The sequence below is a fragment of the Gobius niger genome (assembly GCF_951799975.1).
Source record: "Gobius niger genome assembly, chromosome: 11".
NCBI classification, from domain to species: Eukaryota; Metazoa; Chordata; class Actinopteri; order Gobiiformes; family Gobiidae; genus Gobius; species Gobius niger.
The window spans coordinates 2,371,942-2,432,889 of record NC_136862.1 but is presented as its reverse complement, the minus strand read 5'-3'; the positions used below and the strand labels follow the sequence as shown (position 1 = coordinate 2,432,889).

Below are 60,948 nucleotides of genomic sequence, written 5' to 3'. Positions count from 1 at the left end.
TTTTCAAGCTTTACATCATGTTAAGTCATTCCCTCATTAAAACCATGCCTGAAGTGTTGCCTTGGCACATTCACGTATTTTCGAGTAATCTGTAGAAACTCTGATGGCGGCCATTTTAGGGATAAAACGCCTGATTCCTTCAGGAAACGCCCTCGACCTCCAGGATACGCCTCCGACCTTTCGTCACCAGCCGAGTAACCAACCACTGCTCCTCAGCAGAACCCCCTCCCCGCAGTGTCTAGCCCTAAGATGTAAACAGAGTCATCATGGAGGATTAGCTTCATGTGTTGTGAACCGGAGCCACAGCAGACTTTTACAAAGACACACATCAGTGTTTCTGTTACCGAAACACCCAGGATTCAAACCGGTGACAAGAACACTTATTTCAGTGTCTGGTTCTGCGCTGGGCCTTGATGATGCCCAGAGCCTCCGGAGAAAGCTAATGCTAAGCTAAACCTCGAGTCATCACGTGAAAACGAGAAATATGCACAAATAAAGTCAATAAAACCACCACACACATAAAGAACCGTTTAACAATGATCACACACGGAGCCAGGCTTGTTGATTTGGAAGTTTATTGCTCACATTTCATCTACAATGGGTCATAGCCGAGTGGTTTTCTCCCGGAGCTAACAAGCTAGCCGCGACAAGCTAACGGGAAAATTCACTGAATACAAGCAGCATATTATGCATTGAAAACGTCACTAAAACAGGCAACTGCTTGAAGCAGCCTTTATGATGATCACACACGGAGCCTGGCTTGTTGATTGTGTAGTTTATTGCTCACATTTCATCTACAGTGAGTCGTAGCCGAGTGGTTTCTCCCGGAGCTAAGGCACTATTAGCCGCGACAAGCTAACAACCTTCACCTTCACAACATTCATTGAAAACAGGCAGCATATTATGCACAAATAACGTCAATAAAGCAGCAACTACTCGAAGCAGCCTTTACGATGATCACACAATGAGCCTGGCTTTACACATGTGTGGTTTATTGCAGACTTTTCATCAACAATGAGCTGTAGTCGATTATAACAAGCTAACGGGTAACCTCGAAAAACCATTGTCCACCTGCACAGATAATGTCCGTCTTTTGAATCGTATGGGCTCCTGCAGATCCTGGTGTCGTCCATGGGGGTATAGTTAGAGATCCATAGGGCAGTTACAAAGAGAGAGCCTCCAAACAGCAGTTATTTTTCAGGCAAGAGCCCCTTCCAAGCGTCCGGTGTGGAAGGTTCGTCTCCAAATCATATCCTGTGTGGCCATTGTTCCCAAAGTGATAAACAGTAGCTCCTTTCCAACAATAAAAATGAAAATGCACCGATCGTAGTTTCAATACTGTTGAGACAACGAGCGGAATGTTGTTGTGATGCCACAGACAGCGTGTGGAGGGGGCGTGTCGGAAAGGGTCAGAGGTGCTTAAAGAGACAGAAGCCTATTTCAAGTCATTTGCTACCGCCATTTTGAAAGAGCAATTTTATACAAGGCAGTTATTCTAATTTACTGCATTGACAGACCAACAGAAGGTTTCGTCATCATTGTAGTGTGATATAGACTGGTGCTATGTGGCTGAAAAAAGCATAATACCCCCTCTTTAACAGAGGATTTACATGATCTGAGGCTCTTTCAGACGCTCAATAGAAGTTTGGATGATTTTAGTCTCTCCTTTTCATTTCTATTTAGTCCAATTTTAGTCGACTAAAATATCACTTTGACTAAAATTAAGACTAAATATTTTAGTCGACGAAATTAACACTGTTACCATTCATTTTTCTTACAGTTAGTTTGGTTCTTCCATCGTATGTAAATCTGTAAGTGACAAAAACTTTGTAGTGAATAATAATAATAATAATAATAACTATTATTATTATTATTTATTATTATAAATAATATTATTATTATGATAAATAATAATAATATTTATTAATAATAATAATAATAATAATAATAATAATAACTATTATTATTAATCATAATAATAATAATATTAATAATAACTATTATTATTATTATTTATCATAATAATAATAATAATTATTATTATTATTTATTATTAATAACTATTATTATTATTATTATTATTATAAATAATATTATTATTATGATAAATAATAATAATAGTTATTAATAATAAATAATAATAATTATTATTATTATCATTATTATGATAAATAATAATAATAGTTATTATTATTATTATTATTAATAAATATTATTATTATTTATCATAATAATAATATTATTAATAATAATAACTATTATTATTATTAATCATAATAATAACAATAATAACTATTATTATTATTATTTATTATTAATAACTATTATTATTATTTATCATAATAATAATAATAATAATAATAATAATAATAATAATAATAATAATAATAATAATAAATACTGACAATAATTAATTTCAAGATAATTTCCCTGTATTTTACGTTAAAGTTAATCTCTGCATATACTTTGGAAATATGAGAATTTCCATGTTAGTAATTAATATTTTGGCTGTGCTCCTCGGAACTCTCGCCGATGCCAAACTCGTGTCGGACACATTTCACAGACGGACCGCTGCTAACACTAACACCAACATCGCGATCGTCGCTGGTTCATGTCTTTCGTGGAGCTCCTGGCGGGACACACGCACCGATCTGCGGCCTCTGTGAGCGTCCAGGCCCGCTCTGCGCCGGGGGGACCAGGGCTGAGCTCGGGGGGACCAGGGGGACCGTCACCGCCGCGGAGGCTTCTGGACCCGGGCTGCTGCTGCGCTCGCGCTGGGCTGAGTGCGAGCTTCGGCTTTGGTATAAATCACCACATTTCTGATTCATCCGAGTAGTTTCTGTTTCGCATCATTTGTGGTCAAGTGTGGCCCAAGTCTTTGCATTTAAATCTGGAGACAAACGCGCGGATTAGCCTCGAAGTCGGATTTAGCCACTATTTTTTATTTACATATTATTTACATTGAAGATAAACATGTACAGTTCCAGTCCGGGTACATGAAAATAACATCACTATAATGTCTGGCTTTTGTGCATATAAGGTCAAAGTGTCATGACTAGATGCAGATTCGCTCACCGGGTTTTAGCTTTTGGAAAGTGTCTGGGGTGAGCGCTAACACTTGTCTTGGGTTCGCGTCCCCAGCAGAGCGCTCCCGCATCATGTTGTCCCACGGCGGCTTCCAGAGCAGCAGGCAGAACTTCGCCTTCGGACCGTGGACCGTGACGGCGGCTCAGAACCACATCATGAAGTCCAAGGACATCGAACGGTACCTCCACAGTTTGGTTCTGCTCACAAACTTCATTTACTGCATTGATCCACCTTCAACCTCTTAACTCCCGCCTGAACCGAGAGGATCTTTTTCCTCACGTCATCAGATTGTTTTCCCCATCATTTTTTTGTTGGGTATTCAACTCATTTTTGTAACTTTTTTGTCATTTTTTTGGTCATTTTTTGTCACATTTTTTGTCATTTTTTTGTCAAATTTTTATCACATTTTTTGACACATTTTGTCACATTTTTTGAAAAAAAATTCGTCAATTTTTTATCAATTTTTTGTCATTTTTTTGTCACATTTTTGTAATTTTTTTGTCACATTTTTGTAATTTTTTTGGTCAAATTTTTGTCATTTTTGGTCAAATTTGTATCACATTTTTGTAAAATTTTTTGTCATTTTTTGGTCACATTTTTGTCATTTTTTTGTTGAATTTTTATCACATTTTTGTCATTTTTTGTCACATTTTGTCACATTTTTGTCATTTTTTCGTCAATTTTTAATCACATTTTTGTCACATTTTTGTCATTTTTTTGTTGCATTTTTATCACATTTTTGTAATTTTTTTGTCAATAAAATAAAAAAAAGTCAAATTTTTAATCACATTTTTGTCACATTTTGTCACATTTTTGTCATTTTTTTGTCAATTTTTCGTCAATTTCTTGTGACATTTTTGCCACTTTTTCATCAATTTTTCATCACTTTTTTGTAAATGTTTTCTCACTTTTTTGTCACATTTCCATCATTGTTTTCGTCTCAGTTTTGTTGCTGTTTTCACACCTTTTTCCCAGGGGAAAAAGGTGGACTGGGGCAAAGCCAAACTGGAGAAAATGTGCTCGGTTCAGGTGGGAGTTAAGGGCTTAAGAGACTCTCCTGTTCTGAACTTGCTTGTGTCTGCGCAGCCTGTCGGAGGAGATGAACATGCCGTCGCTCCCTGAGATGTTGTTCGGCGATAACGTCCTCCGTATCCAGCATGTGGACGGTTACGGGATCGAATTCAACGCCATCGACGCCCTGAAGAGGGTCAACAACCTGACGGACAGCGTCAAAGTGGCCTGTGCCCAGGAGTGGCAGCAGAGCAGGTGAAATGTTTTTAGATTTGTTAGATTGACATGGTGCGTTTTTTCCTTCATGAAGTTGATTTTGTCGGGAAAACACGTCTTTATTTTTGTAGCATAGAAGAAAGTGGTCAGTCAGAAAGAGGTCATTTTCACACCTTCAGGGATCCTAAAGGGGCCGACCAGCTCTCTCCCCATGATTCTGGCCCAAAACATGACTCCGCCCCCTCCTTACTGACGTCACAGTCTTTTTGGGACACGGTGGCCATTCACCAACCATCCACTACTCCAGGGGTCGGCAAGTTTGCGTTGAGGAGGGCCAATTTTCATCAAAAAAACCAAGGGCCGAACCTCAACATTGTAGCCTAAAGTCAAGCCAGAGTTTTACATCAGTGGTTCCCAAGTCGGGACCCAACGCTATCCTCGGATGACCGGCCCAAATAACCCAAATAAAACCTTAATTTGTCATATATCGTACAAAATATTGTGTTTTCCCCATAGACTGTAAAAAATAATGGACAGCTCCTGCTCACTCCTCCCCGTTCACCATAATGACCACGGTCGAAGGGAATTTATGGAGGATTTACAGACTCCTCCTCCCCAGCTCTGACGAAGCATGTTCCTAAAAAGTTTGTGTCCTGGAGGGCCGATTTTCATCATCGTCAAATCACCAAGGGCCGAACCTGACCATTGAAGCCCAAAGAACCATTTCATGCAAAAGCCATTTACATTATACATGTTTTTTTTAACCTCTAACCCCCCTCCACACATTTTTAAAGTGTTTTTGTAGGTTTTTTGTCCTGTTTTCTTGTCACTTTTTTCTCTCCCTTTTGTCATTTTGTCGTTATTGCTTTCTAGCATGTTTTACTCGCTATTTTGTTTGCATTTTTTTGTCGCTTTATCTTTGTCGTTCTTTGTTTTCATCCACATTTTTCAACACCATTTTGATGCTTTTTTTTTTTTTCAAGAAGCTTTTAGATCTGGGTAAAGCCAGACTGGACAAAATGTGCTCAGTTCAGGCGGTCCAGGCGATTTTTGAATCTACATACATAGTAACATTTTGTATTTATATGGTACAGTTTTTACACAATAACCACCAAAGCATCTCCCCCCACTCTCCCCGACTTTAGCAGGTATTTGATCTCTTATTTGTAGTAATATTTATCAAATTCATCTTGGGGGCCAGAGGTTTAAGCTGGAGGGCCGGACGACGTTGCCTACCCCTGCTCTGGAGGGTCCTGCACCTTGATGTTCGGGAAACTCCACCTTTTGTAGCAGCTGTTCTCTTAAAGGAATAGGCCACCGTTTTTACATACTGAGATATGTTCTTACCTCACTTTAGCCGAGTTAATATATCCCCGTCTGGTCTTTGTCCGTGCGCTCACACATACGCAGCCTCTCCCACATGTCACATAGCTCCAAAAAAGCTCACGATAGAAGCTACCAAGCTCTTCCACGTGTTCCCTATTTAAATAAAGTTACGTGAAGTGTTTTCATGCGAAGTATATTTACACAGAAATGTAACATGTCGATTTTATAAGCAGATAAAAAGGCTGCGTATGTGCTCCGTTTGCCTGGCAGAGCGCACGGACAAAGACCAGACGGGGATATATTAACTCGACTAAGGTTAGGTAAGAACATATCTCAGTATGTAAAAACGGTGGCCTATTCCTTTAATCTGATGTGTTTGTCTGGCAGAAACCGTCCTCATTGTGCCTTTACCTGCACAAACCCGTGTGTGTCTGAATCAGCCACAAATCTCTTATCAGTACGATGATGGCGCTTCATCTCTCATTGAAAAACTTTTCTTTTTTTTAACCTTTTTGACACTGAAATACAATTTGCATAATCATTTGGAGCGCAGTGTGTTGTTCCTACACCTCTTGTGGTCACTCCTCCACATGTACTTTAAAAACAGGACTCGAGAATTCCATGAAGTTTAAAGTACCGTAAATGCTGTAATATAGGCCGGGGCCTTTATTTACTCAAGGGGTCCAGGAACCAGGCCACAATTAGAGACAGGCCTTTATTTCTATTTGAGCAAAACGGACGACCAGGAAAATGAAGAAAAACGAGATTTGTGTCCATTTGCACCTAAAATATTAGGTTCAGTTATTAATGAACATTTCAAACCCTCTCCCAGCGGCTGGAACATTGACGCCTTTTATTTTGTCGGGACAACAGGAAGTGTTTCGTTGCTGTTAGCGGAGCTTTGACATCAGTGTCACTGCAGGTTTCTGTTTCGTTTTTACCACGGACCGGATTATTTGTTGTTATCTCGTGTAAAAGGCGAGTTTAGACGGAGCGTTTGTGTTTGTGATCGATCATGAGACTGACCCGAGAGAAGACGAGACGCTCGCGCTGATGGGAGGAGTTATTTTGAGGCGTGGGACTGACCTGCACACGGAGCAGCTGGACGTGCTTTGAAGACGCGATGGAGACTTTATTAAAACCCTCGAGGGTCATAAACATTTGTTGCCCTGTTTCCAAATATCGTCACAGGAGGTTTGAAAAGTGACTAAATCTGTGTCAAAGTTACGCTGGGATCAGCTCCTCCGCAGCGTCCCCCTCGGCCCGGGTTCAGTTTGTTACTTCCTGCACGTGAGTTTTCATTTACACCAGTATGAGACAAATTCCTAACATGGGGAATATTTCTACCGATATAGTTTCTAATAAAAGCCCCGGCCTGTTTTAGAGACTGGCTTTAATTTGCCTCCACCAACCGCGAACCCGGCCTCTGTCGGAGACCCGGCCTCTGTCAGAGACCCGGCCTCTGTCGGAGACCCGGCCTCTGTCAGAGACCCGGCCTCTGTCGGAGACCCGGCCTCTGTCAGAGACCCGGCCTCTGTCAGAGACCCGGCCTCTGTCGGAGACCCGGCCTCTGTCGGAGACCCGGTCGCTAATGGAATACAGGCCAGTATTAGAGAATTTACGGTAGTTGTGTGTGCAGGGCGGACTCGGAGCACTCGAAGGAGGTGGTGCGTCCGTACGACTGGACCTACACCACGGACTACAAGGGCACGCTGATCGGAGACGGCGAGCGCATGAAGGAAGTGCTCACGGACGAGCGCATCGACCTGGACCGGCTGAAGGTGCGCGAGCAGATCGTCTTCTTCCAGGAGGTGCTGCTGTTCGAGGACGAGCTGCACGACCACGGAGTCTCCACCATCGGGGTCAAAATCGTAAGCGTTCGAGCCGCACGACTGAGCAGATGGAGCCTGATGGTTTTCATTTTGATTTCTCACACATTTCTTTGGCTGGTTTGGCAGAGAGTGATGCCCACCAGCTTCTTTGTGCTGATGCGGTTCTTCCTGCGAGTGGACGGAGTTCTCATCAGAGTCAACGACACGCGGCTTTACCACGAGGTGAGAGACTCCAGAGCTAAAGGGACTGAAGAGACTGAAGGGACTAAAGGCACCGATCATTAGCGAGATCCCGGGGCGGTCGTTTATTGTGATCAAATATAATGTGACCGTTATATTTAATCACAATAAACTATAACTTTATGGCTTTTTTTGTTTTGTTCAATAATTGTGTTAGATTTAATGGCCTGCCTGTTGTTTAACCTCTTAACTCCCGCTATAATGTTCAGCTTTCCCCAAATCTGAAAGCTTCTTGACTGGAGAGTTCAGTTCAGCCTTAATGCCTCATCTGTGAGCGAGACTGCGTCGTTATCACGGGGACACTTTCTTTGCTCTATTTATGTCACATTTTTGTTGCATTTTTCCAGCTTTTTGTTGGGTTTTAGTTGCTTTTTTGACTATTTTTTTCTGCGTTTTTGACCAGTTTTTTCTGCTTTTTTGACCAGTTTTTTCTGCTTTTTTGACCAGTTTTTTCTGCTTTTTTGACCATTTTTTTCTGCTTTTTTGACTATTTTTTTCTGCTTTTTTGACCAGTTTTTTCTGCTTTTTTGACAATTTTTTTCTGCTTTTTTGACAATTTTTTTCTGCTTTTTTGACCAGTTTTTTCTGCTTTTTTGACCAGTTTTTTCTGCTTTTTTGACCATTTTTTTCTGCTTTTTTGACTATTTTTTTCTGCTTTTTTGACCAGTTTTTTCTGCTTTTTTGACAATTTTTTTCTGCTTTTTTGACCAGTTTTTTCTGCTTTTTTCAACCAGTATTTTCTGCTTTTTTGACCCGTTTTTTCTGCTTTTTTGACCCGTTTTTTCTGCTTTTTTGACCCGTTTTTTCTGCTTTTTTGACCCATTTTTTCTGCTTTTTTGACCCGTTTTTTCTGCCTTTTTGACCAGTTTTTTCTGCTTTTTTGACAGTTTTTTCTGCGTTTTTGACCATTTTTTTCTGCTTTTTTGACCAGTTTTTTCTGCTTTTTCAACCAGTTTTTTCTGCTTTTTCAACCAGTTTTTTCTGCTTTTTCAACCAGTTTTTTCTGCTTTTTTGACCAGTTTTTTCTGCGTTTTTGACCAGTTTTTTTGCCACTTTCTTGTAAGTGTTCTCTGGCGTTTTTGTAACTTTTTGTTTGTTTACATCTCGTTTTCATTTCTATTTTGCCGCTTATTTTCAAGAAGCTTTTAGATTTGGGCAAAGCCAAACTGGAGGCTGCACGGCGCCTCGAAAAGGAGGGAGATACAGACTCTCACTCATGTAGAGATGGAAACAGGGTCTGCAGGACTGTGGGTGGATTTTTGGTCAAAGACTGTTACAGTTTATGGGAAATATTTACCAATTATTTTGCAAAGAGCTGCACTCTGATTGGCCAAGAGCCGCGTCTTCGCCACCCCTGGACTAAAGGGACTAAAGGGGTTAAAGAGACTTAAAGGGACTAAAGGGACTGAGGCGCCGGGAGAATCAGCACTAACCCGTCTGTGTGTGATTACAGGCCGGAAAGAACTTCATGTTGCGAGAGTTCAGCATGAGAGAGAACAGGATGGAGGACCTTAAGGTACGTGTTTAGATGAGTTTAGATTTTTAAACACTTTCCTTCTAACGTTTTAGTTTTAAGTCCGTCAGAGTAAACTCAGCCCAAACTCTCTACGATGTTTATTCTCTGAGATTTAATCCAGGAAGTGACTCCCCTGCGTCCCCCTGGTCTTTCCCAGCTTATTCATTCACTAACACTGACATGTTTGGTATCCTAGGGCGCCATCTGCTGGAGTTGGCACCGAATTGCGCTTTAATGTTTGAACCTCATACTCCTCTGTTTTTTTTAGAGGGGTGGGAGGAGGGGGGGCAAAGTTCAATCTCTCTTAGGGCGCTAAATTAGCTATGGCCGGCCCTGATTTTAATTTAATTTTGGGCAGGTTTTGGTCCTTTTTTGAGGGTTTATCCAAGAAGATTTTAGATTTGGGTAAAGCAAAACGGGACAAAATGTGCACGAGACACACTTGTCTAAAACATGTGCAGGTTAAAGACGTTAGGTGATCAAGAGCGTCAGTGGCTCCAGTCGTTTTTCTGTCCTGACTCACGTTGTGGGGTTTGTCGTGTGCAGGGTGTCCGCGCGGTCGTAAAAAGTCTAAAATTCGGCCTATTTGGTCTTAAATCCAGGGTAAACTGGTCTGAAAAATGAACGTTCAACGACCCAATTATTTGTGCACAATTGAGTTGAAAAAAGTCAACAAATAAAGTGACAGAAGCAGCGATGAGGAGCCGCCGGTGCCGCTCATGGTCCGAGAGGGCGAAGCGACGCTGACGCTCTGGCCGCCGCCACAAACAACGTAAACTCAGCGATAGTCGAGCGAGGCAGAAGGACTCTCCTTCAGAGCTTCATCCTCCACAAACAACATAAACTCAGCGATAGTCGAGCGAGGCAGAAGGACTCTCCTTCAGAGCTTCATCCTCCACAAACAACGTAAACTCAGCGATAGTGGAGGCAGAAGGACTCTCCTTCAGAGCTTCATCCTCCACAAACAACGTAAACTCAGCGATAGTGGAGGCAGAAGGACTCTCCTTCAGAGCTTCATCCTCCACAAACAACGTAAACTCAGCGATAGTCGAGCGAGGCAGAAGGACTCTCCTTCAGAGCTTCATCCTCCACAAACAACATAAACTCAGCGATAGTGGAGCGAGGCAGAAGGACTCTCCTTCAGAGCTTCATCCTCCACAAACAACATAAACTCAGCGATAATGGAGCGAGGCAGAAGGACTCTCCTTCAGAGCTTCATCCTCCACAAACAACATAAACTCAGCGATAGTGGAGCGAGGCAGAAGGACTCTCCTTCAGAGCTTTATCCTCCACAAACAACGTAAACTCAGCGATAGTGGAGCGAGGCAGAAGGACTCTCCTTCAGAGCTTTATCCTCCCAAACAAACCACTGAAGTCAGCAGAGTTTAGGATCCAGAACATGAGCGAGGTGTGGCTGATGGATCCGTAATGCTGCTGTCGGGGGAAAGATACGTCCAATATGAAACAACGTGGAGAAAATCCTTCACTGTAAATATCCAACTCAAGGTCATGAACGGCATCATTCACAATAAAGTTTGTCCAAATGTTGGGAAACACAAAGCGAACGCTCCTCTGCTCAGGGACAGAAGGAAAGAGAAAGTCCTGTTACTTTAGAAACACGTTTCTCACTTTGTTCATCAAAACATCTGACAAACAAGTTTAGAAAACACAAAACCCAGACTAGATTCTGGCCTAATAATAATATCATTAAAATAATTATGATCATGAATTAGCTGTAAAGTTGACAGTGTTTTGTTCTTTGCAAACGAGTGGAAAAGCTGCTTTTATTTTTAGAAACCGTGAATGTTTTACCAGCTCAAGTGTTACAAAGCATTTAAATACAGAAACTACATATCTGTTGTTTTCTTTCATTCAGTCGATAATTGTGAGTAATTATTCATCTCAATATTCTTATTATGGGATGAGGTTGTTAACCCCTTAACTCCCACCTGAACCGAGCACATTTTCTACTGTTTGGCTTTACCCCAATCCAAAAGCTTCTGGGAAATGCTGTGAAAATAGCAACAAAACTGAGACAAAAACAATGATGGAAATGTGACAAAAAAGTGACGAAAAATTGATGGAAAAGTGGCAAAAATGTCACTAGAAATTGACAAAAAATGACCAAAAAAATGACAAAAATGTAACAAAAAAAAATGACAAATGTATGAAAACTAGGGATGGTCCGATATGAAAATTTTCTGCCGATACCGATATCCGATATTTGCCTCACTGGTGTGGCCGATATCCGATATTTGCCGATCTTTATTTCAACGTTAAAAATCAATAGAAAGGCTTACTCAAATGTGGTAAAGTTTGTAAATTGTTCCATTATTGGAATGTCTTATGCCTGGGACACGTCTCACACACCAGGATGAAACAATCCTTTTTATTAGAAAAATATTAAAAAGACCAATTGCAATGTTGGAGTGAAATGTAATTTTGTTTTTGGCTAAATATTTACTCAGACCTACTTATTATTATACTTTCACCCATGTCCTCTATTAATGGGAAACACTGACACTGGGAATATGCTAGGCTACTATTTATTGCATTTTTTATTAAAATATGTAGCCTACCATGTTGTTTAAGCTACATGTTTTAACTTTAAACAAATCTGATAAAGGACACACAGCTCTGTATGAAGCTTTGGAATTGGAAATATCATAATGTCACTTTAACAGCACCTTATATGAACTTATGAGGCCAGACTGAATATTTAGAGTTGGTTTAGAGCTGGCAAAAAGCAAACAGTAGATTTACAAGATTAGCATGAGCTTTGATCTGCTTTGTTTTCAATGATAAATGCGCGAACGATCGCAAATGCGTCTAATTAAATATGCGCGAAAATGCGACATGACATAACGCCTCGTTTTCACAGGACATTAACATGACAAAAGTGTATACAGTGAATACAGACATTATCATCACTGTAGTTAGACCTACATGATGACAGAAAGGTCATGTTTACGTGTCGTAGCCTTTAGCCTGTTAGAAGCTATGCTAACGCTAACAAACAAAGTTATAAATCTGGCGTCAGGACGGAGAAACTTTTGCAAAACTCACCTCAGATGTAGCGACAAATAATCCATCAGAAAATGATTCCTGTTAATCCTGACTCAGAATCATGTCCATGGAGGCAGTTTTAGTCCATTTTGTTGCAGCAGCAACTTGTGGCTCTGCATCTCTGTGGTGTCCAAGTGTCCGCTCCACTTTGTTTAAACTTAGTAAAAACATATTTTCTTTTGGAGACGTGTGAATTTATGCTGGAGGTTCTTTATTTTTAGGAGCCACTGTTTATTTGAGATAATTTTAATAAATTGTTGCCCCAGTCTGGTCAGTGCAGCCCGTCTACACTGCTGCTGCTTTCAGGTGCGCTATGACATTACGGTGTAGTAAATAATTCAAAGAAAAAAAAAATATCGGCCGATATTTTCCCATATCGGACCGATACCGATATTGGAAAAAAGGACAAATATCGGCCGATAATATCGGCGGCGCCGATATATCGGCCATCCCTAATGAAAACATGACAAAAAAATTACAAAAATGTGATCAAAATTTGACAAAAAATGACATAAAAATGACAAAAAATGTGATAAAAAATTTACAAAAAAGTTACAAAAATGAGTTGAATACCCAACAAAAAAATAATGGAAAAAAAATCTGATGACGTGAGGAAAAAGATCCTCTCGGTTCAGGCGGGAGTTAAGAGGTTAAGACTTGAATGTTGTTAAAATGCCTAATGTGAAAAATGAAGTTCTTACATTTGTAAATCCCACTGTGAAATCAGAAACAACAGTTTGACACTTGGATTTTTGTGACAGTGATTTTCTTTACAGTCCATTTATAAATTGTTCAAAAACAGGTCTTATTTTTGAGATTTTGTGTCTTAAAAAGGTCTTAAAAAATCTTAAATTTGACTTGTCCAACTCTGCAGACGCCCTGTGTGTAATTTGTCGTGTGTTTGTCGTGTGATTTGTCGTGTGGTTTGTTGTGTGATTTATGGTGTGACTTGTTGTGTGGTTTATTGTGTGTTTTATTGTGTGGTTTATGGTGTGCTTTGTCGTGTGGTTTCCTCCAGGGCGTCCCGGCGGCGTTGTTCACAGACCCGAACGAGGTGGCCCCTCACTTGGCCCTGAAGCTCACGCACTGCGACAAACTGGAGTTCCCTCAGACAGAGCCCATGGAGCCCCAGTGACCACCTCCTCCCGGCCTCCAGGGGGCGCTCTCCAGGCTCTCCAGGCTCTCCCGTCGCTCCTTTTTATGATCGTGTTTTTGTGTTTAGTTTTTCATTTTAAGATAAAATGTTTTTCACTCATGAAAAATGGTAAATAAAATGAATTAATGAGGAACAGGTCGTGTTTGTTTTTCAATGAACCAAAGACTTTGAGCCTTTATAGAAATAGTTGTAATAATAATGTTTTTTTATCTTTTAAATGTCGTGGAGCAAAAGTCAAAGGTTTTCGACCCATGACCTGGAGGTAAGTTGAGCCTCCCATTATATATTTTGAAAATAAAACTTTTTTTTTCCTGTAAGATTATAGATCATATATAGCAGGGGTCGGAAACGTCAGGCCCGAGGGCCAAGTCCGGCCCTCCAGCATAGAAGCTCTGGCCCTCAGGATGTTCTGAATGATTTTGAATATTTGATAATATTAGAGAAATCAGAGGTCAAATGCCCGGAAAAAGGTGGTTTCCCCTCTACAGGTCGGTGGGGAGTCCTTGCCTCAAGTGGAGGAGTTCAAGTATCTCGGGGTCTTGTTCACGAGTGAGGGACGGATGGAGCGTGAGATGGACAGACGGATCGGTGCGGCGTCAGCAGTGATGCGGTCGCTGTATCGGTCTGTCGTGGTGAAGAGGGAGCTGAGTCGATCTTCGTTCCCACCCTCACCTATGGTCATGAGATCTGGGTCATGACCGAAAGGACAAGATCGCGAATACAAGCGGCCGAAATGAGTTTCCTTCGCAGGGTGTCCGGGCACACGCTTCGAGATCGGGTGAGGAGCTCGGAGTAGAGTCGCTGCTGCTTCACTGTCCTACTGTGACAAGGCCTCGTGGACGGCCCAGGACACGGTGGTGGGACTATGTCTCTGAGCTGGCCTGGTGTCGCCTCGGGGTCAGAACAGCTGGAGGAGGTGTGTGTGGATCGGGAAGTTTGGGCATCTCTGCTGAGACTGCTGCCCCCGCGACCCGGCCCCGGATAAAGCGGAAGAAAATGGATGGATGGATGGATGTAGAGGTCAAATGCCTGTTTGAATACTCTAAAAATGTGTAAAATACAGTCTAATCTTTCAAAAATGTCTAAAAAAGCACCCAGTTGGGTCGTGTATAGGACTGGGCACCGTTCAATATCTGAACGATGCTTTATCCGACATTTATACTAAAATATGTGCCGTCTAGAACCAGAAAACAGAGCAATAATGTGTGGAAGATCTGCACATTTACAATATCGGGTTCAGCTCCAATGACAGAAAAGTTCTAAACATGGGAAAACATTTTGGGGTAAATATGGCTAAAAATGAGGGAAAATCGGGTTAAAATTGTTTTTGGGGAAAAAATGGGCAAAAATAGGGAATGATTTAGGAAAAACAATTGTGAAAACAAGAAAAAAAATGGGGAAAAATAATAATAAGAAAAAGCATTGGGTGAAATGGGGCAAACATTGGGCAAGAAATTGAAAAAATGGAAAGAAAAACAAATCATTTGTTTGATTTTTTGGTATCTGCTTTAGATATCAGTAGAACCTAAACTTTTTTTCATCGTTTAACGGTATGACCATAATGTACAGAAATGCTGGCATTCGTAGGAAAATGGTGCTTTGTGCAATGAAGAAAATCGGCCTCCGCCAAGCAGACCTGCCTCCCCCTGATATAAAGATTATAGATTATAGATCTTTACATGATTTTAATTTGTCAGACAAAAATATTGACCGTAAAATAACCCTGTTTTTCACAGGAAGTTTTGGCCACAATCGTTACAAATAAACACATGTTGGTCAATTATTTTTCGCTGATTTTTGCCACGAAAGCAGATCAAAACTTTAGGCAGATTAATTTTTAAATAAACAACTATCTTAGTGTTTTCTAAGAAGAAAAAATAATGACATTTGACCTGAAGTAAAGAGCTCTGTTCTGTAAATAATAATAACAAACCTCAGAACACTTCTGCTGTTGCTCGATCAATCACATTAAAATTAAATATCACATTTAATTTTTTTTTAAATTATAGAAAACATTTCATAATCTGCAGAAGAAAGGAAATATATATATTTTAGCCCCCCCCAAATCATCTGTGTTTATAACATACGACTGTGGAGGGAAAAATAAATGTACAACAACAAAAAGTCAGGTCCAGCTATAAGACCGACATCTTTAATCTCTTACCGCCTTTTCTCCAGTTCAGCTTTACCCAAATCTAAACCTTCTTTTTTTTCTTATTTTTTCTTTGTCATATTTCTGGCGTTTTTTGTTGCTTTTTGATCACGTATTTCTACTTATTTATTTTATTTATTTATTTATTTATTTTTACAAATTTTGTCACTTTGTTGTTTTTTCCAAGAACCTTTTAGATTTGGGTAAAGCCAAACTAGAGGAAATGTGTTCGGTTCAGGCGGGGGTTAAGAGTTAAAACCATATATTCCAGATGATTTTTTGAAAATGCAAAAGAAAAAAGTGCAAACAGTAACATTTTGTGTGTGTATTATACTGTTTTCCCTCGTGCGGCCGTAATAACCTCGGCCACCAGGAGGCGACATTGCGCCACATTATACCGGAAGAAGAAGCGGCAGGAAGAGCAACATGGAGGCCTCTGTGGACAAACTGGAGGCTCTGGTGAGGAATACACTTATTTTATTTATTAATTTATCCTTTATGTCTCCAGAACAGGCCGAGGAGGACGTTTATTCTCTCTGGGGTCGGTGTTATTTACATAAAAACGGGACAAAGACGCGGCCGAACACGATAAACCCGACCCGGTGTAACAGAGTAACAGAGTTAGCTTAAATCATGTCACTTTAAAACCCGGTTCAAGCGCGAAATAAATCACAAAAATGTGTCAGAAATGAAGGTGTGAAGGCGGTGTTTCAGCTCAGTGTGGTCCTAATGTGGAGTTAAAGCAGCAGTGTTTAATAATAGCTCAAATCAAGGCCCAATTTGAATATTTTCCACATTTTTTTTCTAATTTATCCCCCATATTTAGAGCAATTTCCCCCATGTTATTTATTATGTAATATTTTCCCAAGTTTAAGCAATTTTTCGATTTTTCCCCCCCATTTTTCCCCACATTTCTTTACATTGGAGATAAACTCAATATTGTAAATTTGAAAATCTTCCAAACAGCAAAACCAACATCATCTTGTAGACAAGGGGGAGGCAACATCAGGCCCGGGGGCCAAATCCGGCACTCTGGCACAGCACCTCTGGCCCCCAAGATGATTTTGAGAAACATTATCACACAAATACTTTTAACATTATTAGAGTTAAATGGGAGAAAATAAGGTAGAAATACTGTCAATGCACCACATTAGGTCATAACACTGGCATTTGAAAGAAGTGCACAGGAAAAAGAATAATCGTTTTCAGGAAGAAATGACATAAATCTACTTGAATTAAGAGATTAAATCTAAGATTTGAGTAGATTTGGTTTGGTCTTAGATGAGATAAAACCTCTAGTCGTTGTTATTCTCTTAATTCAGATAATTTTGTGTCATTTCAAGTGAAAAACAATTATTTGTCTGATTCCAAGTGGGTTTTATTCTTGTTCCATTGGCGCTGTCGCATTTGTGTCTTGGATTAGTTCAAACCGACTCAAATTCAACTTAGAAGAACTTTAATTCAGGCAATTTTAAGTCATTTATCTCATGATGGTCATGTTTCCAGTGTTGTGTTTACTTTGGGCGAATAATCAGAGGCTTCGGCCTCGGTCTGTTTACAATAAGAAAATCGGCCTCTGCCAGAGCTGCTCGATTATAGAAAAAATAATAATCACGATTATTTAAGTAATAATTGAAATCACGATTATTCAAATGATTATTTGTTGCCTTAAAAAAAATCTTTATTTTATTTATTCATTTTTTAATTATTATTTTAAAAACAACTATGGACGACATTTTCTTTGGACAATAAAAGCATTTTTAAATATGCTCACGTTTCTAAACTAATCCTATAGGGACACCTGCCCCCTGCTGGCCAGCCCTCACACCTGTCCAACCAGCCTGATGACATCATCACACAGCGCTAATGTTTTTATGTCAGACCAAAGCCTGAGCGTTTAGGGAAATACGAAGGAAACAGAAACAATCATCTCAGCAGCTGAAGTAATAAGAGTTTGCTTTGAGCTCCGTTGAGATCTGCTCCTGAAGAAGAGTTTTAGACTTTTCTACTAAACAAAACCAGGGCCTGAGCAAAGGATGTCGAGGCTTCTCAACAGCTGTTCTCCTTCAGCACAAGGTGAGCTTTTAAAGGAACAGGCCACTGTTTTTACATACTGAGCTATGTTCTTACCTGAGCTTTGACGAGTTCATGTGTACCTGTCTGATCTTCCCCCGTGCCTTCAGTCACGTAAACACAGCGCAGACGGCGTTAGCATTTAGCCTCTCCCTCTCTCCTCTATAGCTCCAAAACAGTTCAAGATAGAAGCTACCAAGCTCTTCCACGTTTTCCCTATTTAAATATGGTTACGTGAAGTGTTCCACTACAAAGTATAATTACACAAAATTAAACAATGTGGATTTTCTAAGCGGATAAAAGGGGGGACTATATTGTAAGGCGTAATAATACCAGGAGTAGTTCGAAATCCGAGCAGTAATCTTCACTTTACTGTGCGGATGCCAGTAAAGTGGCATCTCAGTATGTAAAAACGGTGGCCTGTTCCTTTAACAGTGGCTTTATCTAAGAGTTAGGTATAAAAAATATTAGTACGATGTTATTTACAGTTCTGTCAGGCTGGTGTTTCAGCTGATCAGAAGCGTCACACAAACCGCGCAGGACCGACGAGTGGGAACATCCTTTATAATCGTTTGTTCTCGATGATGCTGTTTTTGTGATCGTCTAGTGTAATAATCGTAATTGAATTTTGATTAATTATACCCCTGTTGTAGACGACATATTTCACACTTGTGCCTCCCACCTGACCGTTTGTGGGCGTTCCCAGAGGCGGAGTCTGTGTCTCCTCATCTGTAAACCTCTGCGTTGTGCCTCAGTTTCAGAAATCCGAGGCGGACCTGGACTACATCGAGAAGCGCCTCAAACTCGACTTCATCAACAAGACCTCGGAGAGCGGCGGCTCGGCAGAGGTCAGTGCAGACCACACATCTGGTGCCTTTAAGGTTCTGTGTGCAGATGTACTGGATGTTCCTCATGTTCCTCGTGTTCCTCAGGAGAACCCCGCGGTCCTGCTGAAGAAGCTGACGGAGATCAAGGCCCATCACGCGGCTCTGAGCTCACAGGTGCAGGAACTGGCCTCGGACCAGAGACAGACCATGGACTCGATCCGCACCAACCTGGAGGAGGCCCAGAAGGTGCTGAAGGAGCTGCAGGACAAGGCGGAGCTCCAGGTGAACAGATACGTTTCCCTCTCCTGGTCAAACGTCCACATGTGCTCAGCGCTTCAAAAGCAGGACTTTGTGAAGAAAAGGAAAAGCGTTTATTCTGACCCTCAGCGGCGCAAACACTGTCTCCACATGAACGCGGTTAACCCTTGTGTCGCCACTTTGTCGGTCATTTTTGAGCCCATTTTGTTTCTCTAATATCTCAGTCATAAAATAACATTTTTCAATAAGTTTGGGTTCTATCTTCAGACTAATGGCCTGATACTACATTTTTATGTTTTTTATTTGTTAAAAAACACCAAATCCTGAACAAACAACAGTCATAAAATATCAAAAATTGAAATCTGAGGATGACTCAGACTCTCTGGTCAGTTTCCAATTGGAAATCGTCAAAATTTTGTGTTAATGCAATTTTTGAATTTTCTCATACATTTGAATGAGAACAAATAGTTACACTCGTGGTCACCTGGGGTCATTTCAATGGACATGAGCCGATCCTCAGGTTTTTCTGTCTTTGACCTTTTGTACCGACTTCATTTGTGCTTCAAATATGAAACCATTATTATGTTTCCATCCCAGAGGACCAGAGTTTGACAGTGAAAGTAAAGTACAGTAGAGCAGAATGTGTTTGGAAAAACAAAGCTGTAAAAGTTACACTAATAACTGATATTCTATAAACACCAAACAAATGCACATTTATTTATACAAAATCATCTTTTTTGGTCATGATCTCTCCCAGAACTACTCACAGCTCTGAAATGCATCAGAGTTTATGATCTGTGATAAAGTTTTGAGTGTTTACAGCCTTTTGTCTCTGCAGATGAACGGCCTGTGTTATGTTCATGTAAACCTGTCTGTGCGGACTCTCGGACTTACTGTGTTTGTGTTTTTATTTGTTGTGTTTTTATTTGTTCTAAAGGTCCAGGAACATGTTCACTGTGATGTGTTGTCTCTGTGTTGGAGCTGAAGCTGTATTTAGTACAGTTTAGTTTGAGTGTTTATAAACGTCACCTGAACCAAACATGAGCTGCTCTACTGTTCACCTGCAGAGACAAAAGGCTGTGAACACTCCAACTTTGATCACAGATCATAAAATCTGATGCATTTCAGTGTCTGAGTAGTTTTAGGAGAGATCATGATCAAAAAAGATGATTTTGTATAAATAAATGTGCATTTGTTTGGTGTTTATAGAATATCAGTTGTTTGTATAACTTTTAAAGCTTTGTTTTTCCAAACACATTCTGCTCTACTGTGCTTTACTTTCACTGTCAAACTGCACTGGACATTTAATAATTTGATAAAAGTTCATGAATTAAGATGTAAAATCTGCTTTGAGCAGATTTTTTGATGAGAATATAGAAACTTTCCTGAAATAAGAGTTTGGCTATATTTCGAAACTGGGTTATAGCACTGGTTTTTAGGTCCTAAAACTATGAAAAAATGACTGAATTCAAAATGTGGTACATGTGCATGTAGTGGAGGCTCTGTGGAGTCTATGTTTAAAAAAGTTATGGATTTGGAGTTGAAATGAAGTTTGTATGAAAGGCAAAAGTCAAAAATATAGCTGGAATCACAGACATGGAGGACACTGCCATTGAAATGAATGGAGAGCTGCTGCTGTTTTCAGGCTTTAGGCCCTGTAACTATTGTAAAAATGTCTGAATTCAAGTTTTTTCAAAAAACAAAAAACAAACCTGCTCTACCTTTGAGCCTCTCCCAGTGCCCAATTCACCACATACTTGGAGTTATATCCACTACAGGATTTTCAGTGTTACAGGGACATTTTTGGCTCAAATTTTTTTTTACATAAACATGTCCCGACTCAAGAAATAATAAAAACTGGTAAATTTACTATCAGTGCATTTTTATGAAGTCAAAGATAGAACCCACATTTATTTCAAAATGTTATTTTATGACTGAGATATTAGAGAAACAAAATGGGCTCAAAAATGAGCCCAGGTGACCACGAGTGTAGCTCTGCATTGTGGGGCACACAAGGGTTCAATGGGAAACACATTTATTTATCACTAATGATTTTATATGGACCAGAAACATGTTGAAAAAGGCGGCAGAGGAACGATGAGCCGCTTCGATACACGACTCGAACAGTGAAGCACTTCTTGAGTCAGTTGAAGAGCGATACAAGCTCTGGAGCGCCGGGTTTTTACTTTTACCCTGATAACGGTCTGTTCTGAAAGAGAAGGACCCAGAGCTTTAAAGGGGGCCTATTATGCAAAATCGACTTTTTCAAGCTTTACATCATGTTATTAAGTCATTCCCTCATTAAAACCATGCCTGAAGTGTTGCCTTGGCACATTCACGTATTTTCGAGTAATCTGTAGAAACTCTGATGGCGGCCATTTTAGGGATAAAACGCCTGATTCCTTCAGGAAACGCCCTCGACCTCCAGGATACGCCTCCGACCTTTCGTCACCAGCCGAGTGACCAACCACTGCTCCTCAGCAGAACCCCCTCCCCGCAGTGTCTAGCCCTAAGATGTAAACAGAGTCATCATGGAGGATTAGCTTCATGTGTTGTGAACCGGAGCCACAGCAGACTTTTACAAAGACACACATCAGTGTTTCTGTTACCTAAACACCCAGGATTAAAACCGGTGACAAGAACACTTATTTCAGTGTCTGGTTCTGCGCTGGGCCTTGATGATGCACAGAGCCTCCGGAGAAAGCTAATGCTAAGCTAAACCTCGAGTCATCACGTGGAAACGAGAAATATGCACAAATAAAGTCAATAAAACCACCACACACATAAAGAACCGTTTAACAATGATCAGACACGGAGCCAGGCTTGTTGATTTGGAAGTTTATTGCTCACATTTCATCTACAATGGGTCATAGCCGAGTGGTTTTCTCCCGGAGCTAACAAGCTAGCCGCGACAAGCTAACGGGAAAATTCACTGAATACAAGCAAATTATGCATTGAAAACGTCACTAAAACAGGCAACTGCTTGAAGCAGCCTTTATGATGATCACACACTGAGCCGGGCTTGTTGATTTCGTAGTTTATTGCTCACATTTCATCTACAGTGAGTCGTAGCCGAGTGGTTTTCTCCCGGAGCTAAGGCACTATTAGCCGCGACAAGCTAACAACCTTCACCTTCACAACATTCATTGAAAACAGGCAGCATATTATGCACAAATAACGTCAATAAAGCAGGCAACTACTTGAAGCAGCCTTTACGATGATCACACAATGAGCCTGGCTTTACACATGTGTGGTTTATTACAGACTTTTCATCAACAATGAGCTGTAGTCGATTATAACAAGCTAACGGGGTAACCTCGAAAAAACATTGTCCACCTGCACAGATAATGTCCGTCTTTGAATGGTATGGGCTCCTGCAGATCCTGGTGTCGTCCATGGGGGTATAGTTAGAGATCCATAGGGCATGGCAGATGCAAAGAGATAGCCTCCAAACAGCAGTTATTTTTCAGGCAAGAGCCCTTTCCAAGCGTCCGGTGTGGAAGGTTCGTTTCCAAATAATATCCTGTGTGGCCATTGTTCACAAAGTGATAAACAGTAGGTCCTTTCCAACAATAAAAATTAAAATGCACCGATCGTAGTTTCAATACAGTTGAGACAAGCGGAGTGTTGTTGTGATGACACAGACAGCGTGTGGAGGGGGCGTGTCGGAAAGGGTCAGAGGTTCTTAAAGAGACAGAAGCCTATTTCAAGTCATTTGCTAACGCCATTTTGAAAGAGCAATTTTATACAAGGCAGTTATTCTAATTTACTGCATTGACAGACCAACAGAAGGTTTGGTCATCATTGTAGTGTGCTATAGACTGGTGCTATGTGGCTGAAAAAAGCATAATACCCCCTCTTTAAGTTAATCACATCGTAGTTCTTATATCTGTGTTGGATCCTGAGCCGGTCTTTGAACAGCTCGTTGTAAATGTTTGTGTTTGTGTTTGTCTCAGGATCCGCCGGACGCCGCTGCTCCCGGACCGTCCTCATGAACATTAATCACAGACGTCTGCAAAGGGCTGGACTCCAGAGGAAACACTTGAGTGACTTTGGGCCTGAGGCGGAGCCTGGACAGTTACAGCAGGAAGAGACAACACGTTAGAACTTTTCTTTGAGCAAAACCGTGGCTTGAATCTGTTTCTGTTGGAATGGCATCATTAGTTTGTGACACAAGAGCAAACATTGTCGGGGTGGACTGGCCATAGAAACAGACGCATCTCTGGAATCGCCCATATATGGTCATTTTTGAAAACAGTTAAGAGGGAAAACAATTTTGAAAAAATCTAAACTTTCTCTAATTATTCAAAAACTACTTTAACAAACGCTGAATTATGAATATAGTTTCTACTAAAGAAAGAAACAAAGACATGGGGGGAGCAAAGTGGTTCAACAGCCCATAAATATATAAATAACGGAGAATGCTAACAATATGCTACATGTTAGCATCGGGCTAATGCTAACGGTTAGCTAGCACTAGCTACAACTGCCATTTTTTCGCTTCTACTGAACAATCTGCTGTGAGAAAATATCCATATGGGCCTGATTTGCCCTTGACTTTATTTATGTGATAAATAAGTTGATATTCCACCAGAAAATGGCTAAAAAGAGTGAAAAATTGTGTTTCCCTGAAGATTCTATTTTCCCCCTCTGCGAAGCCACGCCCCCTTCTATGACGAGATGCCGTCTGTATCTATATGTCCATTCTGGAAGAGCACAGAAGGGCCACTGGCTCTAGGGCCACCGGTCCCGCCTTAACCGAGCTTTACCCAAATCTAAAGCTAAAAAGAAAAGCATCAAATTAGCGAGAAACAGAGGATGAAAAGAAAACAAAAATGTGCCGGAAAAGCAACACAAAAAGTGACGGAAAATGTGATGAAAAGTCAACAAAAACACGACAACAAAGCAACGAAAAGGCCACAAAAACACAACAAAAAATGATAAAACGTGACAAAAACACAACAAAAAGCCACAAAAAAGTAATGACAAAAAAAGAGGTTAAAAATTGTGGCGACTTGACAAAAAGTTACAATCACTCTTGTAGGTCTTAGCTTTCAAAATGAGGCGTTATGTTGTTGCTCTCCAGTCGAGAAGCTTTTAGATTTGGGTAAAGCCAAACTGGAGAAAATGTGCTCCGCTAAGGCATTAAAGCTAATTTGAGTCCAGGGCTGTTTTTCAGTCCCAGTCCGCCCCTGGACATTGTTATGATTATTGTGATTAAGTCCTGCTCTTTCAGACAAAAAAGCGACGAAATATTCATAATGACCCACATTTTATGAAGCGTTTTGCAAATAAATTGTATAATATTTAAAAAAATACAAGCTGATAATGCTTTGTAATTAGGCCGGTCACAAAAACAAAATGTCGAGTCGGGCTGGAAACTCGTGAGGAACGAACTCTGAAGCTTAAAGAGTTCAGCTTTGTTTGAAAATCTCCCACAGTGAATCTGAAATACCTGAGACAAAACTTCCTCTGGGTTAAACGCGTTACATTAGAAAAATACAAATAAATGTAGATAAATAATGAGCCCAGAAACGTTTTGTTTACTGAAAGTCGTTATAGTCATTATGTGTCAGCCCTGTTTGTGATTATCACCCTTTTCCTCTTTGGTTTATGAAACATGTCACACGTGAATGACCTGTGACTGAAGCAGGAAATCACCAAGAGGATTCTGGGTAATGGGACCAAACGAGTTGTTACCGTGACATTATTCCATATGTCGCTCGTCCTGAAGCGGATTGACCTGGAGTCGCAGGTGAAGTTTTGTAAATGTTCTGTCAAATTGTGAAAGTATTTTTAATAAAAGACTTTGACGTGTGTTGTTTTAAAGGATCTCCCAAAGTAAAGTACAGGCATTTATGTAATATATTGTACCTCTACCACTATGGAATACTATTTTTTGTGAGAAATATGTGAAGTATTTTCTGGGGGTATTTAGCAAACCCGGAAGTCAAGACGCTTGGATTCAGTTAACTCCGCCCCCTCTCTCTGAGCGGATCCGCCCGTGCATTATTAGCAGTAAAATAAATATAAATATCACAGCAATAAGTGACGTTACTTCACAATACAGTTATAAGGGGGAACATCTGCAACACAGCTTCATTATGGCAAATACATTTTCTCCGTGACATTATCGTGAGGTAAGAATAAAGAACAGGTGAGTCCAGAGTAGTTTAGAAAGAGCTCCATCTTCACATCCTTCAGAGCAAACATGACGTCAGGGGTGTTTGTTTTGTGTTTGTTTTCAGCCCAGCCCTGACCTGGAAGCGCTTACTTTTTTTTAAATGTATATATAATTATTATTTTTTTAAGCTGTTTTATAAATTAAAATCAGTCCGTAAGGCATTACATCACAGAAGTTGTGCTCTTCCTGTTTGACACTATGACTAAATCATAACTCAGTGGTTTCCAGCAGAGGGCGGAGCAGCCGCTCAGAGCAGGATTCAGGAGGATTAATGAGAACTGTGTGAATGAAGCCACAAACCACTCTGGGGGTGTTTTTGATAAGGAAATAGCAAAACAACATGGCTAAAAGCTCCAAAAAGTCGATTTAGCAGGATATAGGACCTTTAACCCCTTAACTCCCACCTGTACCGAGCACATTTTCTCCAGTTTGGCTTTACCCCAATCCAAAAGCTTCTGTGAAAAAGCAACAAAACTGAGACGAAAACAGTGATGGAAATGTGACAAAAAAGTGACGAAAAAAAGTTACAAAAATGAGTTGAATACCCAACAAAAAAATGATGGAAAAAAATCTGATGACGTGAGGAAAAAGATCCTCTCGGTTCAGGTGGGAGTTAAGAGGTTAAAGGGGTTAGACGCAAGTTAGCCATTATATACTCACTACTGCCACCTCAGGTCATACGTGTAACTGCAGCTTCTATATTAAGCTCGTGCATGACGGCACTTCTGACCCAAAGTAACACCTTTCTGACAGTGCAGGATTTCAGAGGCCGTTGTGGTGAACAGGTCTGAGCTCGATCTACACATGAGGACATGGAGGAACATGTAGGGGGAGGAAAATACTTCATTTTGACTTTTTAAACTCTGTATAGTCCCTTTAAGTGGAGGGAGTTTCTGAAATGAACAGATGTCGGTTTGTTTTGGAGTCCATGAAGTTGGCTTTTTTTCCACAAAACCACTGTTGTAATGAAATATATTTGATCATATGAGGCGCAGTACTCACTCACTGCAGTGGGTAAAGTACTCGGCCTCATTACTTCACATTACTTTGATGACAAAGACAGGGCCGACAGAGGAAGCCATTATGGAGCCTTGAATAAATGAACGGTTTATTTTGGTTGATTGATTGATTTAAATCAGTACAATTTCCAAACCGGAACAACAACAAAACACAATATATTCAACCAAAGTATAAACATGAAGAGGAAAAGTGATACGTTTAACACAAGCACTAAAGTCACGATCATCAAAAACAACCACAGCTTCCTAGTGAATTCACCCCCGTTATTCCAGACTGAGACGTGTTCTTACCTGAGCTTAGACGAGTTGATCCGTCCCCGTCTGGTCTTTGTGTCCGTGGAAGAGCTCGGTCGCTTCCAACTTCATCCCCGTCTGGAGCTATAGGAATAACTTGTGTGAAGTTTAGCCCCCCCATAGTGTCCGATTTGCTTCAAAATGGTGTCATTCGTTTGTGCTTCGTTTGTGCTTCGTTTGTGCACATAAAATTAGCGTTTGTGCACACTTCGTTTTTGAGATATTGATCGTTGATTGGTAATTGGCTCGGGTCTTGGTCCTGGTCTGATCATTGTTCGGGTCTTGGTCTAGTTTTGGTCTGGTCTTGGTTCGGGTTTTGGTCTGGTCTTAGTTTGGGTCTTGGTCTGGTCTTGGTTTGGTTCTTTGTCTTGATCTTTGTTCGGGTCTTGGTCTGGTCTTGGTTCGGGTTTTGGTCTGGTCTTAGTTTGGGTCTTGGTCTGGTTCTTAGTTGGTATGGGTCTTGGTCCGATCTTGTTTCGGGTCTTGGTCTTTGCTTAGTTTTAGTCTGGGACGTGGTTTTAGTCTGGGTCGTGGTTTTAGTCTGGGTCGTGGTTTTAGTCTGGGTCGTGGTTTTAGTCTGGGTCGTGGTTTTAGTCTGGGTCGTGGTTTTAGTCTGGGTCGTGGTTTTAGTCTGGGTCGTGGTTCGGGTCTTGGTTTGGGTCTTGGAAAAGTTGAAAACTGCTGAAAATCAGGAAAAAGACGGAAGTTTAATAAAAGTAAAGAACATGAAAACCAATTATTGATGCTGAAGGATCCACAGTCGATCAATACCTCAAAAACGAAGTGGCACAAACGCTCATTTTATTTGCACAAACGAATGACACCGTTTTGAAGAAATCGGACACTATGGGGGGACTGACTTCACACAAGTTTAGAAAAACACTGGGAGAGGCCAAACGCTAACAACATCTTTGCTCTTTTTGCGTGACTGAGCGCACACAAAGACCAGACAGGTACACATCAACTCGTCTAAGCTCAGGTAAGAACAGATCTCAGAATAGAAAAACTTAACTATTCCTTTAAGAACAAAACACTTCTTCTCATTCAGTGCATGTACTCACACATTACTTGTTACTTAGTACTTTAAACAAAGTACAACCAATTTACTCCAGCTGGTCGATTCAAACATGTTACAGCTTCACAAAACCCTGAAAACCAAGAGCAAATACAAGTTCAAGACGATATGAAAGGGTTCAGTCCAGGGTCTGAGCCTCCAGAATCTCGTCCAGAGTGGAATGTGCTCTGTGAACAATGGAGAATAAAGAACTGGGAAAGAGTGAATGTAAAGACGTGTTCACGGCGACGCACCTGAGACTGTACGACAGAAGCTCCGCCTCTCGTGGAGACGCCAATCGAGGCTCGTCTGAAACAAGGTCCAAACTTACAACACTCACTCAGAAGTTTTATATGTCCCCCCATCTCTTTACTCTCACTGATCTGATCACCTGCTCCGTACGGTGCCCCGCGGTTCTCCTCGCGCTCAGGGGGAGGAGATGGAGGTCGACTGTCTCCTGAACACTGAGTTTCTCTGTTTTCTGCTCCGGAGGCTCCTTTATGACCGGCTGCAGCGTCCTGAGAAGTACACGAGAGAACCTCACCATGGAAGCCTAAAGTTAAGGACCATTTTTTTGCAAATGCCAATGTTTTACATCAGTGGTTCTAAAGTGGTCCGGCTCCGAGACCCAACATTACCTTAACGACACTCTGCGACCCAAATAAAACTGTCATCTGTCATATATCGTATAAAATATTGCATTTATCACATGTTTTTATTGAACAAGCCGTAGATTTGCTTGTAAGACTGAAATCATGATCAAAACAACCCATATTAATTTGAACAGACTCCAGTGTGTTTCCGTGTAGTTTCAGATGGAAAATATTGAAAAAAAAAAGTTCCCTACAGGCTCGCGAAAACAATGACTTTACTTTAACCGTTATTACGCCACTATCCGCTAAAACATTATTGATTCCAACCAACGTGTGATCATGTCGAACCTTCTTCTCAGTGACGTCCTGTGGCAGGTGTCCTGCTCCAGAGCGAGCCCTGGAGACGTGAAAACAAAAGCACAATGAGAAGTATCTGAAGTACTTATACGTGCGTATCACCAGCCTCTAAAAGCAACACTTCACCCGAGGTTGTGAGGTTGTCCATGTACCTGGGGAACAGCTGGACATCAAGAGAAAGCTCCTTGTCTTTGGGGTTGGCTGCATCCTCAGCGTCTTCTTCATCTCCAAACTCCTCTTCTTCTTCTACTTCTTCAGCTGATCCTTCAGAGTCTCCCTCCTCATCCTCTTCCTCCTCATCTCCTCCAGAGAACTCTTCAGCTGATCCTTCAGAGTCTCCCTCCTCATCTCCTCCAGAGAACTCTTCAGCTGATCCTTCTGACTCTCTCTCCTCATCTCCTCCAGAGAACTCTGCAGCTGATCCTTCAGAGTCTCCCTCCTCCTCATCCTCCTCATCTCCTTCACAAAACCCTGCCGTTCCGAGAACCTCTCCCACAGCTTCCAGGTCTTCCTCTCCGTCCTCCTCCTCTTCTGCTGTTCCCTCCGTCTTTGCAGCAGGTGCTTCCTCTACCTCTTCCTCAGAGTCTTCTTCAGATGTTTCCTCAAACTCCGCTTCGACTACCACATCAGGCTCTAAGAAGAGATGAGGACACTTATGTGGATCGTGAGTGTGAAGTCATTTCCCTCCCGTCGCCTGGAATGGACAGAGACATAACAAGTACCGAACTCCGGAGCCCATCGTGTTTCCTTCTCGCCTTCATCCTCGTCTCCGTCAGAGTCTTCCTCCTCCGACGGCTGGAACTGGAATGAAGCAGAACCAGGTCACATTTCTCTCGTGGTGCATGGTTAAATATGCAGAGTTGTTTTTACAGAGAGCTGTGCCGGCGCGACCACAGCTGTGCCGAGGCTCCGGGGACTGTGGGCTGAACCGCGGCTCTCGGAGACGCCCTGGACACCTGGGAGGAGAGGGACGCAGAGTCAGTCAGTGTAAAGGCAGAGCCGGATTAGACTGTGGTGCTGGGACCTGGGTTTCGGGGGGTGCTGTTGCAAGGGGCCAGTTTTCTGTTGAAGAATTCCCTCAAGATCCTGTGAGGTTGAGGAGTAGAGAGTGTGATGCTGGACAGTTCCCCCACTTCCAGTTCCAACAGAGCGCTGACAGAGAAAACATCATCAGTGAATCAGAACACACCCTGATCTCCGTCTCTGTCCAGGGTAAAGGTACCAGATACTACATTCATGGGAACTTGGGTTGACAGATTTATCCTCATCATCTCTCCATCTGTAAAATTCTGAATATCATGATCATCATCAAACTTTAATTGCAGACTCGAGGTCCAGTTAAACTCCACCCGCCAAAACCAAATGCATTCTCTCCTCTGTGCCATTGTCACTTTTTTTATGGCACTTTTGTCACTTTTTTGCTGGATTTTTGTCACTTTTTTGCTGGATTTTTGTCACTTTTTGTTGGATTTTTGTCACTTTTTTGCTGCTGTTTTGTCACATTTTTGCTGCTCTTTGGTCACTTTTTTGTGAATTTTTGTCTTTTTTTTTGCTGGATTTTGGTCTTTTTTTGCTGGATTTTTGTCACTTTTTGCTGAATTTTTGTCTTTTTTTGCTGAATTTTTGTCACTTTTTGCTGAATTTTTGTCTTTTTTTGCTGAATTTTTGTCTTTTTTTGCAGGATTTTTGTCACTTTTTTGCTGGATTTTTTTCGTTTTTGTGCTGGATTTTTGTCACTTTTTTGCTGGATTTTTTTCGTTTTTGTGCTGGATTTTTGTCGCTTTTTTGCTGGATTTTTTTCGTTTTTTTGCTGGATTTTTGTCGCTTTTTTGCTGGATTTTTGTCACTTTTTTGCTGGATTTTTGTCACTTTTTGGCTGGATTTTTGTCACTTTTTTTGCTGATTTTTGTCACTTTTTGGCTGGATTTTTGTCACTTTTTGTTGGATTTTTGTCACTTTTTTGCTGCTGTTTTGTCACATTTTTTGTGAATTTTTGTCTTTTTTTGCTGGATTTTTGTTACTTTTTTTGCTGGATTTTTGTCTTTTTTTGCTGAATTTTTGTCTTTTTTTGCTGGATTTTTGTTACTTTTTTTGCTGGATTTTTGTCACTTTTTTGCTGGATTTTTGTCTTTTTTTGCTGGATTTTTGTTACGTTTTTTGCTGGATTTTTGTCACTTTTTTGCTGGATTTTTGTCTTTTTTTGCTGGATTTTTGTCTTTTTTTGCTGGATTTTTGTTACTTTTTTGCTGGATTTTTGTCACTTTTTTGCTGGATTTTTGTCACTTTTTTGCTGAATTTTTGTCTTTTTTTGCAGGATTTTTGTCACTTTTTTGCTGGATTTTTGTTACTTTTTTTGCTGGATTTTTGTCGTTTTTTTGCTGGATTTTTGTCGCTTTTTTGCTGGATTTTTGTCACTTTTTGTTGGATTTTTGTCACTTTTTTGCTGGATTTTTGTCACTTTTTTGCTGAATTTTTTTTAACTTTTTTGCTGGATTTTTGTCACTTTTTTGCTGGATTTTTGTCGTTTTTTCGCTTGATTTTTGTCACTTTTTTGCTGGATTTTTGTCACTTTTTCGTTGGATTTTTGTCACTTTTTTTGCTGGATTTTGTCGCTTTTTTGCTGCTCTTTTGTCATTTTTTGCTGAATTTTTGTCTTTTTTTGCTGGGTTTTTGTCGCTTTTTTGCTGAATTTTTGTCATGTTTTTGCTGGATTTTTGACATTTTTGTCATTTTACATCCTTATTTTCTGCTCGTTTTTTGTCGCTATTTTGAAGAAGCTTTTAGATTTGGAGAATTTGGAGAACAGGAGAAAACATGTGCAGGTGGGAGTTAAGAGGTTAAAAAACAAACACACAATAAACAAAACAACACATCATATCCTACAATTGTCCTGGTGTGACCTGTGGTGAGTACTTATTGATTGTTGTAATGCGTTGTCCTGCTCTGAGTGTGTCTTACTGAGATGGGTGTGGCGGGCCCCTGAGGACCTCCTCACTGCTCACTCTGGTGCCTCCTGCCTGAGTATAGTCGCTATAGTCCGTCTCCATCTGACCTGCTCTGCTCAGCCCCAGGTCCTCAAGGAGAGACACACAAACATCATCTCAAACGCCAAACAAGGAGATGGTTTGAGAACGGACTCGAAGACTGAACCTGCCTCTGCCTCAGCACATAAAACCCAAACATGAACCAAATGTCTGAAACAACAGTGTCTGAACTCTTGACCTCAGCCAAGGCCAGAGTCACAGTCTTATCAGTAATCTGTAAAAACTCTGATGGCGGCCATTTTAGGGATAGCTTTGCCTGAGTCCTCCTAGGAACGCCCCCACCTCCTGGAGACGCCTCCGAGCTTTGGTCACCAGCCGAGTAACCAACCACTGCTCCTCAGCAGAACCCCCTCCCCACTGATGCCACAGACAGCGTGTGGAGGGGGCGTGTCGGAAAGGCTCAGAGGTTCTTAAAGAGACAGAGGCCTATTTCAAGACATTCACTACAGCCATTTTGAGAGAGACATTTCATACAAGGCAGTTATTCTAAATTACTGCATTTACAGACCAACAGAAGGTTTGTCATCATTGTAGTGTGATATAGACTGGTGCTATGGGACTGAAAAAAGCAGAATACCCCCTCTTTAAGGAAGATCCTCCAGCCGTACAGCAGAGGAAACCTTTCAGACCCAGAGCTCATTTTACTTCATAAACAAACCTTTCCTGTGGCATCGTACCTGTGATTTGTTAGAAGGGAAAAGGTCCAGCGCAGACACATACAGAGTGGGCCCCTCGGGTGGACCCACAGACTGGTACTGGGACGGACTCTCGGGTGGACCCACAGACTGGTACTGGGACGGACTCTCGGGTGGATCCACAGACTGGTACTGGGACGGACTCTCGGGTGGACTCACAGCAGACTGGTACTGGGACGGGCCCTCGGGTGGACCCACAGCAGACTCATACAGAGTGGGCCCCTCGGGTGGACCCACAGCAGACTGGAACTGGGACGGCCCGTCGATCAGGTAGCTCATGAGTGCGTCCAGCTCCTCCTCTGGCATCAGTTCAAACACGCCGGTTCGGAGCTGCCTCTCCAGGTTCCTGGCCCACTCACAGTCCTCAGGCACGTCTCGGAACAGGCGGTAGTGGGTGGAAGGCGGCCCCACTGCCTGTGGAAACTCTGGCAGATCTAGAGAAAAAAATAATTACAGAGAATTCTTTCAGCAGACAAAAATAGAACCACAAAAACAACAAAAACGCATTGATTGTACTGGTAAGTGAGAGTGCATGGAGGTGAGTGGTTGTACCGGGGACAGAGCCTGCCCCATGTGCCTGCTCCACCTTGTCCAGACTGGCTTTGCACTGTCGCAGCTGCTCTTTGCAAATCTTGATGTCCACCCCCATAGTGTCCAGCAGAGCCGAGGTCGAGGGGTTAGGACGGACAGGAGGGCGATCAGCCGGGGGGACCTCCAGTCTACCAGCACCCTGTCGCAGGAGAACAAACGAAAAGTGCTTTATATCATATTTGCATTTACAAAGGCACAAGTCAGTATAATTACTTCAGGGTTTTTCCAATTGAACATATGCACGTCAAGTGGTATCGGTTTCTGGTATCAGTAACAAGCTATAACCTGCTGAAAGTCTTATCTAACTTAGAGGAAGCCAGCTATGAAGAGAGAAACTCAGAGGGTTTGTTACCTGACGTGCTCGGGTCCATGCTTGTGTTGTCCTCTCAGTGACCGCAGACTGACCCCTCCGTGACCTGTCCATCCTTAAAATAAATCAATGACCACATACTAATGGATACTTACATTAGCATCAAATATGAGTGTGCTATGTACAATCTGAAAAGTAACTATTTTAACAATTTAACCCCTTAACTCCCACCTGAACGGATCCCATTTTCTCCAGTTTGGCTTTACCCTAATCAAAAAGCTTCCTGGGACAAAAAGCACCAAAACAGTGACAAAAATTCAACAAAAATGTGACAAAAATTCAACAAAAATGTGACAGAAATCAAAATGTGACAAAAATTCAACAAAAATGTGACAAAAATTCAACCAAAATGTGACAAAAATTCAACCAAAATGTGACAAAAATTCAACCAAAATGTGACAAAATTCAACCAAAAAGTGACAAAAATTCAACCAAAATGTGACAAAAATTCAACCAAAAAGTGACAAAAATTCAACCAAAATGTGACAAAAATTCAACCAAAAAGTGACAAAAATTCAACCAAAATGTGACAAAAAATCAACAAAAATGTGACAAAAATTCAACCAAAATGTGACAAAAATTCAACAAAAATGTGACAAAAATTCAACAAAAATGTGACAGAAATCAAAATGTGACAAAAATTCAACAAAAATGTGACAAAAATTCAACCAAAATGTGACAAAAATTCAACCAAAATGTGACAAAAATTCAACCAAAATGTGACAAAATTCAACCAAAAAGTGACAAAAATTCAACAAAAATGTGACAAAAATTCAACCAAAATGTGACAAAAATTCAACCAAAATGTGACAAAAAATCAACAAAAATGTGACAAAAAATCAACAAAAATGTGACAAAAATTCAACAAAAATGTGACAAAAATTCAACAAAAATGTGACAAAAATTCAACCAAAATGTGACAAAAATTCAACCAAAATGTGACAAAAATTCACCCAAAATGTGACAAAATTCAACCAAAAAGTGACAAAAATTCAACAAAAATGTGACAAAAATTCAACCAAAATGTGACAAAAATTCAACCAAAAAGTGACAAAAATTCAACCAAAATGTGACAAAAATTCAACCAAAAAGTGACAAAAATTCAACCAAAATGTGACAAAAAATCAACAAAAATGTGACAAAAATTCAACCAAAATGTGACAAAAATTCAACAAAAATGTGACAAAAATTCAACAAAAATGTGACAGAAATCAAAATGTGACAAAAATTCAACCAAAATGTGACAAAAATTCAACCAAAATGTGACAAAAATTCAACCAAAATGTGACAAAAATTCAACCAAAATGTGACAAAATTCAACCAAAAAGTGACAAAAATTCAACAAAAATGTGACAAAAATTCAACCAAAATGTGACAAAAATTCAACCAAAAAGTGACAAAAATTCAACCAAAATGTGACAAAAAATCAACAAAAATGTGACAAAAATTCAACCAAAATGTGACAAAAATTCAACCAAAATGTGACAAAAATTCAACAAAAATGTGCCAAAATTTCAACAAAAATGTGCCAAAAATTCAACAAAAATGTGACAAAAATTCAACAACAATGTGACAAAAACTCAACAAAAATGTGACAAAAATTCAACCAAAATGTGACAAAAATTCAACAAAAATGTGACAAAAATTCAACAAAAATGTGACAAAAATTCAACCAAAAAGTGACAAAAACTCAACAAAAATGTGACAAAAATTCAACAAAAATGTGACAAAAATTCAACCAAAAAGTGACAAAAATTCAACAAAAATGTGACAAAAATTCAACAAAAATGTGACAAAAACTCAACCAAAATGTGACAAAAATTCAACCAAAATGTGACAAAAATTCAACAAAAATGTGACAAAAATTCAACAAAAATGTGACAAAAATTCAACCAAAATGTGACAAAAATTCAACAAAAATGTGACAAAAATTCAACAAAAATGTGACAAAAATTCAACCAAAATGTGACAAAAACTCAACAAAAATGTGACAAAAATTCAACAAAAATGTGACAAAAATTCACCCAAAAAGTGACAAAAATTCAACAAAAATGTGACGAAAATTCAACAAAAATGTGACAAAAACTCAACAACAAAGGTGACACAACACAGCAACAACGCGAGGAAAAAGATCAGTTTTGTGGGTCTCAGCTTTCAAGTGAGGTGTTACACAGACCTATAGCCAAAGCGGACAGAATGCATTTGGTTCAGGCGGGCGGTAAGAGGTTACAGAAAAAAAAAAAAAATAGTTTTAATTCTCTATGAAAGGTAGATGTAGGTGTAGAATTTTAGATGCTCATACAACATCACATTTAATAAAAAGGGGACGTTTAAAGAGCAACTAAAGGCCAATCCAACTTTTTTCTGCTTTTAAACTGTGTATCTGATGCGGTCAATTAAGTATATTTTACACTTACATTGGCTGAACCTGTGTGTACTGCCCCCTTTTGGCTAAAAAGTAAATGTAATTTTGATTTTGTGAAGTAGAACTCCACATCATGAGCTCCCGGAGAGTTGATCAGCGGATCATTCCCTGATCACCCTGATCATGCCCAGCGAAGGAGAAAGTGTAGGTTTTCTGTATTACATCCACAAAGCATCTGGAGCGAGTGTTATTAGCACTTAGCGTTACCGTGGAAATGTCAGTTACTCTTACTCGACGCCGCTCTCGCTTCCCCCCACAGTCCGCCCACATCAGCGGCAATTTCAAACCGCAAATATGGCTGAGGTTGGTCTTCAGTTGCACGTTAATGGTGTCTGAACATCAAATTCTGATCATGATCGTGTCCTATAGTCGTCCTGGTGTGACCGGTGGTGAGCACTTACATGGTGCCGGGGACAGCGCCTGCCCTGTACGTCTGCCGCATCTCCGCCTTGTCCAGACTGGCTTTGCACTGTCGCACCAGCTCATGGCAAATCTTGATGTCCACCCCCATTGTGTCCAGCAGAGTCGAGGTCGAGCGGTTAGGACGGACAGGAGGGCGGTCAGCCGGGGGGACCTCCAGTCTACCAGAACCCAGTCGCTTAAATCATTTTTTTTTTTGTATAAAAGTGAGTTTGCACATTCTTTTCATCCAAGAACATTTCATTGCATTGTTCACAGTGTGTTTCAGCAGTACTACGTTAAGTAACTCATGCCCCTAGAGGCCAGAAGTGCCACTGCAGGTGTCGTTGCATATTACTTTTTTTACTCATTAATTGTCCATGAGAGTAAATCCTACGCTGACAGAAAAGACAAACGGACAGAGGGATATTGTTCATCCAATTACACAATGGAGATCATGCTTTTTACTCAGACTTGGCTGTAAATACAGTTAGCTTTGCCCATTAGCCTGTTAGCTTCTTCTGCGTTATTCCATTAGTGTGTATTGCGACTCCGACCCGGTGGCAATGAAGTTGCAATTGTCTGACCAAAGACACCAGGGGGAGATGAAAGACCCTCCAATCATCCCATTAAGAAATGATTGATGAAGGTAAACAAGTTACTTTGTGCTGCTTTAACTTGAATATGACCAGTACATCTAAAACTAAAAATCTTCTATGGCACTAGTACACATCTGGTAATGAAAAACACTGCTATGTAAAGAAAAATGTTCAAGCATATGTTGAGTTTTGTCAATTGGCAAGACTTACCTAACCTGCTGAAGGCCTTATGTTTACAGAAGAAAGTTTTTGTTTTTTTACCTGACGTGCTCGTGTTGTCCTCTCAGTGACCACAGACTTTCTCCTCCGTGACCTGTTCATTATTAATGTCGATAATGAGACTTACTAATGTTCACAATGTTGAAAATCTAAGCTACAAAAGTTACACGGAGACGTTGCAGCTGCAGTGCTAACGTTAGCTTACGAGGCTAATCGTCAACATGATCTATTTTAGTGTTAAAAGATGTCACTTTGTTTGATTTCAATGGTGAAAACAAACAGGTTTTTATTCTACCTTCCTCTGGTAATCACAGTGGCCTCATTTAACTGCTAATTTGACAAAACGCGTGATAGTCGAGCCTTAGCTTCTCTAATGTTTCTGGTTGACGTTGGCAACCAGATCCAAAATGGCGACGCGGGTCATTTCTGTCACGAGAGGGGCAAAGTTTAACGTTCGTTTTTGGTTTGTTTTATTTTTAAACAAAATATATTGTATGAAGTTATGCTATAATTTTGGCTTATATTATTTAATTTACTTTTCTTTATTTCTATTCTTTCTTTATTAAAACTGTCCTATTAGAACTGTTAGAAATTTTATTTTTAACAGTTAACCTCTTAACTCGAGCCTGAACCGAGAGGATCTTTTTCCTCACGTTACCAAATTTGTTTCCATTATTTTTTTGTTGGGTATTCAACTCATTTTTGTAACTTTTTTGTAATTTTTTTTGTCATTCTTTCACACATTTTTGTCTTCTTTTTTTTTGGTCAAATTGTAGTAATTTTTTTGGTCACATTTTTGTCATTTTTTTGGGTCATTTTGTCACACGTTTGTCATTTTTTCGTCAATTTTTTAATCAATTTTTTGGTCACATTTTTGTCATTTTTAAATCAATTTTTTGTAATTTTTTGGTCACATTTTTGTATTTTTTGTCAATTTTTTTGTCAATTTCTTATGACATTTTTGCCACTTTTTCATAAATTTTTCGTCACTTTTTTGTCAATGTTCTCTCACTTTTTTGTCACATTTCCATTATTGTTTTCGTCTCAGTTTTGTTGCTTTTTCACAGCTTTTTTCCAGAAGCTTTTGGACTGGGGTAAAGCCAAACTAATTTGTAAATTAGTAGTTTCAGGAACACTATTGGTCTGAAGTGATGGATTCGGGGAACAGGCCAAAACACTCTCATCAAATACCATTATATCAGATCAAATCTTTGCCGGATCCTCCTAAATATTTCCCGGATCCTTTACCCTGAAAAACTGAAAGGTGGGGATATCAAATAAAGCACTGGTTAAATCGCATTAAAATTAACACCTTACAGTGATTGTAGTCGAAAAGACTCTTTTAAATACATCTATCTTTCCCTTTAGGCTACTTGTTTTGTAGACAATCTGTGGTAGACCCCAGGGACCAGAGAGAAAAAAAATGTTAAATTAGTAACATGACATCACAGGATTCTTGAGCCTGTAGTTCAAGGGCAGGCGTTTGTTTGGTGATGCAATACATTAGGTACTTTTTTTCCTTTTCAATAGACCAGGGGCTGAATCATGTGACACAAAGTCAAAGTCAAGCACCACTTTCAAATACCAGTAATATAGAGTACATTACATACTGTACGATCAAGCCGGGTGTAGTATTTTAGAGACGTCATTATATTTCAAATTCTAAGTAATTTGGGGGATCTTGCGAGATTTGGCACCCAGGCTTAACGTTACCTCCCCCAGTGTAGTTTGAGAATGAAATTTGCCTTCCCCATTTGTCTCTGGGTCCATCCCCGTGAAACTTAAGAGTCAACCAGAGTCCAGGAACAAAGTCGGACAGAACCATTGACAAACCAGACATGTGTTGAGGGATAATGTTCGATCAGTCAAAGCACATAGAGAAGTAAAGTGTTTTTTATTAGAGTTGTGCAAAATACCCTGAAGATCAAGTGTCTAAGTAAGCAAAGTAAAACCAAACATCAATTAAAAAAAATATGTTAAATATAAAAAAATAACACATATGCAACACAATATTAAATAAATATATATAACATCAAAACAAGACCAACTGGACATCCACGAACGGGGCTTGGAGTAGTTCAGAAGTGTGAAACCGGGGTTCGAGGGGCCTCCACCAGGGGACATTACGCCCAAGGAAAGCTTACAACCAAAGAAAAGGGAAATACTGTTTCTCTTAAAAATAAAAGAGCGTGTGATTGTACACCTTAAGTTTAAACCATTGAAAAGGCCAGAACAGAAGCTTCACTTACATAAGAGTTGCACATTTGTGAGCAGACAGTGCCGTACAGCAGTTGGACCTGGGTTTGGGTGAACACAAAAGCTTCATAAATGAGGCCCCTGAGCTGCAGCAGGAAAGTGTGGTCACGTGGTTAGTTTTTGTTAGAAACTTAAACTCTATGCACAGACACACAGGGGCGGACTGGCCATATGTCCTAACCCTTACCCCCGGGCGAAACCGAGCCTTACCCAAATCTAAAAGCTTAAAAGAAAAGCATCCAAAAGCAAAAATGTGCTGGATAAGCAACAAAAAAGTGACAAAAAAGTGACAAAAACACAACAAAATGTGACGAAAACGTGACGACAAAGCAATGAAAAAAGCGATGAAACAACAACAATAACATGAAAAAAACAAAACAGAAAAACAAGAGACGAAAACACAACGAAAAAGTGACCTAAAAATGACGAAAACACGCCAAAAAGTAACAAAAAAGCAACAAAAACATGACAAAAATGCAGCGACAACGTGACAAAAAGTTACCATCACTTTTCTAGATTTTAGCTTTCAAATGAGGCGATACAGTGTTGCTCTCCAGTCAAGAAGCCTTTAGATTTGGGTAAAGCCGAACTGGACTCTCGGTTAAGGAAGAGGTTAACATATGTATTTGTGGAAGTGTCACATTTACGCTAATCTGGGCCAGGCTGACCCGAGTCCAGGGCTGTTTTTCAGTCCCAGTCCGCCCCTGCAGACACATGACGTGTTTGAGGATTCTTCATCTGAAATAAATACATCGATATAAAGTACATCTAAGTGTAGTGAGTGACACATCCATAGGATTGTACTAAGTCAGTCCACGGCCTCGCGTTACCACCAGGTGATCTTGAACTCGTAGATGGGCCTCTTGCAGTAGTAGTGGTTGATGAGGTGTTTGTCGCACACGCCGATGCACTGCTGCTCCGCGGAGATGCCGCGCTCGGCCAAGTCACTGACGATGCAGTGCAGCAGGTCGTAGACATCGGCCACAGCCTCCCAAGGTCCGAAAGACACGTCCACCTCGCAGTGGTGCTCGAACAGCTTGGCCTCGCTGTCCGAGCGCTCGAACCGGAGAGAGTTAAACAGCGGGCGCTCGTACGGCGTGATGGGCATCTCCTCTTTGTACACGCAGATCTTCAGCTTAGCAAAGCGCGCCTTCTTCTGCATGGCCCGCAGTTTGGCGATTTCCACGATGCGCTCCAGGTTGTCTGAAAAAATAAATACATTTATGAATTATTAAAGCATCATTTAAAATGTGTGACAACTACTGTTTAAAAATGTACCGTCTTTGTTTCTATAAACCAATCATCATACATTATACATTAAGGCTGTACCTCTGTAGTATTAAGGCAGTACCTCTGTAGTATTAAGGCAGTACCTCTGTAGTATTAAGGATGTACCTCTGTAGTATTAAGGCTGTACCTCTGTAGTATTAAAGCTGTACCTCTGTAGTATCAAGGCAGTACCTCTGTAGTATTAAGGCAGTACCTCTGTAGTATAAAGGCAGTACCTCTGTAGTATTAAGGCAGTACCTCTGTAGTATTAAGGCAGTACCTCTGTAGTATTAAGGCTGTACCTCTGTAGTATTAAGGCTGTACCTCTGTAGTATAAAGGCAGTACCTCTGTAGTATTTAAGGCAGTACCTCTGTAGTATTAAGGCAGTACCTCTGTAGTATTAAGGCAGTACCTCTGTAGTATTAAGGCAGTACCTCTGTAGTATTAAGGCAGTACCTCAGTAGTATTAAGGCAGTACCTCTGTAGTATTAAGGCTGTACCTCTGTAGTATTAAGGCTGTACCTCAGTAGTATTAAGGCAGTACCTCTGTAGTATTAAGGCAGTACCTCTGTAGTATTAAGGCAGTACCTCTGTAGTATCAAGGCAGTACCTCTGTAGTATTAAGGCAGTACCTCTGTAGTATTAAGGCAGTACCTCTGTAGTATTAAGGCAGTACCTCTGTAGTATTAAGGCAGTACCTCTGTAGTATTAAGGCAGTACCTCTGTAGTATTAAGGCTGTACCTCTGTAGTATTAAGGCTGTACCTCTGTAGTATTAAGGCAGTACCTCTGTAGTATTAAGGCAGTACCTCTGTAGTATTAAGGCAGTACCTCAGTAGTATTAAGGCAGTACCTCTGTAGTATTAAGGCAGTACCTCTGTAGTATTAAGGCAGTACCTCTGTAGTATTAAGGCAGTACCTCTGTAGTATTAAGGCAGTACCTCTGTAGTATTAAGGCAGTACCTCTGTAGTATTAAGGCAGTACCTCTGTAGTATCAAGGCAGTACCTCTGTAGTATTAAGGCAGTACCTCTGTAGTATTAAGGCAGTACCTCTGTAGTATTAAGGCAGTACCTCTGTAGTATTAAGGCAGTACCTCTGTAGTATTAAGGCAGTACCTCTGTAGTATTAAGGCAGTACCTCTGTAGTATTAAGGCTGTACCTCTGTAGTATTAAGGCTGTACCTCTGTAGTATTAAGGCAGTACCTCTGTAGTATTAAGGCAGTACCTCTGTAGTATTAAGGCTGTACCTCTGTAGTATTAAGGCTGTACCTCTGTAGTATTAAGGCAGTACCTCTGTAGTATTAAGGCTGTACCTCTGTAGTATTAAGGCTGTACCTCTGTAGTATTAAGGCAGTACCTCTGTAGTATTAAGGCTGTACCTCTGTAGTATTAAAGCTGTACCTCTGTAGTATTAAGGCAGTACCTCTGTAGTATTAAGGCTGTACCTCTGTAGTATTAAGGCAGTACCTCTGTAGTATTAAGGCAGTACCTCTGTAGTATCAAGGCAGTACCTCTGTAGTATTAAGGCAGTACCTCTGTAGTATCAAGGCAGTACCTCTGTAGTATTAAGGCAGTACCTCTGTAGTATCAAGGCAGTACCTCTGTAGTATTAAGGCAGTACCTCTGTAGTATTAAGGCTGTACCTCTGTAGTATTAAGGCTGTACCTCTGTAGTATTAAGGCTGTACCTCTGTAGTATTAAAGCTGTACCTCTGTAGTATTAAGGCTGTACCTCTGTAGTATCAAGGCAGTACCTCTGTAGTATTAAGGCAGTACCTCTGTAGTATTAAGGCTGTACCTCTGTAGTATTAAGGCTGTACCTCTGTAGTATTAAGGCAGTACCTCTGTAGTATTAAGGCAGTACCTCTGTAGTATTAAGGCAGTACCTCTGTAGTATTAAGGCAGTACCTCTGTAGTATTAAGGCTGTACCTCTGTAGTATTAAGGCTGTACCTCTGTAGTATTAAGGCTGTACCTCTGTAGTATTAAGGCAGTACCTCTGTAGTATTAAGGCAGTACCTCTGTAGTATTAAGGCAGTACCTCTGTAGTATTAAAGCAGTACCTCTGTAGTATTAAGGCAGTACCTCTGTAGTATTAAGGCAGTACCTCTGTAGTATTAAGGCTGTACCTCTGTAGTATTAAGGCTGTACCTCTGTAGTATTAAGGCAGTACCTCTGTAGTATTAAGGCAGTACCTCTGTAGTATTAAGGCAGTACCTCTGTAGTATTAAGGCAGTACCTCTGTAGTATTAAGGCAGTACCTCTGTAGTATTAAGGCTGTACCTCTGTAGTATTAAGGCTGTACCTCTGTAGTATTAAGGCAGTACCTCTGTAGTATTAAGGCTGTACCTCTGCAGTATTAAGGCAGTACCTCTGTAGTATTAAGGCAGTACCTCTGTAGTATTAAGGTAGTACCTCTGTAGTATTAAGGCAGTACCTCTGTAGTATTAAGGCAGTACCTCTGTAGTATTAAGGCAGTACCTCTGTAGTATTAAGGCTGTACCTCTGCAGTATTAAGGCAGTACCTCTGTAGTATTAAGGCAGTACCTCTGTAGTATTAAGGTAGTACCTCTGTAGTATTAAGGCAGTACCTCTGTAGTATTAAGGCAGTACCTCTGTAGTATTAAGGCAGTACCTCTGTAGTATTAAGGTAGTACCTCTGTAGTATTAAGGCAGTACCTCTGTAGTATTAAGGCAGTACCACTGTAGTATTAAGGCAGTACCTCTGCAGTATTAAGGCAGTACCTCTGTAGTAGGGCAGCAGGTCGAGGAAGGCCTGGCGGACCTTCTCTCCGGTCAGAGGTTGCGTGTCCTCCAGTTGCTCCAGCAGGGGCCCGAGGGAGTAGTACTGCGCCTCCCTGTGCACGGCCCGGATGCGCTCTCGCGGCGGGAGCTCCCCCTCTCTCAGGAAGTTCAGGATGTCCCTGAGGATGGAAGGAATGACCTCATAAAGCGCCAAAAAATGTGACCATGGAAGCATCAAAGGTGGGTGGAGCCAAAACATTAAAAAGTACATGGGTGGAGGAGGAGTTTGAGGAGTGAATGGCGACATTTTGACTGACCCGAAGTAGAGCCCGTCGCGGTCGATGAAGTAGCGCCCGTCCGCGTCCTGGGGGATGTGGTAGCGGCCGCTGAACATGGCGGCGAGCATGGTGTCCTCGTGGCGCCGCAGCGTGGACAGGCGCGTGGTGAAGAACGTGCCCCCCACGTTCAGGGACAGGATCTCCGGGAACTGCAGGAGCAAAGCACAGCCACACATCACTTACGATAACAAGCAAACGAGACGAACGAGACGAACGCTCGAACGAGAAGCCAGGGTTTTCAGTCTGATTTAGTTGTTTTATTTGTTGAGTGTCCAGAAAAGTGTGATGTAAAACCAATGCATTATTGATAAAAAAGGTTTGGACATCTTTGATCTAGATCAGGGGGAGGCAAGTTTGCTTGGCGGGGGGGCGGTTTTCTTCATTGCAAAAAGACTAAGGGCCAGACCTGCCAATTTTAGCCCAGAGTAAAGCACCATTTTCCTACGAATGCCAGCATTTCTGTACATTATGGTCAAACCGTTAAACGATGAAAAAAAGTTTAGGTTCTACTGATATCTAAAGCCGATACCAACAAAATCAAACGATGATTTGTTTTTCCCATCTTTTTTCTTTCCATTTTTTCAATTTCTTGCCCAATGTTTGCCCCATTTCACCCAATCCTTTTTCTTCTCATTATTTTTCCCCATTTTTTTCCTTGTTTTCACAATTGTTTTTCCTTCTTACTAATTTTTCCTAAATGAATGATTCCCTATTTTTGCCCATTTTTCCCCCCAAAACAATTTTAACCCGATTTTCCCTCATTTTTAGCCACATTTACCCCAACATTTTTCCTATGTTTAGAACTTTTCTGTCATTGGAGCTGAACCCGATATTGTAAATGTGCAGATCTTCCACACATTGTTCTGTTTTCTGGTTCTAGACGGCACATATTTTAGTACAGATGTCGGATAAAGCATTGTTCAGATATTGAACGGTGCCCAGCCCTATACACGACCCAACTGGGTGGTTTTTCAGACATTTTTGAAAGATTTGACTGTTTTGCACATTTAGTATTCAAACAGGCATTTGACCTCTGATTTCTGTAATAATATCATCTTCAAAATCATGCCCTCGGGCCTGACGTTGCCTACCCCTGATCTAGATCATCTGGATCATAGAGTCATTTTAACTTTAAAATGGTTTTAGCCTTTAGCCTTAGTGTGAGACTCATCCTGTTTTCTGATTGGAGAATCCGCTTAAGAACCACAGCCGAAAATGTAAACATAAACAGAGCACTGCTTAAAATGAGCACATGTCATTTTACACCTGATTTATCATTAGAAACTGTTCATAATGTTTGTCTAAAATGTTAAAGGGACTATACGGAGTTTAAAGATGTTACCCCTACATGTTCCAGCCACTTCCAAATTGCCGTCATGCATGAGCTTAAGGGATATTTCAGGATGTTTGACATAGGGCCACATTTCCTAGTTATCCAGAGTGTTGCTGATTTCTGGATATATATATATTTTTTGTAATTCATGCAGTTCTTGTATTTGAAGAGTTTCGTGGCGCTAGGCTAGTGCTAGGCTAATGCCAGGCTAGCACATGTCTACGGTATCAGCTAGCCTGCATTAAAAACAGTGTGACCCGCTCCACAGAGCACCTGAGGCAAATCACTTATAACACCAGACTAACCATAGAAATGTCTGTGTCCATAGAATCATGTTTGGAATATAACTGACCTGCATCACATGAATGATCACAGTTTGAGGGACTATTTTCTGGCAGATCACTCCGCCGCTGCGTAGCTTATACAACCACGAAGCTGATGCTGCTCAAATATAAGGTATTTTAAATGCAAAATGGTTAAAATGATCTATGGACACAGACGTTTATATGGTTAGTCTGGTGTTATAAGTGATTTGCCTCAGGTGCTCTGTGGAGCGGGTCACACTGTTTTTAATGCAGGCTAGCTGATACCATAGACATGCACTAGCCTTGCATTAGCCTAGCACCGCGAAACTCTTCAAACATAAGAACTGCATGAATTACAAAAACATATCTCCAGGTACCAGCAACACTCTGGATAACTAGGAAATGAGGCGCTATGTCAAAAATCCTGAAATATCCCTTTGATATAGAAGGTGCAGTTACACGTATGACCTGAGGTGGCAGTAGTGAATATAAAATGGCCAAGATTTTGCCATGCGGCTTTTCAGCTTTGTAAATCAGGCCGCAAGTTATGTGGCTGGTAAATGTATTTATAGCAAACAAATCACCTTCACTATGGAGGGTCTGCACTTTTACATATAGAATAGAGAACCTAGAACGTTGTCAGCAAAATCACCGTTTGAATTTGAAATGTGGACGCAGATAAAATCTATTAGAAAGGGTAAAAACAACGGATTTTGTTGTATTTACGAAAAGCTACTTATTGCTGGTTATTTAGCAAGAGAAACAAACAAACACACACACACACACACGCACACACACACGCACGCAGGTGAACAGTTTGCTCGGGCTTTAAGAGGATTACTCTAATTCCATCTTCAGATCTGCGGAGCGTCCTGGGCCAAATCTCAAACCCTCCGCTGCCCCGGCTCTTCAGCTCCACAAATCCCACCTACATCATGGTTCATTTGAGATCAAAACTCTGCAAAGCTGAGCCCAATACACCGGGTACAAGATCATGTCAAAATGGCCGTTTGCTGTTATAACATCGAGTTTATCCCCAATGTCAAGACATGTGGATAAATGTTTGGAACACGGGGGCGGAAGTCAGTGTTTCAGTCGTGACGCAAATAATGAACATGAAATAATGTAAGAAGAAAAATGCTAGACGACATGAATAAAACTAAATAAGTACAAATCACAACATATATCTGTCGTTTGTGTCTCTGCTCTATGGACTTTTTGGCTCCGACACCGATATGAAGGGGTTTGGCCGATACTTAAAGGAATTTTATTTTATGCATCCTTTTTAATCTTTCAAATAGCCAATTGTGAAACATTTATTCAAAGTTTCAATCACAGAAATATATAGAAATAAATCAATCTAGGTCGATGCTGATCTGCACCACTGATTTTTTTGGCCAAATTGTTAAAAGTGTCTGGTCTATAACATGAAGCTCCTAAAGATGTCAGTGTTGAACAGTGACAGCAGGGGGCGCTGTGTATTCATGTTTAGTAGGTAATTTAGATGCAAACTTGTGAGCGATGTTTCTCTCCTGAGGCCGAGGAAGGAAAAACATTCAGTTCCAGAGATATCAGTCTTTTTGTCGGCCGATATTGAAAATCCCCAAATATCGGCCCGATATGTCTTTTCTCATCCTGTATAACAGGAGCGTCATGAAGGGCCAATTTTCATCATAGCCAAAACACCAAGGCCGAACCTCACTATTAGGGTTAGGCCTAAAGTTAAGAACCATTTTCTACAAAAGCCAATGTTTTACATCAGTGGTTCTAAAGTGGTCCGGCTCCGAGACCCGCCATTACCTTAATGACAAAGTGTGACCCAAATAAAACTGTCATGTGTCATATATCGTATAAAATATTGCATTTACCCCACGTTTTTATTGAACAAGCCGTAGATTTGCTTTGAAGACTGAAATTATGATCAAAACAACCCATTAATACACATTTTTAAAAGACTCCAGTGTTTCCGTGTAGTTTCAGATGGAAAATATTGAAAAAAAAGTTCCCTATAGACCCACTTTCGAGTCCGCGACCCACCAGTTGAGAATCACTGTTTTACATTATTATGACCAAGTGGGATGTTCTGCAAAGACACTTAAAAAATACACCATAAAAAAGACACTATTTCTCGCATTTTTAGTGTATTTGATCCCTTATATTCTCAAAATCATATTGGGGCCAGAGGCTCTGTGCTGGAGGGCCGGATTTGGCCCCCGGGCCTGACGTTGCCTACCACTGCTGTATAATAATGAATGATTTTACAATTTTCTTTTACCGTTTTTGACGAATTTGGATAAATGTGAAAAATGTGACATCAGGCTCCCCCTTGTGGTGGAGGCAGAAGTGGAACAGTAATGTTACTCTGAAAACATTTTACTCAAGTAAACGTTAAATGTTACTTGAGTACTGTGAGTAACTGCTTGGGCAAAAAAGTTTGATTTATTTTCAATGACACCATAAATTGTGTGAAACAAAACATAAACATACTTCAGTATAATTTAGGTAAAGTAAAAAGTACCTTATGATAAAATGACTCTAGGAAGTAAAGTACATGTACTTGAGTAAATGTAACGACACCATCAGAGGCAGGTTAGTCAGTTACATTTACTACAGTCATTTTATCATAAGGTACTTTTTACTTATACTTGAGTAACATTGTAAAGTATCTTTACTCTTGAGTAGTTACTTGAGTACATTTTAAAGTGACAAAAGCTTCAGGCCGACCTAAAGTACATGTAGTTTGTGTTTCGTGCCCCTTGTTATTCAGAAATATATATATTTAATACATTTTTATGATATGTATTATTTGATGGTATTTATTGTGCATAACTCAGACTCTTTTGCTCAAACAGAAGTACTCAGGTATTTTCCCAAAGTTCTTTTTTACTCGTAAGCCTACTTGAGTATTTATGTGGGTCACCACCTTGTACCTTTACTTGAGTACAAATATTTTAACGTAACGTCACTTAATATTTGTACACTGAATGTTTGAGCCCCGCTCCGGTCCCCATCCCCGGGGAGGCTGCTGCCCAGGGGCCTACCTCCTGCTCCTGCCCGCCCACAGACGGCACAGACTTGGTGAGGCTGAGGCTGGGGGCCGGGGCCGTGCTGGGGGGGGTCTTCCGCGGCGCGGCGCTGCCTTCCAGCGGGTCCGCGCTGATCATGGCGCTGCCCGGCGGTCTGTCGCTGCTGCTGCCGCTGTCCCCCGCGGCCGAGAACACCACCATCACCCTGGGCAGAGGCAGCGCCCTGTGCCGCTCCTGGATGAAGCGTCTCACCCGCGTCGCGCTGGGCAGCTGGCTGAAGGACAGGGGCGACTGAGGCGGCCGCTCCCTGTCGCTGCCCTCCGAGGACCCGGGAGAGGCCGAGCCATTCTGCTGCATGCGCGCAGAGGGCGGCCCGAGAGCGGCCTGAGAGCGGCCCGAGGAGAGGCTGGAGCTGCGGCCGGAGCGATAACAACAGTCAGAGCTGAGGAGGAGTGGGCGGTGCGCAGGGATCTCCGCCTCGACACCGGAAGTGGCTTTTCACTCGACCTTTCACAATAAAGCACCAGGAGGTTTTTATCCTGCGTGCGTGAACTTGAGATGATGATGATAAGACAAAACTTAACCTCTTAACCGAGAGCATTGTCTCCAGTTCAGCTTTACCCAAATCCTGTAGGCCAGTGTAACGCCTCATTTGAAAGCTAAGATCTACAAAACTAAATTGTCAAATAGTCAAATTTTCGTGACTTTTTTTGTCACTTTTTCGTCAAATTATTCACATTTTTTTGTCAAATTCGTATCACTTTTTCGTCAATTTTTTGTCACTTTTTCGTCAATTTTTTGTCACTTTTTCGTCAAATTTTTCTCACTTTTTTTTGTCATTTTTTCGTCCATTTTTTGTCACTTTTTCGTCCATTTTTTGTCACTTTTTCGTCAATTTTTTGTCACTTTTTTCTCACTTTATTGTCATTTTTTCGTCTATTTTTTGTCACTTTTTCGTCAAATTTTTCTCACTTTTTTTGTCATTTTTTCATCCATTTTTTGTCACTTTTTCGTCAATTTTTTTCTCACTTTTTTCACATTTCCATCATTGTTTTCGTCTCAGTTTTGTTGCTATTTTCACACCTTTTTTCTAGAAGCTTTTGGATTGGGGTAAAGCTGGAGAAAATGTGCTCCGTTCAGGTGGGAGTTAAGAGGTTAAATGACTAGAAAATACAATTTCAGGAAAACATTAGACATTTATAAAATGGCCAATGACACCCAAAGTAAAAGAAATGCAATTTAAAATTCTTAATAATAATAACTCTCCATCTGTGGAGACATCTATTCTTCTCTTGCCCAGTTGGTGAGAAGAAAAAAAAAAAGAACATGAGAGAAATACAATGTAAATTAATTATTAACAGTGTTAACCCCTTAACTCCCACCTGAACCGAGCACATTTTCTCCAGTTTGGCTTTACCCCAGTCCAAAAGCTTCTGGAAAAAAGCTGTGAAAATAGCGACAAAACTGAGACGAAAACAATGATGAAAATGTGACAAAAAGTGAGAAAAAACGGACGAAAAAGTTACAAAAAATGGACGAAAAAGTGACAAAAAAGTGTGAAAACTTTGACAAAAAAGTAACGAAAAAATGACAAAAATGTGACAAAAAATATTTAAAAACATCAAAAAATGACCAAAATAATGACACAATTTTTTTTTTTTGACAAAACAAAAAAAATTATTTAAAAAAAAGACAAAAAAGTTACAAAATGAGTTGAACCCCCCCCAAAAAAGATGGAAATTTTTTTTAGGACCCCGAGGAAAAAGATCCATTTAGATGAGTTTTGTAGAGGTGTTACACTGGCCTACAGGATTTGGGTAAAGCTGAACTGGAGAAAATGCTCTCGGTTCAGGCGGGAGTTAAGAGGTTAATTAACTATGCAACTTTTTATTAGTGCGTGTTTGACCTTTTAGCGACCCCGCGGCTTTACTTTCCATCCCATCCATGATGCTTCAGGATCAGTTTTATTTTGGGCCTTCAGGTGGCATCGCTTACATTTCAAACCAAACGTTTCGGTTTTCAAACTAAGATTTGGTTTATTCAGACATTTACAAACACACTTACATTATTCCATGTAAAAATATAATATGATAAAATATGACAGAAAAGGCAAATAATATAAATACATTGATAATGTATATGAGAAAGAAAGAAAAAGGCACAAACTCCACCATCTCACTGTCCAGAAACAACATTCCCGTCACAGGGTTTTTCAGAGACAAACGTGATCTCAGAGATTTCCTCAAACAACTAGAGCGACGCCTGATATGACGCAGGAACGAGCTGCAGGAAACCTTTCAGTAAACATTAAAGTCGACCAATACAACTGTTATTTAAAACAGACGAAAGAGCAGAAGAAAACAGCGCCGCCATCTTGTTTTGGAAGAGTGCGATGGCCGCTCCCGCCTCTCGGTCCGCGAGTGACCGATACTGTGACTGCGAGCGGCTGCCCTGACGGTTCTTCTCTTGAACAGAGGAGGAGGAGCCTCTGTCTGGCCAGGCGAGGTCATTATTACAGTCGTTCTCTGGATTTGATCAACGAGCTGAAGTCAGACTAATGTTATAAAGTCAGACAAAGCTCCTAAGCGTTTATTATCAGCGACGTGTGCGCAGCTGAACCCAAACAACGAGGACAGAGCGAGTCCTCCAGAGTCTGGACGAGGAACTTAAACAGCGGTAAAAGCTTCACATAACTCATGAAGCCGATGCCCTTCTGTGAAACGTCCGCTTGATAATAATGTGAGTGTCTGTGGTAGAAGCATACCGTAAATTAATACTGGCCTGTATTCCATTAGTGGCCGGGTCTCTGACAGAGGCCGGGTTCGCGGATGGCGGAGGCTTAAAGCCGGTCTCTAAAACAGGCCGGGGCTTTTATTAGAAACTACAGCAGTAGAAATATTCCCCATGTTAGGAATTTGTCTCATACTGGTGTAAATGAAAACTCACGTGCAGGAAGTAACAAACGGGAACCCGGGCCGAGGGGGGGACGCTGCGGAGGAGCTGATCCGAGCGTAACTTTGACACAGATTTAGACACTTTTCAAACCTCCTATATATACTATAGGAGACGAGACTATATTTGGAAACAGGGCAAACAACAAATGTTGTGTGACCCTCCAGGGTTTTAATAAAGTCTCCATCGCGTCTTCAAAGCACGTCCAGCTGCTCCGTGTGCAGGTCAGTCCCACGCCTCAAAATAACTCCTCCCATCAGCGCGAGCGTCTCGTCTTCTCTCGGGTCAGTCTCATGATCGATCACAAACACAAACGCTCCGTCTAAACTCGCCTTTTACACAAGATAACAACAAATAATCAGGTCCAAGGTAAAAACGAAACAGAAACCTGCAGTGACATTGATGTCAAAGCTCCGCTAACAGCAACGAAACACTTCCTGTTGTCCCGACAAAATAAAAGGCGTCAATGTTCCAGCCGCTGGGAGAGGGTTTGAAATGTTCATTAATAAATGAACCTAATATTTTAGGTGCAAATGGAACAAATCTCGTTTTTCTTCGTTTTCCTGGTCGTCCGTTTTGCTCAAATAGAAATAAAGGCCTGTCTCTAATTGTGGCCTGGTTCCAATAAAGGCCTGGTCCTAGATGCCCTTGAGTAAATAAAGGCCCCGGCCTATATTAGAGCATTTACGGTATGTTAACAATGGCATGTTTGTGAGCACCCCTAAGGAACAAATGAATTGCGCTGCTACTGCAAATGAACAATGTGAAGAGTGAGATTTTACTGAACTCCCCATAACTTTTCAGATAATCATTCAGGTAATAGGTAGCGTTCACGATTTAGAATGTGATGATGTCATAATGTCAGATGGAGGGCAGGGCCAATACAACTCTATGGGAGAAATGCAGTTTTTGGAAGAAATCTCCAAAACGAAAATTGACAAATGTTTTTCCTCTTCAGTATTTGATCGTGATCGGATTCACAAACCTGTGATATTATTTTTATGTCTGAAAGTCTTTTCTATTGGACAACATCATGGTCATGTTTTTGCGTATTGTCACCACTTTTTGACATTCTTTAGAGATAATAATTGGACATTAGCTCATATGAGCCGACAGAGGAGACGATGAACTTTGTGACAGTTTTGGTTTCATGTGGATTCCTCCAGTCACGACTGAGATATGAGCCAAAAAACAAAGACATAAAAATATGCATTTTGTCAGTTACCACCGTTACCATAGTTAACGTCAGTTGACCTCCACCTCAATGTTAAACTATAGGCTCTTTAGAATGTTGTGATGTCACGTGAACGCTACCTATTCTAGAATCCCAGTGGAATCCTATTTAACGCTGTTTCTGACTGAAACGTCCCGAGTAAGTTCTTCAGATCCGCGGCTCGGCTTCGACTGGACCCGTCGCGCTCGTGCTCAGGTTTCCCGACGCCGCAGAGACCGGATCCTTCGCCGGCTTCCCCCTGGCGTGGGTCCTCAGGTGCGCCGTCAGAGTTCCCTTCTCGGCGAAGCCCTTTTCACAGAAGGAGCACACGAACGGCTTCTCCCCGGTGTGGTACCTCACGTGGATCTTCAAATGGCTCATCTGCGTGAACCCCTTCTCGCAGAACGAACAGGTGAACGGCCGCTCCCCCGTGTGGGACCTGGCGTGGCGGTTCAGGCTGCTCATCTGGGTGAAATCCTTGGCGCAGACCGGACACCTGAACGGCTTCTCCCGCGTGTGGGTTCTCATGTGCATCTTCAGATTGTGGTTCGCCGTGAAAGTCCTGGCGCAGATGGAACACTCGAAAGGCTTCTCCCCCGTGTGGGCTCTCATGTGGATCTTCAGGTGGCTGGGATCTGAAAAGTCCTTCGAGCAAACCGAACATCTGAAAGGCCTCTCCCCCGTGTGGGACCTCATGTGTTTGTACAGGTTACTCACTTGGTTGAAGTCCTTGGAACAAACCGAGCACTTGAACGGCTTCTCCCCCGTGTGGATCCTCATGTGCAGCGTCAGATTCAGCTTCCCGGGAAAGCACTTTTCGCAGACCGTACACCTGAAGGGCTTCTCCCCCGAGTGCGTCCGCTCGTGGGTTCTCAGCACGGCGCGGGTTCGAAAGGCCTTCCCGCAGTGAGAGCAGATGTGGCGCTTGGGCGGGGCTTCTGCGGCCGGCCCCCGCGGCTGCCCGGCGACCCCAGACTGGGTTTGTGGAGCCGGGCTTTCGGCTGAAGGAGTCCAGTCTTCGGAGTCGTCGGTGCCAGAGGAGTTCTCTCCGTGTTCTTCGCGCTCTGGGCGTTTGTCTGAAGCGGCTCCGGCCTCGTCGCTGTCCTCGTCCTCGTCTTCGCTCTTCACGATGATGCGGACGTACGGACAGTCCTCCTCCTCGCTCTCCGCTTTGATTCCCACTTCCTCTGGTTCCTCTTTAATGTTTACACCTGAACTGGCGTCTCCTGGACTCTGGACGCCTGCAGGAAAACAACATCATGGCGTCATCGTTCATCATCTGGCCTCCAAAGTCTCTTCTAATGTTTATCCACATCACAAATGTTCCTAAAGCCATTACGAGGGCGGGTTTAGGTACAACTGGTATCGACAAAATAAAGTATCGAAAGCAGGTATGGAAAATGTTGATGCTGTTAGTCATCAAAATTTAAGAGAAATAAAAAAGTGCTATATGACAACAAATCTTAAAAAGGGGGAAAATTGAGGGGGAAAAAATGGGAAAAGAAGGATAAAAACCCTCGTGTTGCCTTCGTGGGTCATTTTGACCTGATGTTGCGTTCCGGGCATTTGGATGCAAGGTGACACAAGGGGGCGCCCTTCCAACCTTCTCAGTGTAAATGTGACTTTCTTCAGAGTGAGACTTTCGGTCAGACATGAGTGACAGTAACATGAGGCTAAACACAGTGAGCTCTTTGTTTGCAGTAAAAAGGCTGAGGCCTCATTGCTCTTCAGTCACAGACTGAGAAGTGAAGAAGGAAGTCATGGAGCTTCTGCTTTAGACAGAACTTCAGACTTCTGCTGCAGGTAAGAGTCATATCATATTCTGAAACTCAGATATGAAGTAAAAACATAATATATGGAACATTATTATTACAATTACAAAAAGAAAAATATTTGAAAATCATGTATCTAATCCAAAAATTTGTTTAAAATTTACTCTCATTCTAAAAAAAAGCCAGGTCACTCTTGCAAAAGAGATTATAAATCTCAATGAGTTTTTTACCTGGTTAAATAAAGGTTAAATAAATAAAAAAGTACCAGTTCCTCTGAGTCGTGGTGGGTCCTGGTGGACCATGACAGATGTGGACAGGACTGTGGTAGATCTACTTTTACTTTGGAGAAAATAGTTACTATAGTAACTGTTGAAGAACCTCATGAGCTTCTTCTGTAACATCTGTCCACATCAGTCCTGCAGCCCCACGACTAGAGGAACTGGGTCAAACATGACCTACAGCAGAAACAAATGACCTGGGTTTGTTTGGGCTTTTTTTTTTTTAGAATGAGAGTAAATTAAAAAAAAAAACAATTTTTTTGATTAGATACATGATTGTCAAATATTTTTCTTTTTGTAGTTGTAATAATAATTTTCCATATATTATTTTTCAGAACATTACATGCAGCAGAAGTCTGAAGTTCTGTCTAAAGCAGAAGCTCCATGACTTCCTTCTTTATTTCTCAGTCTGTGACTGAAGAACAATGAGGCCTCAGCCTTTTTACTGCAAACAAAGAGCTCACTGTATTTAGCGTCGTGTTACTGTCACTCATGTCTGACCTAAAGTCTCACTCTGAAGAAAGTCAACTCACATTTACACTGAGAAGGTTGGAAGGGCGCCCCCTTGTGTCACCTTGCATCCAAATGCCCGGAACATCACAGCCGGTGAAAATGACCCGTGAAGGCGACACAAGGGTTAAATTTGGGAGAAAATTGTGAGAAAAAACGGAGAAAAAATAAAAATAATAGGGGGAAATATCTGGAAAATTTGGGGGAAATGTATTCTTCTTTATTTAAAAAAAAAAAAAGAAAAGAAACTTTTTTGCCATTAAAGGAAGTTTCTTTGTTGTTTCCCTTTAAACAAATGAAAGAAATGAAATGAAACTGAAGGAAAACTGAAAACACATGAATCTGTTCTATGGTTCTACATGACAAATATTAAAGTATAGGCATCGTTCAGGGATCGTATCGGAAACAAACTATGGGTAAACCCAGCCCTACTCAGGTTTTCAACAGTAATTCTAAATCTTCCAATTCTGTGATAAAAGCTGTCAGTTCAAAGGATTCTTACCGCTGTTTTCTGGCTCTTCTTTGAACGTCCGAACCAAACTGGAAGAACAACGGAGAAGAATCAACACACATTTAACCCTAGAACACGATCGCTCAAATTCAAAACACCATCACTCACGCCGGGGGATTTTCAAAAAAGAACTTCATCAAAATCCATCAAAACACGACACATGTGAGTCTTTTATATTAAACTGTATCATGTCTAATACAATGAAAGAAAAGCATCATGAGAGGACCAGAGAAAAATAATCCAAAATTACAGGAAAATTAGGAATTTGGTGACAAAAAATTCTTAAAAAATAAAATAATGAAGACGTAAAGTTGTTTTTTGGTCCAGCCGTTCCTGGTCCTGTGAGACTTCTCTGGTGAAGCTCAGTGTCCTCGGCACAAACAGTTAGGGCTGTGCAATTAATCGAAATTCGATTACGATTTCGATTATTACACTAAACGATTACAAAATTAGCATAATCTAATAGCATTATTTGTTTTTTTTGCAAAGCAGACTTGCGTTATTTCACGGCGCTGGGATTATTTCCCCTTTTCCCGTGCCGTGGCTCATGCTTTTGTCTGACATAAAAACAAACAGCGCTGTGTGATGATGTCATCAGGCCGCGCTGCTCAGTTTACTTGGGCAGGTGTGAGGGCTGGCCAGCAGGGGGCAGGTGTGAGGGCTGGCCAGCAGGGGGCAGGTGTGAGGGCTGACCAGCAGGGGGCAGGTGTGAGGGCTGACCAGCAGGGGGCAGGTGTGAAACAGAGACCTCTCCTCAATCGAGGCAAACTTGAAATCATTTGTACTTTTATGACTGTTCAGAAAACAGAAAATATTCAGCACAGTTTTTTCTATTAATAAATATATAAACAAAATAAATACTTTTTTTAAAAAAGCAACACAATCGTTTGAATAATCGTGATTTCAATTATGACAAAAATAATCGTGATTATTATTTCTTCAATAATCGAGCAGCCGTAGGAGAGAGAAACTAAATATGTCTGATTTTGACTAAAGTAACTATTACTGACTGTGAGGCCAGAGACGCCGAACTCTGAGACAGGAGCAAAGAAATAAATGTGTCAGTCCTGAATTAAACACACTATCCCTCCCCGACCTTCATCACTATTGCAAACATGTCCCTGTGGGAGAAAGTGTGTTGGAGGAAAACCCCCAGGACATCAAACATGTCAAAGACAAAGCTGAAGCTCAGAGACCCAGGACACTCAGATAAACTCAGCATCATGAAAATCACACATATGGATTTGCTCGGTTTTTTTAATGCTGAAATGAATGTTGTTGTTTTTCAGTATTGCCTGTAATAAAATAAAATAATAATGATAATAATAAATAAATAAAGCGATTTGTGGCCATGTCAGTGAAAGGCTTCATGCATAAATGTTTGGGATTTAGGTCAGAGTTGGGAAAAGGGATTCACTAAACCTGACTTTTTTCCTTAGTGGAAGAACGTTTTTTTTTGTTCTCCTTTATTGTAAACCTAGACATTAGTAGGAAAACACTGTGTATCTCATTATAAAGCCTTTGTATCTGTTTCACGATCTTACAGGCTGGTTTTCTTGGACTTCTGTGTCAGAGGCCCAGGTGAAATGTGCCAGAACCTGGTCCCTGAGAAGGATCTGGAAGCTGCACTTGGTTTAGGAAAGTTAGGAATGAGTTTGGACAAAAGTAACACTTTCATCTAGAAGCGTCGTCTTTTACTGTTTGTAATAAAATAATGAATCAGGTGCAGGACCTTTTAAGGTTAAAACACTGGAGGGGGCGGGATCCTGGCGCAAAGAAAGACACTCCCGTCTCGAGTCTCTGCTCTAAACTCACGTGCGGTTCTCCTCCTGCTCCTCCATCACCTCCTGCTCCTCCTTCAGCTTCACCTGCGCCATGTGTCCGCGGTTCTGTCCCGCTTTCAGGCGGAACTTTGGGTGAAAAGGGTCGGTTCAGTTCGGAGCTAACGCCGAGCGGCCGCCATGTTTGTTTAGACTTCACTTCTTCTCTGTCCTGTCACGCGCGCCGCCGCTGCTGCCGCCGCCGCTGCTGCCCCCTAGTGTTCAGGTTTGGGACTGCCTAAACATCACTGCGTTCACTTTTACAAGAGAAAACAAAGACATGTGTACCTATCAAACAAAAAATAATAAAAGACTGATTGTAAACAGGGGAAGGACGGACAAAACAAAACATAGTGTTAATAAATAAGGGCTGATACAATTTATTAATCAACAACTAATTTATTATTTATTATTATTATTGCTTCTGGTGGAGCCATTTTTTGGTCACATTTTTGCAATTTTTTTGTCGAATTTTTATCACATTTTTGTCATATTTTTGTCATGTCCCGCAGTGAGAGCAGATGTGGCGCTTGGGCGGGGCTTCCGCGGCCGGCCCCCGCGGCTGCCCGGCGACCCCAGACTGGGTTTGTGGAGCCGGACTTTCGGCTGAAGGAGTCCAGTCTTCGGAGTCGTCGGTGCCAGAGGAGTTCTCTCCGTGTTCTTCGCTCTCTGGGCGTTTGTCTGAAGCGGCTCCGGCCTCGTCGCTGTCCTCGTCTTCGTCTTCGCTCTTCACGATGACGCGGACGTACGGACAGTCCTCCTCCTCGCTCTCCGCTTTGATTCCCACTTCCTCTGGTTCCTCTTTAATGTTTACACCTGAACTGGCGTCTCCTGGACTCTGGACGCCTGCAGGACAACAACATCATGGCGTCATCGTTTAACATCTGGCCTCCAAAGTCTCTTCTAATGTTTATCCACATCACAAATGTTCCTAAAGCCATTACGAGGGCGGGTTTAGGTACAACTGGTATCGACAAAATAAAAGCATCGAAAGCAGGTATGGAAAGTTTAACAGAAATAAAACACGAGTTGAAAACATTTTTAAAAAGGGGGAAAATGGGAAAAAGAACAAATTTAGGTAAATTTGGTCAAAAAATTGATACATTTGGGGAAAATGTTTATAATAATAATAATAATAATTGGGGGAAATTTGGGGGAAAAAATTAGTAAAAAGTGGGGGGAAAAATAAGAAACTTTTTTGTCGTTAAAGGAAGTTTCAGAACAAACATTATTAATCTGTTATATGGTGCTATATGACAAATATTATAGTATAGGTAAAGTAACGGTACCCGGCCCGACTCATGTTGGTACTCAGGTTTTCAACAGCCTAATTCTAAAACTGGTGATTCTATTATAAAAGCTGTAAAGTCGAAGGATTCTTACCGCTGTTTTCTGGCTCTTCTTTGAACGTCCGAACCAAACTGGAAGAACAACGGAGAAGAATCAACACACATTTAACCTGAGAACACGATCACTCAAATTCAAAACACCATCACTCACGCCGGGTGATTTTTACCCGAGATAATCCACCCGATAAAAAGAACTTCATCAAAATCCATCAAAACACGACACATGTCAGTCTTTTATATTAAACTGTATCATGTCTAATAAAATGAAAGAAAAAGCATCATGAGAGGACCAGAGAAAAATGATCCAAAATTACTGGAAAATTAGGAATTTGGTGACAAAAAGTTCTTAAAAAATAAAATAATGAAGATGTAAAGTTGTTTTTTGGTCCGGCCGTTCCTGGTCCTGTGAGACTTCTCTGGTGAAGCTCAGTGTCGTCGGCACAAACAGCTAAGGCTGTGCAATTATAGAAATTCGATTACGATTTCGATTATTACACTAAACGATTACAAAATTAGCATCATCTAATAGCATATTTTTGTTTATTTTTTGCAAAGCAGACTTGCATTATTTCATGGCTCTGGGATTATTTCCCCTTTGCATTTCCCGTGCTCATGCTTTAGCCTGACACAAAAACAAACAGCGCTGTGTGATGATGTCATCAGGCCGCGCTGCTCAGTTTACTTGCGCAGGTGTGAGGGCTGGCAAGCAGGGGGCAGGTGTGAAACAGAGACCTCTCCTTTATCGAGGCAAACTTACCGATCAGACAGTGACTCCTGAATAGTGGAGGCTGGGGTCTGGGGTCTGGCCCATTGAGTGTGTGTCAGTGGAGTGGATGTAATTTTATCATAGCTGTAACAAATACAGAATTATACATGTTAGTTGTTTGTTCTAACAAAGTACAAGTATAAAACATCTTTTATATTGTAGTACACAGATTTGAATCAGAGTATAATGTTTGGCCAGCTGAAATACAAAATATCAAATGCCCTTCCGTACTATAGTGACCACATCGTGATTATAAGAAATGAATACACAAGGTTTTAGAACATTTCAGCGTGTTGTCTACCATTTGTCAAGAGGCTACTTTAGGCTAACTGAGATGTTTCCCGTGTGTGCGCGGTGAATGTGCCTTATGCCTTGTACCAAAGATTCACCATTCATAGCCTACATTAGGATAAACTTCTCTGCTAATAACAACCCGATTATTCTCAAATAATAATCAAAAGCATGGCACAGCGATCGTCTTCCGAGTCTGTTTGTTTGTTTGTTTGTTTGTTTGTAAAGGGAAGGGGACACAATGATAAAGACGGTCACCATATTCTTGTACAAGAAGTTTCACCGCAAAAATAATAAGTGTTTGGGGCTGCGATGAAAATTATGTTCGCACACCTGTGCCCACCCTAATAGCTACTGACGATAAAAAACAAAAATTAATAAACAAATCTACCATGTAAATTTATTTAATATATAAACGTATATAACTTTCACTAGCAGTGAATTGGAATGGATTTTTCAAAATAGCACCTTTACCTGTCGAGTAGAAAGTTGGCGACTGAAGCATCAGTTTGAAGCCCAACTTGTGTTTTCAGCGCACGCCATCGTGAGAAAGAATCTCCCAAAAACACTCTGGTCTTGTTTCTCTCTTCTGAAGCCTTTCTCTTCTTCTCATACACTTCGAAGACACTTTTTCTCTTGCGACCCTCTGCCATTTTCAAACGACTCGGCGCGTTCTGCGAGCAGCAATGAATGACACTTAGGAGGACCAATCGTCTTGATGATCCACCCGGAAATAGAACATCCTCCGCTATACCTTTAAAACACTGGAGGGGGCGGGATCATGGCGCAAAGACACTCCCGTCTCGAGTCTCTGCTCTAAACCCACGTGCGGTTCTCCTCCTGCTCCTCCTGCTCCTCCATCACCTCCTGCTCCTCCTTCAGCTTCACCTGCGCCATGTGCCCGCGGTTCTGTCCCGCTTTCAGGCGGAACTTTGGGTGAAAAGGGTCAGTTCAGTTCGGAGCTAACGCCGAGCGGCCGCCATGTTTGTTTAGACTTCACTTCTTCTCTGTCCTGTCACGCGCGCTGCCGCCCCCTAGTGTTCAGGTTTGAGACTGCCTAAACATCACGGCGTTCACTTTTACAAGAGAAAACAAAGACATGTGTACCTATCAGACAAAAAATAATATAAGACTGATTGTAAACAGGGGAAGGACTGACAAAACAAAACACAGTGTTTAAATTAGGGCTGATACAATTGATTAATCAACAACTAATTTAATATTTATTATTATTATTATTATAGCTTCTGGTGGAGCCTGAGGTCCAGACTCTGAGGTCCAGACTCTGAGGTCCAGAAGAGATAACGGACAGGAAGGATAGCCTCTGGCTGACTGTCCAGGCGGAAAGCACGTGGGGTCACTGTGCATAGAGCCCATTTAGACATCAATTTATAATAGGCCTAATTTTTGTTGCGCGATTGCTGTGTCACCAATTAACCACAGAGCTGTTAAACAAATAGAATAGAGATTTTTTTTTTTTTTCTTGCTGCTTCACTGTGCAATTGCAAGGCCGGGTAGCAGCACCCCCTTGCAGGCTGGTGGCCCTCAAGCCAGCAGCCCTTCTGTGCTCCTCCAGAATGGACCTATGGCCAGTCCGCCCCTGGGTCATTA

At 41.2% G+C, this 60,948-nt stretch overlaps 4 protein-coding genes across 5 annotated transcripts; 2 read left to right on the top strand and 2 right to left on the bottom strand.

Annotated features, from left to right (window-relative positions):
- The first annotated feature begins 2,547 nt into the window (after positions 1-2,547).
- On the top strand, positions 2,548-13,577 carry tiprl (TIP41, TOR signaling pathway regulator-like). 2 transcript variants are annotated; one of them, XM_079567029.1, is made up of 7 exons: positions 2,548-2,801; positions 3,145-3,265; positions 4,174-4,353; positions 7,280-7,511; positions 7,599-7,694; positions 9,166-9,228; positions 13,313-13,577. In XM_079567029.1, exons 1-7 carry the CDS (start codon positions 2,612-2,614, stop codon positions 13,427-13,429), a joined length of 999 nt encoding a protein of 332 aa, XP_079423155.1. In that variant the 5' UTR covers positions 2,548-2,611; the 3' UTR covers positions 13,430-13,577. The 2 variants fall into 2 exon arrangements, with proteins under 2 accessions (XP_079423155.1, XP_079423154.1); XM_079567028.1 differs by having other exon boundaries at positions 3,142-3,265.
- Positions 13,578-16,005: 2,428 nt separating this feature from the next.
- On the top strand, positions 16,006-22,869 carry ska2 (spindle and kinetochore associated complex subunit 2). The gene is made up of 4 exons (XM_079566253.1): positions 16,006-16,061; positions 18,431-18,523; positions 18,608-18,784; positions 22,717-22,869. The coding sequence occupies exons 1-4, from the start codon at positions 16,029-16,031 to the stop codon at positions 22,753-22,755; spliced, it is 342 nt and encodes a 113-aa protein (XP_079422379.1). The 5' UTR covers positions 16,006-16,028; the 3' UTR covers positions 22,756-22,869.
- A 16,703-nt stretch (positions 22,870-39,572) lies between these two features.
- kctd7 (potassium channel tetramerization domain containing 7) lies at positions 39,573-48,399 on the bottom strand. Its single transcript, XM_079567026.1, has 4 exons — positions 47,891-48,399; positions 43,191-43,360; positions 42,874-43,052; positions 39,573-40,062 (listed from the first exon to the last, which is right to left on the bottom strand). The coding sequence occupies exons 1-4, from the start codon at positions 48,230-48,232 to the stop codon at positions 39,686-39,688; spliced, it is 1,068 nt and encodes a 355-aa protein (XP_079423152.1). The 5' UTR covers positions 48,233-48,399; the 3' UTR covers positions 39,573-39,685.
- A 3,759-nt stretch (positions 48,400-52,158) lies between these two features.
- LOC306970644 (uncharacterized protein) lies at positions 52,159-56,988 on the bottom strand (the record flags this gene model as incomplete). The annotated part of the gene is made up of 3 exons (XM_079566673.1): positions 52,159-53,281; positions 55,103-55,179; positions 56,927-56,988. The coding sequence occupies 3 exons, from the start codon at positions 56,986-56,988 to the stop codon at positions 52,209-52,211; spliced, it is 1,212 nt and encodes a 403-aa protein (XP_079422799.1). The 3' UTR covers positions 52,159-52,208.
- Positions 56,989-60,948: the final 3,960 nt, after the last annotated feature.

Excerpts from the sequence above, each read along its gene's own strand:
- tiprl (XM_079567028.1), top strand. The coding sequence starts at position 2,612 with ATGTCTTTCGTGGAGCTCCTGGCGGGACACACGCACCGATCTGCGGCC. Across the intron at positions 4,354-7,279 it reads CAGGAGTGGCAGCAGAGCAG|GGCGGACTCGGAGCACTCGA; the intron begins GTGAAATGTTTT and ends TTGTGTGTGCAG. Across the intron at positions 7,695-9,165 it reads ACACGCGGCTTTACCACGAG|GCCGGAAAGAACTTCATGTT; the intron begins GTGAGAGACTCC and ends GTGTGATTACAG.
- ska2 (XM_079566253.1), top strand. The coding sequence starts at position 16,029 with ATGGAGGCCTCTGTGGACAAACTGGAGGCTCTG. Across the intron at positions 18,524-18,607 it reads AGAGCGGCGGCTCGGCAGAG|GAGAACCCCGCGGTCCTGCT; the intron begins GTCAGTGCAGAC and ends CGTGTTCCTCAG. Across the intron at positions 18,785-22,716 it reads AGGACAAGGCGGAGCTCCAG|GATCCGCCGGACGCCGCTGC; the intron begins GTGAACAGATAC and ends TGTTTGTCTCAG.
- kctd7 (XM_079567026.1), bottom strand. The coding sequence starts at position 48,232 with ATGCAGCAGAATGGCTCGGCCTCTCCCGGGTCCTCGGAGGGCAGCGAC. Across the intron at positions 43,361-47,890 it reads TGGGCGGGCAGGAGCAGGAG|TTCCCGGAGATCCTGTCCCT; the intron begins GTAGGCCCCTGG and ends TTGCTCCTGCAG. Across the intron at positions 43,053-43,190 it reads CGCGACGGGCTCTACTTCGG|GGACATCCTGAACTTCCTGA; the intron begins GTCAGTCAAAAT and ends TTCCATCCTCAG.